The sequence below is a fragment of the Desmodus rotundus genome, chromosome 13, assembly GCF_022682495.2.
Source record: "Desmodus rotundus isolate HL8 chromosome 13, HLdesRot8A.1, whole genome shotgun sequence".
Lineage (NCBI taxonomy): Eukaryota > Metazoa > Chordata > Mammalia > Chiroptera > Phyllostomidae > Desmodus > Desmodus rotundus.
In genome coordinates this window covers 2790362-2859131 of record NC_071399.1, presented here as the reverse complement: position 1 = coordinate 2859131, position 68770 = coordinate 2790362, and the positions used below count along the sequence as shown (strand labels likewise).

At 50.1% G+C, this 68770-nt stretch overlaps 6 protein-coding genes and 1 pseudogene across 6 annotated transcripts; 3 read left to right on the top strand and 4 right to left on the bottom strand.

Annotated features, from left to right (window-relative positions):
• Positions 1 to 1181, bottom strand: part of LOC128779860 (beta-defensin 105-like) — a 3936-nt pseudogene extending 2755 nt beyond the window's left edge.
• Positions 1182 to 12109: 10928 nt separating this feature from the next.
• Positions 12110 to 16495, top strand: LOC128779859 (putative protein FAM90A23). The gene is made up of 5 exons (XM_071220193.1): positions 12110 to 12336; positions 13659 to 13704; positions 14287 to 14486; positions 14950 to 15058; positions 15689 to 16495. The coding sequence occupies exons 1-5, from the start codon at positions 12110 to 12112 to the stop codon at positions 16493 to 16495; spliced, it is 1389 nt and encodes a 462-aa protein (XP_071076294.1).
• Positions 16496 to 24134: 7639 nt separating this feature from the next.
• On the top strand, positions 24135 to 28605 carry LOC139440505 (zinc finger protein 596-like). Its single transcript, XM_071220192.1, has 4 exons — positions 24135 to 24179; positions 25689 to 25815; positions 26527 to 26667; positions 27788 to 28605. Exons 1-4 carry the CDS (start codon positions 24135 to 24137, stop codon positions 28570 to 28572), a joined length of 1098 nt encoding a protein of 365 aa, XP_071076293.1. The 3' UTR covers positions 28573 to 28605.
• A 3263-nt stretch (positions 28606 to 31868) lies between these two features.
• LOC112301635 (ubiquitin carboxyl-terminal hydrolase 17-like protein 6) lies at positions 31869 to 35338 on the bottom strand. The gene is made up of 3 exons (XM_024557131.2): positions 33946 to 35338; positions 32210 to 32313; positions 31869 to 31970 (listed from the first exon to the last, which is right to left on the bottom strand). Exons 1-3 carry the CDS (start codon positions 35336 to 35338, stop codon positions 31869 to 31871), a joined length of 1599 nt encoding a protein of 532 aa, XP_024412899.2.
• An 8738-nt stretch (positions 35339 to 44076) lies between these two features.
• Positions 44077 to 49039, bottom strand: LOC128779858 (beta-defensin 107A-like). Its single transcript, XM_053916694.1, has 4 exons — positions 49031 to 49039; positions 47671 to 47770; positions 47145 to 47258; positions 44077 to 44219 (listed from the first exon to the last, which is right to left on the bottom strand). Exons 1-4 carry the CDS (start codon positions 49037 to 49039, stop codon positions 44077 to 44079), a joined length of 366 nt encoding a protein of 121 aa, XP_053772669.1.
• A 1584-nt stretch (positions 49040 to 50623) lies between these two features.
• LOC128779857 (beta-defensin 105-like) lies at positions 50624 to 51914 on the bottom strand. Its single transcript, XM_053916693.1, has 3 exons — positions 51845 to 51914; positions 51474 to 51515; positions 50624 to 50751 (listed from the first exon to the last, which is right to left on the bottom strand). Exons 1-3 carry the CDS (start codon positions 51912 to 51914, stop codon positions 50624 to 50626), a joined length of 240 nt encoding a protein of 79 aa, XP_053772668.1.
• Positions 51915 to 63198: 11284 nt separating this feature from the next.
• LOC112321306 (sperm-associated antigen 11B-like) lies at positions 63199 to 68344 on the top strand. Its single transcript, XM_024578711.2, has 3 exons — positions 63199 to 63250; positions 64169 to 64318; positions 68159 to 68344. Exons 1-3 carry the CDS (start codon positions 63199 to 63201, stop codon positions 68290 to 68292), a joined length of 336 nt encoding a protein of 111 aa, XP_024434479.1. The 3' UTR covers positions 68293 to 68344.
• Positions 68345 to 68770: the final 426 nt, after the last annotated feature.

Here is a 68770-nt window from a genome sequence, read left to right as displayed (position 1 = left end):
ATCAACAAAGAGAGCACACTTACATGCTCCATTTCCCAAGTTCAAGGGCAGTCATGATGGATAATAGCCCTCGGCCTCCCTCAAGCCTTACATTGTGGGGGACCTGCCTGGGGGAGTGGAAGGGACACCAGGCCAGGAGTTGGAAGACCAGGGCACATGAAGCAGTGCCCTGCTCTCCAGGAAGTAGGAGTGTCACCCTCCTTTACTGACGGAGAGCCCACTGCCTCTCCAAACTGCTGTTCGACTCTACTGTGATGACAAGACAAACGTGGTCAGAACATCTGGAGGGCAGAGAGGGAGGCCTGGCCCGAGCCCGGCAAGGTGAACTGTGCCTGTCCCACCTTTCGTTTCTACTGCTTGTACCTGTCCCACAGAGAAAGGAGGGAAAGCAACCAAGGTAGCCTGAGTCCCTGAGCCTGTAGCAACATCACGCACAATCACCACATCCTTCATGTTCACTAAGAACATGGTATCAGAAGCCGTAGTCACGTCACTGTACCCCCAAATCAGTCCCATCCCGTTGCCCATGCCTGCACAATGCTCCGTCCTTCGTTTCTGGAATAAAAAACAGGGTGATTTACAAATGTAGACTTGGACATCAGACAGATTGACTTTTTAATTACCTGACTTTGAACAAGTCACTTAATTTTTTTGAACCTCACTTTCCTCACCCTTAAAATGAGGATGTAAAAATGATAATGTCCTTCATAGGATATGGGAGGGAATTATCTGAGATCATGTGATGTGCTTATCAGAGTGCCTGGCTGTTTCAACTAGGACTCCACTCACTTTTCTCTCTATCCAGCATGGAGCCCAACTGCTCTGTAAACTGCTTTGCAGGTCCACTAATTCCTGAGGAAGCTTTACTGGAGTAGAGAAATCAACAGAGCCGATCGCTGGGTTTGATTCCCTGCTTTGCCAGAGGTTCAGCCTCAGGAACACATGCTAATATGTGTGTGCTAGGGGTAGAGAGGAGCCCAATGGTTTTCCGCATGTAGGCATTTGTAGCGACCTGGAGCCGGCCGACATGATGAATGTGATCACACAGCCCTTCCCCGCCTTGGGGCTCACTGCTCTGCACTCACTGCGTGGAAATTCTCGGCTTTACCTTCGATGATCTGCTTTGTGATGAAGGCTGATAGGACCAGGAGCACACTGGGGCCGTGGAGCTTGGCTACCATATGTTCCCATGGTCCTTCCATCCTCACCTTCCTGGGCAGGCTCCCACCCTGTTTCTGGGCCCACATGGCCTCCTCCTTTCTACTTCCCCCCAGGAACAGCTACCACCATTATATATTCCGGCTGGGACCTGGGTGTCAGGACACAGCAGGGCCTTGATCTACCCCTCCCTGAGCTAGCAGGGCCAGAGCAGGTGTGAGCCTCTCCCTACCCTCAGTTCAGTACTGCTGCCTCACAGTCTGGGCTATCCTTGGGGGCCACCCTGTCACCATGGTCGAGGTGGCAAGCCCATGGGAAGGAAAATGCCTGGCCTGACTTTCTCTGGGGCAGGGCACACTGGTCCAGCAGCAGCTGGCAGGAGGGGACAATTCAGTAGGCAGTGGGGCCCCACCTATATGCAGAGTGTCAACATGGGCCCCCCTCCCAGACACCTATGAGGGTCTGCAAGTGTTCCTCAAGTATCCCCGGGCCGAAGGGAGTGGGACATTAAATAGCACATAAAAAATATCTAGAGGAGGGGAGAAAACTTTCTGGGGGGACGGCATCTTTCCCCTGCTTTTGGAGCACGAGACCGTGAAGTTTCACTCTGCACTAGGACCAGAAAATTATGTAGCTGCTCTTTACCGGGGCTGGACTTTCAGTCTCAGAAAAGTAAGATGGCTGTGGGTGTCTTGAAGCTGCCTGTCTATAAAGACTTGTCCCCACAAGGCCTCTTTGTTTGGTCACTGGCCACACCTGTGCCCTGGAGGTTGTTCCTTGCAGTGTTTACTTCTTTAGCTCAGAGCAACCTGGGTTGTGGTTCCAAACTCAAACTCTTCCATGTCCAATTGCTTTGAGTGTAGAGCAAATAAGCATTTGTTTAGCCATTTAGGGGCTGCCTGCTTTGCCTACACCCCAAAACTGCACCCGCTCTGTGCAAACCAACCCTGTAGCCGTGGAAGACTCCAGACTGCTGCCACCTCTGAGTTCTCTGACCTCCAGCTCCCACCTTGCTGCTGAGCACCATCGGCTGCACACCTGAGCCCAGGCTCCGCTGGGCCTTCCCTTGGCCTTTGGGGTGATGGCCTCGAGTCACTGTTTCTAGAAGGTGCCCTCCTGAAGGGGCTGCTCCCCCCATGCAAACCCAATCACGCTTGCTGGGTGACCTCCTCCCGCTTGGTCAGCCCCCAGCCCTGGAACTCACCACACTCCTGTCCAGAGCCTTCACTCATCAAACTAACCTTCCCGTCCGTGGCGAGGTGTGAACAGGAGGATTGCAGTGCTGCGCTTCCTTCAGGAGGGGGAGGTGGCTCTTTGTGTGAGCCCTGACCCTCTACATTGTGACCCGATGCTTGTGCCACACCCCTCCCCCTTATACTCATACAGAATTCTAACATTGCAATCCTGACTTCCACAGTGATGGTGTTAGGACTTGGGGCCTTTGGGAGGTGACCAGGTGATACTACCTCAGCAATGGGATTCCTATCAGGCCCTGATAAGAGAGACCCCAGAGAGATTCCTGTCCCCTTGGGCCACGGGAGGACAGAAGGAGATGTTGCAGTCTGCAACCTGGAAGCCTGGCCCCCCGATCTTGCACCCGCAGCCTCTGGAACTATGAGACACAGGTGTTTGGTGTTTATAAGCCGCTGGTGTCTGTTTTGTTCCAGCAGCCAGAAGAGACTGAGACAGTGGTCTTCCTGGTTTACAAGAGAAGCCACGGGAAACCCTACCACGAAGGGGCGTGTCCGTCACCTGGGGAGCCCCCACTGGTGCCGGGCGTCCAACTGTGACTGTGTCAGGGTTGCAGCCCTCGCTTGCTGTCAGAGACCCACTTTGTGACAGCGGAGATCGGTGCGCCAGTTAGGTAATAAGAAGCCGCGTGTAACTGAGACTGTCTGGGTTTTGTCTTTTCCTGTATATTTAACCCATTTTAGTGAGGTCTGAAAGGGAATAAAGAAAACCCATATTTTCAGCCTATCATCCTTAACTGGATTGGAATCCATATGCAAAGAAAGTGCTTGACGAAAGTGTCATGGCGACAACCAGGCTGAAGATAGATGGGATGGATAGTCCATAACAGGCTTTTCAAGTGAAAATGGTCAGTTTGGAATGATTTCAGATTTCCTGAGAAGTTGCAAAGATAGCACCAAGTTCTCATGTTCCCTCCCCCACCCACCCCTAATGTAACATCATTAATAATTATTAATGTTAATAACTGTGGTACCTGTTCTTATGTGAGATTTTGAAGGATACTTAGGTTTATATACATATCTCACAGTTAAAATACTATATATACACACACACAAAATCTCAGTCAAGCATCCACTAAGTTGTCGACTATCCAGGGAGCCGTTTGAGAATTAACTGAGGTGATGCATGTGGCATGTAAAGTGTGCAGCACACGGGAGGAGTCACCTTTGTGAAAAGAAATGGTGACGAGAATGCTCAGTGAAGCAATCGCCGAGTGGGCACAGCTCATAAACGCCGTGGCTGGCACGCAGACTCCCCTGAGCCCTGGGCACCCCCTGCAGCAATGCCTTGTGGCATCTTCATACACGGGAGCCGACTGAGGAGATGAAGGCGCATAGGCAGGGTCAGGAATCCCTGCTGCCAGGTTCCAGCTCTTGTGTTCCTGCTGACTGACGCACATGTGTAGGCTTGCTTGTCAGTGCACACCCCCCTCTATCCTCCCTCCATCCCCTCTTTCTGGTTTGGGAACTTTCCAGAATAAAACAAACAAACAAAAAACCCCTGCTGAGCTGCTGACTGACACCCACTGAGGTCTGTGGGCTCTATGCAGCCGAGCGCAGAGACACCCCGGACACGCCTCAGCGATCAAGACAGTGCTGGCCGGAAAGACGTATAAATGTGGGTGTCTGCCTCCCTGTCTCGTGCACACCGAGCTGACCCGAAACCGACTCGGGACCCTGCAAGTCATGAGGATGTTCCTCTTCCCCTTTGCTGTTTTCTTCTTTCTGGCCCCAGGTAAAATGAGCGCCTTGGCAGGAGGGTATCAGAGGCGGTGGCCCAGCGAGGGGCCCTGCCTCAGGGAGGACGTGGCCAAGGTCAGCTCTGCAGGGGACCACTAGCCACAGGGGTTGACTGTCCCCTCATGTCTCTCCCATAAATCCTTTGCATTTCCCATTGTTATCCACAAGGGGCTGTCACAGGCTTGCGGAAATGCAGGTGTGCCAGGAAAGATGCCTTTTTGTCTCCGGTCTCATGCTTACCATCCAAAAGAAAAAATTGTAAAAAAAAAAAAAAAAGATTAAAGGTGAAGGTAACCATCAGTGAATATTTTAAAAGAATAGTTGTGATAAAGATGAAGACACATAAGAAAGACAGAGACAGGAAGAGATGGAAGATGCAAGGAATGGAACTTAGAGACACACTGTTCACACTGGCCACGGAGGTAGGTGAAAGAGTAAAGCCAGCTACCGTTCCTCAGTCATGTGCTGGACTGCTGGACAGTGTGACATGAACTTCACATAGTTCTCCAGTGCCGGTGCCTTTGAGGGAAACTCCACCCTACTCTAGTTCAGTGACATTAGGAGCAACTCTTTTGGTTTGGAAGGACCACATAGCATCCATTTTGCAGACGCAGAACTTGAGACACAGAAGGACTAAGCAGTTGCTCAAAGTCCCACAGATATGAAGGAGTGGCCAATGTTCGAGCCCGACTCTGGCTGGCCACAATGAGGGGACGTAGCCATCCCCATCAGAACTCTCGCCCTTCTCCCTGCTCCTGGGAACCTCTGATGCCTGTAGTTTGGCCTCCCCAAAACTGAAGTCTAAGACTAGACTCATGCCAGGTTCCAGGGAGAAGAGGAAAGGGCTTTGCAAAATTCACAGTGAGTCCAAGTTCGCACACAATGCTGGTGAGGTCTCCCGGGCTCAGAGCCTCCTCGCCCACTGTGTGTGCCTCTGGGTGAGTGGATCTGCAGGAAGCCTGTGGGGGTGGGGGTGGGGGGACCTGGGGACCACAGTGAGTCATTCATTCCACTGGCATGATGCACATTGGAAACTGACCGAAATATCGTTTTCACATCACTCACACTTAACATCTCACTAGTCAACACCATGAAGATACATGATATAAAGCTGCCTGATACAAGTAAAGGAAAAGTTACTTATAGGTGTGACTGTGGTAGACACACCTGCACAAACAGCTACATTAACTTCTCGGTAGGAGCCTGGGATCCCCCACTGGGGCCTTGTGGCTGCAGATGCTCTTCCTCGTTCCAGAGCCCTTCTCTTCCCGGGCTGTCCCTGTGAACTGAACCCAAGACAAGGACTGCTGTCTGACTGAGGTCCAGCACCTCTCGCCTGAGACGGCCTCACTGTCAGGAGGGCGGGGAGTGGGGGCCATCGCTCACTGAGCTTTCCAGTACCGGGGTGTTTATCCTTGTGGACTTGTGTGCTTATGAGACATGTGATTCGTGCACAGGCTGAGACTGGTCTATCGGGTTTAGTGAATGTCAATGCTGCATGTTGACGTTAATCTCGGTCTGTGTCCATCTGACCCTTTGGCTGCAAATACCCAAACTAGGCCACTCAAAACTGTGACGTGTCTGTCCTTGACTTGATGTGGCCGCTATGGGTAAAGCCCTCCGGCCAGCCCGGGTTCTCTGTGCAGACAGACACAAGAGGAGGCTTGGAGAGCCCCCGCCACACTCCGCCCCCAGCTCTTGAGCACAGCTGGCGGAAATGGAGAAGTCAGATTGGCCCTTTCTTAGCAGTCTCTTCACTCCTACCCACGTCAGTGAAGTTTTTTCATCTATATATCGTATTTACTCTTCTTCACCCCCATCTCAGGCTGTCCCCTCATCTAAGGCTGTGTTCTCCCCTCTCCAAGGAGCACTTTGAGAGTGTTGGGAAAGTTCCTGACTCGGAAGGTGTTCACAGGAACAAATTGAGAATGAATTACCCCCTGACACATTGTGATACAAGAATACTAGTGTCTGTTTCGCAAAGACCCCAGAACCCTGGGGGGCAAATCTGTTCTTCCTGGGCCGAAAACTCAGGGAGAAATCTTTCCCCTGCCCTCTCCTGGGCTGGCAGGGGAAGGCACTGTGCCAACTTGTAAAGAATCTTCACCAACTCGTTACCTACCTGACTGCGCCTGTTAACGAGGCCTACCTGACAGGAGAATTAATCCAGGTGGCTCCTTCCCTTGTGTAGCCAGGAATGCATTTTTTGATGAGAAATGCTACAAGCTTAAAGGGAGATGTGTGCATTCTTGTCAGAAAAATGAAGACCTTGTTGCTCTCTGCCAGAAGGCTCTGAGATGCTGCCTCACACTCCAGCCGTGTATGAAATGAGGAACCCCGAAGACTGGGCTTCCCAGAGGCCTGAAAGGCCGGCGGTGCCTTCTTTTCCCCCAGCCTCTTCCCTTCCCTAAGACACTTCAATAAAAGTGAATAACTGGCTTTTCTCAGTTTGTCAAATGCTTCACTGAGACGGGGAACGTGAGTGGATAAGCTTGCTTGTCCCTCCATCCTGGGTTATTTTTCTGGGTTTGTTTTTTTTCATTTTCTTTTGCTTCTTTTTTGGTAAGGGAACGGTCCCAAAGCCATGTGATATTTCTTTTAAAAGGGGACTCCAGCCCTGCCCGGTATGGCTCAGTTGGTGGTGCATCATCCTGAAAAGAGAAAGGTCATGGGGTCGATTCCTGGTCAGGGCAGAGGCCTGGGTTTGGATTCAGCCCCTGGCCGGGGTGTGAGAGAGGCACGTAACTGATCGATGTTTCTGTCTCTCTCTGTCACCCCACCTCCCCCTCTCTCTAAACAAACAAATAAATAAATATTTTCTTTTTTTGAAAAAGGGGACTCCGGGAGTCTATAAATACACGAATCTCTGGAACAAACCTCTAGCTTGTTCTCAGGCAGTCAGCCACGAGCAACCCATGAGATGGATCTAGAGAGAGAGATAGATTAGGTAGAGACAGAGATGAGATATAGATGGATACAGATGTAGATGGATACAGATATAGATGGATACAGATACAGATACATAGATATACCGGTAGGTAGAGAAATGAACATCTATCAGGATGGATAGTTACACTAATAATAAAGAGACAAATAAAAATCTACTTATCAAAACTCTCATGTGTCACACGCCTGTCTAAATTTACATCCTGGCTGTAATATGAGATACTTAAATATTGCTTATGCATTTGTTCTATGTCCGTAAGTCTGGATTCAAATGTGCTGATTGGCTGAGGGATCAGACCTCTCTAGCTCCACTCACCTGGTTCCTGGTCCAAAATAATTTTTTTTTTTTTGCTCCCTGCCTGATCCTTCCAGAATTAGGAAACTGTTATTTCTTCTTATTTGTATGTCATTACAATTATTTGCATGAGTTCAATCACATTATGTTCTCCTTGTAACAAGACACAATTGGGTGTATTGGTTATATAACCAAAGCTGTGACTGGAATGTCACGCTGGAGAACTCTGCGTATAGAATCCAGTTCAAGGAACTCAGCTGACTTTATGGAGCTGCGGTGTACCGAGCCCTTGCGGGAACACCAGCCTGGCCCCTGGCTTACGGGCTTCCCAGCATCACAGGTGAGCCACTTCCTGGCAGGTCCAGGAACCTGAGGTAGTTTGGGGGACCTCCAGTCCCTCCCCACAAAAAAACCCTTTAGCCAAACGTCTCACCTCTCGTCCTCCCACACAATTACTCCCACTGACCGACTTTGTCATTTTAGTGACAGGGGACCTCGATGCGGACAAGATATGTGGCTATGGAACCGCCCGCTGCCGGAGGAATTGTAAAGGAGTGGAATTCAGGATTGGAATATGCCCCAACACCTACCTGTGCTGTCTGAAAGGACGGCGCCCCCTCTCTGAAGCCCGGGAGACACCCAAACCCAAGGACTCCGGGCCCATAGCCAAAGCCGGACCCTAAGCTGGACCCTCCCCTTTATGAGGCCTCACAGCTAGAACGTCCAGGTGCCGCCCCAGGCCGGAGCCAGGGCAGCAGGGGGCAGCAGAGCACAGGGTCTCAGCGGTCTCTCCTGGTGGGAAGGGAGGCTAGCGATGCAGCTGCACTGGGAGCTGCAACACTTTCAAAGCTTCACTGAAAAGCGATCTCATCAGCCACGAGCCTAAGCGAACATCTTTTTGGGGAATGCGGGGCCAGGGCGGCTGAAGTATACCAATTGATCTTGATCACATTGGTTTGCCGATTAAGAAGTTCTGCTCAGCAGTTACGTGTGTCTTTTGTTCATTAAAATGGAAAATAAATCAATATTAAGTGCCACTCGTTTGGTATACACTAGAATTCCAAACATGAGCTTTCGGGGAGGGAAGAAAATGGTAACAGGATGAGAAGCGGGCAAACTCCGCAGGTGAACCACGCGGATGTCTGGGAGGCGCACACCCAGCAGGTGGCAGCAGAGAGCAGCGCTGCCCGGGCGGTTCTGGGCGGGAGGTGGCAAACTCCGACCTGGCTTTCTGGTCCAAACTGTATTTCGGGGTAACCAAATGATTTATGACGAAAAGCTTCTCCGCACAAAAGTAGCCCAGCGAATAAATGACGAGAGGAGAACAGAATGAGCGTGTCACTATTTGGCAGGCGCCTAGGGCACCACGGAGCTAGCCAGCTGCAGGAAACCAGAAGGACCGCCTGGTGCCAGGTGCCTCCCGTTGCGTGTACACAACGCCTCCTGTGACCTGTGGGGGTGACCCGTGCTCTTTGGCCAAACACAGCGGCACAACCTGCCTTCGCGGGGCCATCCGCTCCCAGCCTCATCCCTTGATAAGCTCCGCCTCCCAAGCTATTTCCAACAATACTCAAGATGCCCTCGCGCTCCCTCGGAAAAGGCTTCGGAATCTCTAACGCAGAGGAACGGACTCTGAAATGGAATCACAGTACCACTTCCACGCCCGGCACAAACTAACACCACTTTCTTGATGTAACTTAGTATCCATGGAGTATTCCAAGGGCCCTGTTTCGTAAGCCAGTGCTGAACATTAAGATCCTAAAAAGGTCCCAAACGGCGCTTGGTCTTTTCTGTCCAAGGCTTCTTGCTCGGATGGCGACGCCCACCTGCCACAGTGTTCTGCACTGTGCCCGAGACCCAGCGTGCGGTGGAGCCGGTCCCTGGGTCTCCGCCCAGCGGGTACGGCCCCCGAGGCTGCGATGCTCCCACCGCGGGAGACGGAACTCCCTGCGAGAGAAGTTCAGAAAGGAAGGCCGATAATCGTTCGAAACTAGGCTAACGAAAACCACCCGAAGGAAGGCTTGAGTTTGGACATTATTGCACTTTATAATTTAGACATTTTGTGTGATTTGGACATGAGAGGGAGCGAGCACGCAAACGTCCCCTGAGCAGCTCTGCGTCCAGGCCCTTATTGGAGAAGGAGTGCTCAGGGGTGGCAGCGCAGACTGGGCCACCCCCGCTCTGGCCCGCGGAGCAGCGCTTGCCGCACCCCGGGAATGCAAGTGTGGGACGCAAGCAGATGCATCGCAGAGCACCATCGCTGGCCGTGCAGCCTCTGCCACTTTACTCTCCCCCATCTCCTTGGCTCAAAGGAATGAAAATCTCACACCCTGAGAGGTTCAGAAAGACAAACAATGCAATTTATCAGTTGCATGGACAAAATAATTTTTAAAAGAGGCAGAAGCAAGGACGAGAATGTTCTCGGACTGGGACCTTCCTGGCTTGCTGTCCCCTCAGGCACATGAAGCAACTCCTGCTGCCTTGCACCCCGCTTGTGGCCCTGTTTCCAGGTAGATTGGAACTGTGGCCAGGACCAGGGGACCGGGCTCTCTCTGCACTGGTCACCTTGGGGACAGGCGTCCAGGCTGGGCAGTGGGATGCTGAGCCCCGGGAGCACATTTTCTGGTTGAGATGTTGGGCAGGAGGCTCCTGGCTGCTCATCCCAGTAACACAATATGCCGATGGCACCAGCTTCGGGGAGACAAGGCTCAAGCCCTGACCCCACTGTCTTACCCTGTAACATTCCCCTTGCCGAGGGGGACTGTCTGTATCAGGAAGAACCTGGCGTTTCAGAGGTCCCAGCAGCTATGCTGGTGACGACACGCCAGGGAAAGCTATGTTTCCATGAGGTGCTCCGGCTCCATGGGGGGCCCCTTTCCTGGTGTCATTGCCCTCTCTCTCTCTCTCTCTCTCTCTCTCTCTCTCTCTCACACACACACACACACACACACACACACACACACACACACGAGTCATTTGTCCCCACTTCCAGCCCACTCCATCCATCCTACACTTCCTCTTTTCTGTCCAGTTTATTGAGGTGTAGTTATCAGACAAGGAAGAGGGCACGTTAATGTTCACATTTGGATGAGTTTGGGCACGAGCCAACACCGTGGTGCCGTCGCACAGCCAAGGGCACAGACCTGCCCAACACCCTCCAGCTTCCTTGTGCCTGTCCGCGTGTTCTGTCTGTTTTTTCTTTTTATCTTTGGTGAGAACCCGTATGGCAAGGTCTTCCCTCTTAACCTGTTTTGATGCTCACAGCTCCCTACTAACTGCAGGTGCCGAGTGGTACAGCGAGTCCGGGAACTACTCACCTCGCGCAACTGAAACTCGGTGGCCACAGAGCTGCAGCACCCAGCCCACGCGCCCCGGCCTAGACCAGAACCGCCCCTGTGGGTCGTGCGCGCAGCCTACTGGCTGCTGACCCAGGTGCACTGAGAGCTCTCTGCTGTGTGTTCTCTCTCACGCACAGTTATCCCGGGCTGAGTATGGGAACCATGCCTGCGTCGCGGGGCCCGGGTCACCCATGGAAGAGCCCAGTGGACAAGGAACAAACGAGTCTCAAGTGTTCCGCCACCAAGTAAAGTGCCACTACTTAGCGCGCATCCCCCATTACCAGGGTAGGTGAGCACGCCTGTGACAAGGCCATCCACGCAGCACGAGTGTGAGTGGGGGAAGGTGGGTGCACAGGAAGCGGGGGCTGAGGCTAAGGGCAGGCTGTGTTGCGTGAAGACACTACATCAGCCGCTCGGGCCTCCCTGCAGGTCAGAAAGGTTTGGGGGTGTCTTACGGCCTCTGCAGGGGCAGGACCACCGAAAATCTCATCCAACCAGGGAGTTGTCCCATTCCCCCGCCCTTTATTCCCCTCTGCCCTGCACACTCCCTCCCACCCTCCTTCCCCCCCTTTAGTTCATGTCTGTGGATCTTACATATAACTTCTTTGGCTTCTACATTTCCTACACTATTCTTACCCTCCCCCTGTCTATTTTCTACCTACTATTTTTGATACTTATTCTCTGTACCTTTCCCCCTCTCTCCCCCTCCCACTCCCCTGTTGATATCCCTCCATGTGATCTCCATTTCTGTGGCTCTCTTCCTGTTCTAGTTGTTTGCTTAGTTTGCTTTTGTTTTTGTTTTAGGTGTGGTTGTTAATAACTGAGCTTGCTGTCATTTTTACTGTTCATATTTTTTATCTTCTTTTTCTTAGATAAATCCCTTTAACATTTCATATAATAAGGGCTTGGTGATGATGAACTCCTTTAACTGGACCTTATCTGAGAACCTCAGTGTGTCTTAACAGATGCAATAGGAGCACCTCAAACTACCCACGACCAGGTGGCTGGTGCGAGAAGTGGCGGGAAGAATGCCTTCCCGACCAATTGCGGCACCGGCGGAGCCAGCAGGCCCCAGTGCGTCTCCTCCCATCCAAGGGAAGAGACTGTGACAGTCAGGGACAGGGAGATCCCCATATCCACACGGGGACCACGCACGCAGGGACAGGGACTTGAGTGGCAAGGCAAAGTGCACAACAAGCCAGGCCCAAAGGCCAAACCGCGGGCTCCTGCGAGATGCTTTTCCCAGATCAGCAGCACAGGGACAGCGAGGACGCCGTCGGGGACAGCGGACAGTCAGGGTCTGCGGGGAGGCCGGAGGCACTGCTGATGCCCACACCCCGAAGTGCAGATGGGACCCGGGCGGGCGGGAGCAGGCGAAGGCGATGGGGACCCGCCGCGGCGCCGCCGGCTCGGGGCCAGGGGACTCTGCACTCAGCGCGTCCCTAGACCTCGGCTCTCACTGGGCCCACCGCCGCAGTCAGCAGGCGATGCAGAAGGAAACAGCACGAAGCCCCCGGGGGCTTGATATCCTAACGGGAGGTGCAGCTTCCGAGCGGGTAGAACCCGAGGCCCAGAACATGCAGACCCTGGCAAAGCGTGAAGGACCAAGGTCAGGGCGTCCCTTCGAGACCTGCCTCCCTCCCTGGGGGGTATGCTAAAGTGATGAGCACCTGGCCCCTCCCTCCCCGGGGGGGTATGCTAATGGGATGGGGAGCTACGTGTTCTCGCGAGACCTGGGACCTCTATAAAAGCCCAGGAGGACTGGAACCTGCCCCGGTAACTTCTCAGCGCCAGCAAGGTGCACCGCTTCCCCTGGAGCTGGTCCGGCACCGACGGTTCTGACAATCCGCTGGCAGACCCGAGAGCCCAGGCGACTGCAGGTGGGTTTCCTTTCATTCGGGTCCTTACACTGTTCCTCCGACAGAGGGGACACTAGCAACTAGGAATGGGGAGGCTTTAGGGAGTGGGGTAAGGGTTCTTCCTTGCATGGTGAATCTGAGCAGAGAGGTGGACAAAAGGCATCTGGTCAATGCTAACTGTTAGTTCAAGAGTCGATATCCAAGGTAGTGGACCCAGCGCTGTGATCTGTGGGAGCCGGCGTGGGGCACGGGGCACGCCCTTATAGAAACGGGGTGGCCCGGGCCATAACGGACAGGTTCAGACAGAGTTCAAACACAGTCATTTCACATTTATTGGAAACTCGTTAACAATAGAAAACGGAGGGCAAAGTTATTTATCTAAAAAAAAAAAACAGATTAGCCTCTCAGCAGTGAAGGTTTCAGTCTAGCAGAGGAGAAAATGTTTTAGCCTCAGTGAAATTGCATTGGAAACTGCCTCCTCTTCTGTCCGATGGGAAATGCAAATTTCCCAGAGCAGAGCACCTTCACTGTGCTTTTCTGCTGCACCAGGCACGTTAGTCGGTGCAGCACCGATGACAGGGTGGGTGTGGGGAACACTGTCTTTCTGTCCCAGAAGGGAGCAGGGGCTCCAACTACCAAAGGCTCTTATATCACTCATCCCATTTCACCTGCTGAGCCTCAGCTTAGAGACCTGTCCCGGCAATAAAAAGTCTCCTTAGGGACCAAGAGGTCCTGGGTGTGGGCAGTCAGGTTAGATCCCCGCCATGGGGAGCGTGGCAGTCCTGTTTGAAACTTGCCCTGGTGGGTGGGGCAGTCAGTTGTGAACAGCCCTGGGGGATGGGCAATCAGATTAGAGCCCCGCCATGGGGGATGGGCAGGGAGGTTAGAGCCCTGCCCTGGGGGTTGGTACTCAGGGGAGGGGGATCACTGTTCTGAGAAAGAGGGGTGACAGGGTTGGACAGGTGGTTGTCCTGAGTGGTCCTGAGGTCCCTTCATGCCCACTTGGGGCAGAAGCTGCTTTAGAAACTTTTCTCTCTGAGGGATTTTGAAGAGTTTTCTCTTTTCCCCTCAGGAGTCCTGCACATTTAGAGCTGAGCAAGACTGAGGCAAAGCTTCAAGTGGGTGTGGCAGATGGCAGGTCGTCACACACAGGTCAGGCCCCGCCAACCCCCGAGGGCCCAGAAGGGGCAAAAGCAGCCGAGGGCCCGGGTGACTCACAGGGTGCCCCCAGCCGAAGAGGAGAATCCCAGGGTGCGTAGGGGCTTGGTGCTGTGGGGAGCCTGGGGGTGGCAGGTGCCAGAGACAGAGAGTGTGGACATGGCACGTTCTGTGCCCATCACTGATGGGTCCTTCTCCACCGAAGGGACAGCTGCCTGGGGCCATGCTCCCCAGGCAGGTTGGTCCCTTGGATTTCCTGGGAACAACCTCACTTCCTAGCTAGGGTCCTTGCAGCCTGTTTTGTGTCCAAATGATTCCATTTGCTCTAAGTGTCCCTGCTTGTACTTGAAACTGTTTCTCCTGCGTTCCTCTCACTAACACCGGCTGTGGGACCTCCCGTAATATCTCCAATACTTGGTCAGCCCAAGGCTTCTGCCCTTGTCCCTAACCCATATTCAAGGTCTGCAAGTCAGTCCTCTTAATCTCCTTTCCAATCTGCCTGAGGTTTGGGCTGACCCACTGTCCCCATTCTCCACCCTTAGGTGAAATGCAAGGACTGCGGGGCCTTCGGGCACAAGGCAAGCAGCTTGAGGTGTCCCATGAAGCGATGGGATGGGGCCCTAGTCCCCCAGCCCCTGTTCTCCCATAAGATGAAGGAGAACCGGAAACTTGGCACACCCCGGGACCCTGGGACTCCAGGGTCCGCTGCAGGGCCGGCCACGGAGAAGGAACACAGGCCCAGGTGAGCACTGTGGGGGTTGGAGCCCAACCTTGGGGGAAATCCATGGGGCTGAGTCCCTTATGTCTCCACCATCTGCACTGCCATCTCCAGGCAAGGACAGGGACAGGGAGAGAGAGAAGGAGACCCGTTTCTCCAGGGACACACTCGGGCGGTCTTTCTCCCCCTGGGGGATCACTGGGGAAGTGGAGGTCTGTGGCAGCGGTGGGAGCACCTGGGACTCTGACATGGACAGGCAGAGAGGCCATGGTGTGGAACGAAAGTCCTTCATGGACAAGTCTGGAGGGCTCCCTGGAGGAGGGAAGGAGGGAGGGTCTGAGGTGAGGGGAGGGCCAGTGCGGCAAAGGCCCCTGGCCTCACTCCTGGGCTCACATGGGAATGGGGTAGGGCCTGGGCCACAGAAAGGTTGGTGTCCACTGGGGACAAAGGGTGGTGTGACTTTCACTCACCATATTCTGTCCTGTAGCCAAGATGACCAGAAGAGACAGGCTCTGCTCCAGAGATTTCCCAGAAGGCCCCTGGAGAGGCTGCAGGCACCCTGGAAGGATCACACAGAATCCTGTGACTACGTGAGGGTGAGTGTCCCTGGTGTCCCATCTCTTTTTGTCCTCGGGGTCACCTAGACTCCCCTCAGTGTGCTCCTGAGGGATTTCTACTGGGACCTGGCTGGTTCCAGGAAGGTAGTTTTCTGATGTCACCTTCCGGGGTGTCTCTGATTGTGCCTTACACTTGCATGTGGGCCGACAGTGTGCTGCTGGAGGGTGAGGTCATGATCTCCCTAGATGTTTCCAGAAGGTGCGATCCCTTAGGGGAGAATGGGCATGTGGAAACTGGGAGCCCTACACCCAAAATATCTCCCAAGCTCATTAGTTTTCAAATTGCCCTCAAACACCATGAGTTAGTCCTCCCTCCCCTGAACGCGGGAAGCACAGCACAGGGCTTGTTTCCCCTTCGCTAACAGGGGATGCTTGGAAGAACATTGTTTTTTGTCTGCTGGCAGGATTGGTGTGGGGGGGACTTTGTGACTTCTGTCCCAGTGACCAGCTCTGAGGTCAGCAACCTGCTCACCTGTACCCTGACTGAGGGCACAGCAATTTCTGTGTATTTCTCACTTCAAGAAATTCATTTTCCTACTGTTTCCTCTTATTTTGTCCTTGATGGAGGGGACATTCTAATGTGTAATCTCTTGTTGTTTTCGCCTCCAGCACCAAAACCAGCCTCTGCCCGTCTACAGGACACAGAGGAGATGTGTGGGAGACCCCGGTCTCACCAGTAGGTCCCTTGTCTGGAAAGCTGACATGACATTCACAGTGACTCCCATCCACAGAGCTGAGAGGAGCACCTACTCACCACGGGGACTAAGTCAGGCACAGCGAGTGCCTGTGACTGACAGCCATCACCCAGAAAGCATAGGCTTTGTCAAGGGTCCTGGCTCCAAGTCACATGGGCCAGGTGATGCCCTCATCCCTCAGGCACAGGCCAAGCACCCCGATGTGAAGCCACCAAGCGTCAGACCTGCTGTTGCTCACATTTCTGGCCAGGACTCCAAGGTCAGCCTCAAGGCACCTGGCAAGAGGGCTGCACAGAGCCCTGTGCCCACCTGCCAGAACCCCCGAAAGAAGCCCAGACTCGGCTCCTGCCCACCCCCCCAGAAGAGCATGCCGAGAGCAGACCCGGGCTGTGTCCAGCCCCTCTGTCCTCCAGCAAGTGCTCCTGCGCTCAGACCTGCACCGGCACCTCAGGCACCCAGGAAGACACCTGCCCGGGGATGGTGTGCTGACCTGCAGCCTCCACACAAGGAAGCTCCCCGGGACACCATCCACAACTGCCTTGTGTCCGAGCACCCTGCGGCTCCCCAGGGACCAGGCAAGCCCCTCAGAATGGTCTTCACAAGGTTAAAGAAGGGCCAGTGGAGCTCCAGGCTCCTGACCACTCCCTCCGTGTGGCCTGCTGAGGAGCCTGACCCTCCTGCTCGAAGCGCTCCCTCCCCAGGGACAGGAGAGGGACCCTGAGCCCACCTCCCTTCCAGTGTCCTGTAAGAGGACCTGCGGGTCTCCTCCTCCTCTGAAGACAGTGATGACCAGTGAGCCGCCCGTCTGCGAGACCTCTCCTCCACACTGGGCATCCTGGGGGGGACTGTGGAACTGGGGAGGGGAAGTCACCAGGAGCAGCTGTTTCTGGGCAACCAGCCACGCCCCTGCTGTGCTGTGTGGATAACTGGTGGGAATCTGGATCATGTTTGGGGACACATGCTTATAAATACTGCACTTTTTAATGGTGTGGGTTAAGTCATATTTCTCATGGTATTTGTTTATTAAGTCGTGTAGGTTAGGTGATATTCCTAGCGGTATTTTTTAGTATGTGAAGTTAAGTTTGTAAATTTAAATTGATCATATAGGAAATTAAGTAAGTTCGCTATAGTAGCTTTTAAACTCTCCTGTAATTAGGAAGCTAGGTAATGAATTTCTAGAAGGTCTGCACCTGCCGCACTTTGGGGACACTGGGGGCAGGCTCTCCTGTGTGACCTGCATGTGGAAGCAGTGCCTGTCCTGAGGGGAGAGTGTCCACTGCATGGAGTGATTTCAGTGGAAAGCAGGACGGGGCCCCTTCCGCTCACTTTGTACATTTGTCTATGAAACGTCATAATAAAGTTGTATTTACCAGTCCTTTCCATTTTTAATAAAATTCTACCAAATATATGTTGTAGTTGGTCTTCACTTTTGAGCATTTCTGGTCATCTTGAAACAGTGATTATTTCTCAAAGCACATTTCACTGAGAGTGGCGGGGAGTCTGGTAGGACAGAGAGGCTCCTAGCCGTGCAGAACCTCAGGTGCACTCGGCTGGACAGCGTCAGTACTTAAATATTCAAGATCTGCTCTTGTGAGTCTGATGTAGCTGGAAATGAGATTTGCTTGTATGCAGGCTGAGTGTGCTTTCGGCCCACTTTGGGCTTAGTTGGTCGGTTTTCATAGACACTCATTCCTGAGTCCCACTCTAAGTAATTTGTAGGTTCTGTGTCTGTCAGAGGGTGGGGCACTAGGTATTTCAAAGTTCCCCAGGTGGTGGTAATGGGCAGCCGTATGGGAGAGCCACAGAAAGTGAGGGTCTAATTATCATCTGAATCATGCTCCCTCCATTCTCTACTTCAGGACAAGTTCAGACGAGGTCAAGGTCAACCCTATGGCCCCATAGAGAGGATTTCCTTAGAAAGAGCACGGGCCAGCTCCTTCCTCCCGCCATCGAGGAAGCAATTTCTGGTGCAATCCTGGGAGGACGAGTTCCTATCAGAGTCCATTGTGTGCATCGTCGTGCATTTAGCAGACTCTGCACGATCATTTACTCCTCTGCAGAATGTAGTGACGGTCACTATTAGAATTCTCATTATTTATGTCACTGTGATGCTCTTTTTGATCATGGTTACCTTCCCCCATGATTTTGATCATTATCTTTTTTCCCAGGGGGAATTGTGGTGTGTGAGGTCACACAGCATTCTACCCGGTCTCTCTATCTGGCAGGGTGTCAATGTCATTACAGACCAAGTACACACTGCAGGTCCTAGTAGACATTGTTCGCTAGGGTGTCCTTCCCAAGGTCGATCTTCTGAGGTTTCCACGTGCCCTTCGTGGCAGGGACTTTCTTGGGCTTGATGAGGAGACCTCAGTAGCACGTCCTCTCCTTCTTTCAGCTAGGGAAACACTCTTGGATCTCCTGAAAGACACGTGCATAAATGGAAGCCATGGAGTAGAACTCCTAGGACACACCTGTCCGATCCACCTTTGGCGGTTCCGGTTCCGATTCTCACTGCCAATAAATTTGTGGGACAGCGGAGCAGCACAAGGGCAGAGTCCACTCGGCTGCGGGACTCGAGGGACGTGCTCAGAAACGCTAAATGTCACTGCAACTGTGTTCAAGTTGTTGTCTAGGAAACTCCCCTGCATTCGGTACTTGTGGCTCCACTCCAACTTTTTCCTTTACGTATGTTAATCTCTGAATGTGACACAGACCCCTAGAGTCTGGGTGAGCCTAGGGAACAAGGGGACGCAAGCGCTGGGGGCGGAAGTGTCCGTGGAAAGGCCGGAAAGGCCCCGCGGCCAGAGGATGGAAGCCAGGCCCCGCCCACCGCCAGCCCCGCCTTCCAGGCTCCCAGTCGACCACCTAGAGCTTCCGGGTCACCCTCCCCGGAGCTCTGAGGGTCCCGCTGAACCGGAAGCCAGGTTGCCGAGTCGAGGTCATTCTCTGGGGTGTGGCTCTCACTATTGCTTTTCCGACCAGCAGTTTTCTGGCCCTCACCGCCCGTGCCCCAGCCCCGGCTTCTGGAATGAGTGGGCGAGAGGCCAACGCAGCGACTACCCTCCCCGCCGTCGGTGCTCCCGTTTGGGGAACTCCGTGCTGCCACCGCAGGCCCCCAGGTGCCGGTTCCGCTTTCGGTTCTGTGTTCCCCATCAGCGCCGGCTTAACCTCCGGCACCGGCGCCCTCGGACTCGGGCTTTCTGCCGTATTCCTGCCTGGGGTCTCCTCTTTGCACCCGCTGCTGGGATGAGCGCCGCTGGGGAAGGGAATGCAGACCCCGTCTCTCCCCTGGTTGTCCAGCGCAGGGTCTCCGCAGAACCCCGCTGTCTCTTCGGACCCTCCATCCCTCACTGGATGGACCGGGAACAAGAGTGTAAAGTACCCTCTATAGGCACCTAAGGAAATCTGATCGGCTTCATAAAACGGCTTCATAAAAGGGAGACTTTAGTGCTGTTAGGCAGCGATTTTCAACCTTCTTCCTTTCATGGCACATAAACAGATTACTAAATTTCTGCAGCACATCAAATATATATATCTTGGGTTATCTGACAAAAATAGCCATCATTTTGATTTATATACAAATAGTACTAGTAGTAATTACCTATTCTTTTTGTTCCAAAGTGACTTTTTAAAAAAATCAGGTGACTAGACCTGTATATAAGGATTTCTGGTACCAAGAATTAACCAATGAGACGCCACCTTATTATGGACAAGACCAATAAGATGCAACGCTATTATGTGTGCTATATATTCATGCTTCCAGACAGGGCATCCACATCGGTGGCAGCGGGTGTGCTGGCCATTGTCATTTTTTTACTTGACAATCTAAGGGAAAAGAGGTCAATGCCCTGACTAAATAGTCAGGTGTTGCATGTTTAAAAAGTCTCAGGGCACACCGATTGAAAATCGCTGGTGTATGGCATCAGTAAAATTAATTCCTGACAAGAAATGCCGTAGGAAGACCATGAATTACAAAAGTGGTCCTGATACTAATGATATCAATTCTACTAATGTTACTATTGAGAATAACAATAAATAGGGAGGACAGGGTACAGAATACACTAAGTGCATGACAAGGTCACTCCATTGGGCCTCACGCGGTGGGTGAGGGTTGTAGCCCTGGGCCTGCTCCTGAAATATGTTACAGAAGGCAAAAACGAACAACCGAAGAAGAAGAAGAAACACAGCCTGGAGGAGGGTCTGGGACAACTTGGGGGACTGTGTGCAAACCTCTTGAGGACAGGCTTAGGGGGCAAGGACGTGTGGAAGCCTGGTCAGGGTGCTGCCTGCAGCAAGGGCACGCACCGGATTCAGGAGTCGGGCCCCCGTGATGCAAGGCAGGACTCCATGTGTCCACCTGGAATGGATCCGTCCGGCCCAGGATGGACGTCTAAGCCCCACCACTGCCTCAGCCCCGCGGCCCACATCTCTCCTGCATCTTTCCCTCTCAGGCCCTTGGAACTCCCAACTTCTCAGTTCACATCCTCAAACATTTAAAGAGATCAGATGTGCCTTCAGTAGGAGTGTTGCCCTTGGTGCTCCCATCCTACAAAGGACACAGCCTTCAGAGGGGCCCTGGGATCCTGAAGACTTGGGAAAGTTCATGATTGCACAGAACTCCCCAATAAATGCTCAGAACACTTGACTGCATCTTGTCTAAGAACCAAAACTTGACAACAGTAAATAGATCTCAGGGAAAATAGGGCTTATATGCAGAAGGAATCCAAGTCTGCTGAGGTGGAAGGTAACATAAGGACTGATGACATCCCATGGATATTTGTTGGTGGTGGTTAGTACATTAGCACCCTAGCTAGAACGATGTCACAAATGAATGGAGACAAAAATGAGACTGGTGTGAGCTGAGGAGACATGCTATATTTTTTATTTATAGATTAAACTATACCTTCAACTTGGATTAAAAGAGACCAAAGGGCAGCAAATGGAAATAAAAGAAGTACGAAGTAATTTAATTTTTAATTCAAATTTCAGGTGTGGTGGATACCATAACCTGTTTAAATGCTAAGAAAATGGATCAGATTGAGAGAGAATCATTTCAGGTAAAGTGTAGACATGTTAAACTATGACATAAAATTAGTAATATAGCAGGAGGGAATGGGAACCAAACTCAAAAGTAGAAGTAAATTACCTAGCTGGGATTAAAAGCATTTATTTCCTGTTGTGAGGGAGATGGCGCAGCCAGTGAATGACAGTGCAGAAATATGTGAAATCGCGTGTTTGAAAGAATCTACCTGCAAAGTTACCTACTTCCCGGTGAAACAGTATCTAAACAACCTGGTGAAAGTGAGAGAAAAGAGGAGCCTGTGGAGAATGAATGTTAATGGCAAAGCTCTGAAATGCCCTCTAGTGAGCACCCGAGAACCATCTGACGTTGACCTGCCTGACCTAGTAGGGTGGCCAGGGAGTTTTTAAGAAGTGTGTCCTCAGATACGATGGACTACTTACTATGTCTCTGGTTTAATGATTTCCTCTTGGGAACCTGGAATTTTAAGCCAGAAGAGCCTCCCTCTACAGTCATAACAACTTCTTTCAAAGATATAAATCAACTGTGAATGACAAAGAAGTAAAATGATTTATTGTATTTTACTAACTAGTAATGTTTCTATTTCCCCACTACCCACAGAAATGAAGTATAAAGTCATCTTCTCAGGGTTTGGATAGTTAATAAATTCTTAACATGTATTTGAAAGTTCTATGTGGCCAGTGCCCTCACACTCAAATTCTGCATCCCAGTACTGTATCTTGGATGTCACATTATTATTGGTGTTTCAGATTTCTTCATCTTTCATTTTATCTTTAAGTCCACATTTCCTACAGAAAATTTCACCCCATGTCCACAGAACCCCATTGTGGCTGATGCTCTGCTTCTGTTCCAAGACATGTAATATTTCCTATACAGAGAGTGTACTCAGAAAAACCTTTAAGTGAATAAAGGAATTAATGGATCTTTCTATTATCTCTTCATAATGTCCTTAGCAGCTTTGCCCTCTAAGCTCCAAGTTTGCGGCAGAGTTATAATCTCATACTCGTCTGGACAATCTAATCCAATTGAACAGAGTGTAGCCCACAGATAGCAGCCCTGTTGAGGTTGATTGTTATCAGTGCAATCAGGGTGTGTCCTCGGAATGTACCCTCCTGTATATTTACTAACTGTCTTCCCAGGATAAAAGGCAGTCAAACAGGTCCAAAGCCTTTGCCCAGGAAACCAGGCGCTGAGCAGTAGGGGAATTTGGAAGAAGAGGAATTGGCTTCTTTGTGGACCTGGCCTCCAAGCACCCATTTGGCATCACCACCTCCTCCAGTTTGGCGTTGTGGTGAGTTCTCCAATGCTAAGACATGAGCTGGCTCATCCCCTTAATATTTTATAAGTCATACCAAAGCTTCCCATGATCGTTCCATTTTATTGCATCAATGTTCATGCCATCCACCTCATTTCTGATCATTTGACTATTTGTGTTTCTTTCCCATTCTTGCTTTGAATCTATTTGCAATTTTAACCACTTACCTAGATCTTGCTGCCCAATACAGTAATTGCAGTAATTGCCAGAGGCTCAGACTCTGTAAGAGGCGGGATGCAACACTATTTCAGGAGTGTCAAGTGCTCAATCCTAGCATCTGGAAAAGGGCTGGGCCATTTTTAGTGCAGAATGTATATAAATTGTGGGACCTGGTGGGGATTTTCCAGAATCTAAGAAAGATCAGCTCCTAGGTGTTCCTTTTATGGGCAGGTCTCACCTGAGCTGTGACCACCTTCCCTGCCTCCTGTACCCGCACAGGCACAGCTCAGGGGTGCCTACATACATTCTTGATTTCTACCCATAGGGCCACACTGTAGCACGTGATAGGGGGTCCCTGGATATCAAACAGGATTGACTGACAGATTCCCATCATTCTACAGAAGAAAACATTTGATGGTAAAAAGTAACATTCCATTTCATCTGAATTTGCCTTGAAGTCAAAACTAAGCACAATCTCACAGCCAATTCCGGATTAGTTTTCCAACCCCTTCCCTCCTTATACTCCAATGACTAGCTAACCTTGTTTATTGTGTCCTCAGGCACTGTGAATATTCCTGGGTACTGGATGCATCCATGCAGTTAGAACATCCTGCACTCATCTGGGGCTAGTTTTTCATTTCTGATTGAAACTGACCTTTTGGGGTGATTGGGAAAAGGGCAAAAATTTGAGAGAAAACTTCATCAGAGGAGAGTATTATTTCAAGACAGAAAAGACATTGTGAGGGCAATTAATTGTGAATATATAGAGATGTTTCTGTTAATAGAGATTTCCAGGACTTGTAGCCAAGACAGAGGTGTAGGTAGATACACTGTACCTCTGGTGCCTTTGATCCCGCCAGATGGAATACAATGTGGAGTGCATGAACTTTACCATAAAATAGGTTCTTAGTTGCTTGGTATCCAGGCCCATGGGGAGTTTGAGACAGGACGGGGTGAGGGTCCAGAGGGCTCCATGGAGGTTGGAGAACCCCTGCAAGAATAATGACACCTGAGAAATTGTGCAGTGTTTACCTGCAGGTGGAAACCAAAGCCTACATAGGGCGTGAGTCAGCAATTGCTGTGCTTAGAAATCAGGGAGGGAATTGAACAATTGTAGATATCATAAGCTCATTAACATAGGAATCTCAGTCTTCATCAAGTTCTTACTGGTAAGATATCTGTGTTTTGGCCTTCTTTGTAGCAACCACAGCTACAATCCTATTACAATTGACCCTGGAGAGCAGAGACTTCTGCCTGTAATTCTCAGAGTGCAACACGTTTCACATTGTCAGGCTGGGAGGGGGAACACACCCAGGTGAACACTGGGGCTTTGTGATGGGTGGGTCTGGAAATCATGCACAACACTGGGGTCTCATGGCTTCTGTCTCTGTGCCCAGCTTTGCCTGCTCAGTGCTCGGACCGTCTGTGAGTGAGAACCCAGAGAAGGACACCCGGCAGGCGGCTTACTGACCATGCAGCCCCTGGTGAGTAGCGGATGCCTCTTTCTGCTCTAAGGACACCCCCAGGGCCATCAGATGGGCAACTTTTTCCTATTGGCAAGGATGTCCAAGTGCAAGCACATGGAAGTCAGGCACCTGAGCTCCAATTAAGTTTGCTCAGAAGTGCGGGACAGCGATCATGAGTCAGGAGCTCAGCGGTAACGGACCTCCTTCCCCACACCACACACATTTATGCCAGGCTTCATTAAGCTTGCCTGTTCACAGAAGAGATAAGAAAAGTTTCCTTTACCTCACCCGGTCATGGCCTCCCTGGCCCATCACTAGCTCATCAGTCCTGTCTTTGGTTGTGATGCGCTCAGGATGGCGATGATTGCAAATGGTAGAGATGGAGCAGGAGCAGAGCGTGACAGGCCAGTGCGGAGGCCATCGAGTGAGCTCATGCGAATAAGTGATCAGGGTTAGGGGACCCGTGGTGAGGGCCACTCGGTGTGGAGAGGAGCAGGAGAGGGTGAGTCAGCAGGAGGAATCGGTGCGTTTTCCCCCATTTTAACTCTCTTCCCTTTATCAGAATGAATTTGCACTTTTGAAAATTTCTAAGAAGTATAACTGAAGTTATAATTCTCTGTCTTGCCCAATCCCAATTTTATCTCTTAGTACAATATATACATGTAGGGAATAGGATTTTCTTAATTGTGCTACATACAAAGGAGAAGGGGTCTAATAGGTAGAGCAAAAGTTGGGCCCTAGGTAAATATTTGAAAAACTGGGTGGGCCAAAAGCAATCAAAAGACTTCTTTTATCCTTTAGCACGGAGATAAGATAAAGCCACAAGGGAAGCAGGGATAACTGCTGTTTGAGGTCCCAGATAAAGTCAAGAATGGGGAGGCCTCATCCCACAAAACAGTCAGCTGGGACTATCCTTCAGCACAGCCTCTCAGAGGCCCTGGCCTGTGCTGCTGAACCTCCCCACCTCTTGCTTGTTATGCTCACCTGAGTCCTGTAGCTATAATAGAGACACACCTACTCGTACCACATTCTGCATAGACTTGTTCAGTTCTGAGGGACGCTAGAGATGCTTTCAAGGCTCTTTGACATTTTAATGATGTATAGAGCAATGTTTTGTGGTTAATGCGGGGTTGCCCGACAAGAAATTTTCATATATTAGTACACTGAATCTTTCAACACTCATAACAAGTAATGAAACCAGCTTATAGATGAGGAGCCGGAAATTCCCCTAGGGACATAATTTCAACCAATGGTTGGGGTTTTTTCTTTTTCTTTTACTTCATTTTTTTATTTTTTATTTTTATTTTTTAGTTTTATTTATTTATTTATTTCCTGTTATTCAGTCACAATTGTCTGCATTTTCTCCCCATCCCTCCACCCCACCCCAGCCAGTCTCACCTCCCTCCCCCACCTTTACCCTCCCCCCTGATTTTGTCCTTGTGTCCTTTATAGTAGCTCCTATAGACTCCTCGCCCCACTATCCCCTCCCCACTCCCCTCTGGCTATTGTTATTTTTTTATTGCTGTTCAATTACAGTTGTCTGCATTTTCTCCCCTTCCCCCCAATGGTCATGTTTCAGAAGGACCACATCACGGTCATTGTTTGGTTTGTGATGAATCTATCGTGTTAATCACCTGTCTGGATGTTCTAGCGACCAGGTCACTGAAACACCCTCAGGTCGTACTATACCACAGCTCATGCGAGGCGTCTTTACAATATATTATCACCAACTCAGTGTGTGTCTGTTTCTGTGAGTGTATCAGAAGGGCAGATGCCAGCTCAGCACTGACAGTTAACCGAGTAGAACCCCGAACACAGATTGATCTGTCCACACACCCAGCTCCCCTTCATTTCCTTGGTGCTGCTGTCTCAGCTTCTTCTGCACACTGGCAGCAATTGGCCTGTGTGACCTGAACTGTCCGTGGTCTTTTAGGAATCGGTGACCCTCAAGGATATAGCTGTAGACTTCACCCATGAAGAGTGGGCCCTGCTGGACACGTCCCAGAGGAGGCTCTTCAGAGATGTGATGCTGGAGAGCATCAGTCACTTGGTCTCCGTGGGTGAGTCGTGAAACCTGTGTGTATGTGTGTCTGTCTATGTGTCCATTCATTCACACACCGAGCAGGCACACAGAACCGCTGCCACTGTCCCAGCCTTGTCGCTGCCCTGAATCTCCCAGGACCCTCGTAACTGCTCAGAGGGAAGACGTTTGTTTTGCATTTTGGTTTCATCGCCACACTAGAATGTCACCTTGACCACAACTTCCTATCCTTTGGCTATTCTGTCTCCACCCCAAGAGCAGAATGGGGAAATCAGTGGATAGTGTTAATTCATAAATGATTGATCAAGTATTTTAAAATATTCATTATGTTCTCATGTATTTGGAGGCTTAAGACCAGAGCACTGAAAAGACAATAATTTTGATGATTCTTGTAGAACTTATGTTGATTTGGTTCTGTTTGAAAATAATATTCCACCCACTCTGGAGGCATTAACATCTCACCTTTGGAGAAAACTGAGCATTCTGAATTCTGTCTTTGAACTTGATCCCGGGCACGAGCATCTAACAGTCATCCTTGTTTCTGCCACTGGTCTGGACCTCTTCCCCGGCTGGCGGAGGAAAATGGCCATGTTTCCTTGTTGACACTGTTGTTGCAGGACTGACCTGCAGTCATCTCTTTACCCCTCCCCAGTCCCCTGCCCTGGCCTTGGCAATAGCAACGGTTCGTTAGCACAGAACCCAAACCCACATTCCTCCCGTCCACAAACAGGGTATCAGTACTGCCCATCAGATGTGACTTTCCAGCTGGAGCAAGGCAAAGAGCTGTGGGGGGAATGGCCTGGGTTTCACCCAGGCCAGAGTGCAGGTGAGCAGCAGGGGTCAGTGTGCCAGGTGGGCAGGTGTCTGCTCAGTGACTGAGTGTGTCCTGGGATGTCAAGGGAAGGTCTTGGGAAGTGAGTTACACATTCTGAAACATAAGGGCAGACATTGGGGCAAAATGCCTATGTCATCGTTTCCTGCATAAATCAATCATAAAGCATGAGTCCTCCTGCCATTTTCTTTCCCTTTAGGGGAAAGAATGATCCTGTGCTTCTTGCAGGTAAACTTTCACATAGTGATTCTCGTCCTAATCTTCCCATCTAAGGTTTTGCCACCATATCTTGACCAAGTTCCTTTTTTTCATATTTCAATTCTGATCATTTTATCCTAATTGACAATGACCATTAAAGTGTGTCTACTACCCAAAATATTTCTTTTCTTATGCTCTCCCTAATGAAGTGACAGGTTTTGGAACACACCTACCTATATCGATGTTGGTGCATTTCTACCTTTCCATTCCCCTAATGCCATTCTAACCACTTATACTGTTTCAATCATTTTAGCAATGAGAGTTCCCCTTAAGAAACAAGAAATGATATTAATACACCAGATCAGGAAGGAAGGCATATCGCCCATGATTCCAATGGTAAGTTTCATAGCTGCGAAACTCAGTTATCTGGATTAAATACATGGCAATGAGTTAGTAATGAACACAACAGTCTGAATACAATTTTGTAATTAACTTGGGATTAAGCTCTTCCCAAGGTAAAATTTTGAATAGTTTGAAATCAATGAAAAAAATCACATGAGCCAAAACAGTAACCTGGCATCTGAAAAAAGACAATATCATAAGATTTGTTCATTACCTAGTCATTGAAACATACTAAAGTCATATCTAAAACGTATCAGATAACTCCGTGGTAGGGATACTACAAAAGAGAAGATCCTTGTGCCTGCAGGGGAGTAACGTCACATGGGCACACAAGTAACACTGGAAACCTTTCCACCCGAGTCTATCACTGACTGATACTCTGGGATTTCTATGCAGAGAAAAGAATGGATGGATGGATGTGGGCAAACCATTAAAAGCTTTCCTTCTCCTTCCACAAAGCAGACATCTCACACTCCAGAGGATCCTGCAGAACATAGTGATTTGAGGAATGCACTTGCTCCTAGACATGCTCCAACTCGATATTCGTCAATTCGCACAGGAAAGAAACATTATGTCAGCCCACAGGGTGCAAAGCCATCTAGTGAGGAGTCCTGCGTCCGTGGCCGCAGTCGCACTCACGGCAGAGCTAAGCTATGTGAGTGCCATGTCTGTGGGAAAGCCTTCAGCCACGGAACTGGCCTCAGACAGCGTGAGATGACTCGCACTAGGGAGAAACCATTTAAATGTCACCTGTGTGGGGATGTCTTTTCACAAAGCTCTGACCTTAGAAACCACAGTCGAGTGCACAGGGGAGAGAAGCCCTATGAATGTCCCCAGTGTGGGAAAGCCTTCAGTCAAGGTTCTTACCTTAGACAGCACGAGAAAACTCACTCAGGGGAGAAACCATATGCATGCCACCTATGCAAGAAAGTTTTCAGTCAAAGATCTTACCTTTGGAAACACGAGAGGACCCATTCTGGGGAGAAACGTTATAAATGTCATCAGTGTGGGAAAGCCTTTAGTCAAAGCTCTGGGCTTAGCCAGCACAAGAAAATCCACACGGGGGAGAAACCACACATATGTCTCGTGTGTGGGAAGGCTTTCACTCACAGCTCTGAGCTCACACGGCACAACAGGACACACACTAGAGAGAAGCCATATGAATGTCGTCGGTGTGGGAATGCCTTCAGTCAGCATGCTAATCTCAGACGACACGAGAGAACCCACACTGGAGAGCAGCCATACACGTGTCAGGTATGTGGGAAATTCTTCAGTCATTGCTCCTCCCTTAGACGTCATGAGGGAACCCAACACCGGACAGAAAATCACGCAGGCCTTCAGTAAATATTCTGACCTCACATGACATGGCATCACACACATAAGGAAGGTGGAGGAACATCCATCACAGCTTAACGTTTAAACACAACAGCAGACTGATGCATTAAAGAAACGCTGTGTGAACAATGCAGAAGATCCATTCATCATCACACTCCTCAGTCCAGGAAAGCATTTTACGTGGCACTGGATCCTTCTGTATGGTATCTATGTGCCAAAGCCTTCAGTCATTGGCCTGATCTCAGACACCATGACAGAACTTACAAGTGAATATTCTGATATAGATGTTTTCAGCAACAATGCTAAACATTAAAGACACTTGATGCCTTGTTCAGAGAACTACCTGTAATGCTCCGTTTATCATTTTCATAGACTGAGCAGACTTCACATGAGGAGCCCCTAGGCCTGTGAGCACTATTAGCAAACAGTCAGCCAAGTAGCAGGTTTCCTGTGCACAGAGAACTCAGTGAGGGACTGAGCACCAACACAGGAAATCAGAGGGTGAGGCTTCTGGAAGAATACCCCCACTTCTTTCCAAGCACTTGCCCTGGTGCAGTTATTCAGTGTCAGGTCACGGGAAGTCCTCCGTTTGTAAAGCAACATTCACGGTACCATGAGGAATCACGGTGTGCAAGACACTCGCCATACTGGGAAGGCAAGCCCTTCCGTGGTCGCTTAGGTCGCAGTCCCCTAGAGATTCCCACGCCAAGGAGAGAGCCATCCTGAGATCAGAGTAGAGAAATGTTCCGTTAGATTTCATAGCAGAAAATACCAGCATGTGTGTGTGTGAAAACTTCCAAAAGAATCCTGTAACACCCAACTCAGTAAATACCCGAGACTTTGAGAAAACACCCATTTATAAAACTTGTGGCATAAAATGTAGGAGAGTGAAGTGGTCAGAAAATATCGAGTGCAGAATTTTGTGCAAAATTAAACCTTTTCAATATAGCAATGCTCGCAGAGAGTTAAACAATAAAATCTGTTGCTACCGAAGGTAAATGTTGGTATTGTCCTTCCTTTCCTGGGTTTTGAGCACACACCCAGAGGCCTGCACCCCCGAGCACATGGGTAGGGATCCAGGCTGAGGCCCACACACCCCCTTTCCCCAACAGCTCTCTCCGCAGTCCTCAGTTCTCCCATTCCACCTCCCTTCCTACAGCATCCCTCTCCAAGCTTCAGCCCTACACACTCGGTGTCTCGAGGTGCTGGGTCCTCCCACGGGGAACTCCATGCGGGCAGTATCACAGGTATCTCATGTGAAACTCTTGGATGGCCCTCAACGTATGTCTCCGTCAATGGAAGCAACACAGAGACAAGGGACAGACAGCGCTGCTCGCCTGGCCCACAGAAAGTTTCTCTAATTTTGTTCCAAAACCTCTCGGTTAAGCTACGGGGGAGAAAACAGGGAGCTCCACAACCCCGCCCCTTACTTAGATAAGTTCTGATTTACCCAGCCCTGAGTCATCCCTGATTAGACCACAGCCCTTCTTCCCCGCCCCAGCAGCCCAGAGAATAAGCTGCAGTAAGATAAGTCCCTAATCCTATCAACCCCCACGTAAGCTGCTTATTTATTTTTTAATAATTAACACAATGTGCTTTCCCCAAGCAAAACGGGGCTTCTCACAAAGCGGATTTTTCCATTCTGTCCCCAGGGCTGGGAATGTTGCACTTCAGCAAAGCCAACATTGAACCTCAACACCAAGGGAAACGCTCCCAAGATACCCTTGGCTCACCTGTGCTCTGACCAATAAGGCAGTCTCCAAGTGGGACTATATACAGATATATATATATGTGTGTGTGTATATATATGTCCCCAAGGGACTCCAAGGTAGCGGCAGGGTCGGAAAATGTAAAGCCATCTGTGAGGGTGATGAGGAAGGAATTTTATCCTCTGCCTAGGAAAGTACACGTTTCCACCTCTGACCCCCCACATTGAAGTCAGCGGCAATTCTGACCTCCCGAGAGACCGAGCAACCTGTGTGATTTCCCTTCTGTGCTTCCCCTGGAAGCCAGGCCCACGTCAGCTTAGGTGCACAGGGAGCCACTGCTTCTGATGAATAATGGGCCCAAAGGCCATCCTGGGACTGTGCCTCTGGATGTTGTAGGTCACCTCAGGTGTCCAAGGAAAGGTCCCATCCTCAGCAGTAAATCTCAGAGAGGGCAGCCATCCCCCTGAAAACAGGCCGACATGTCTAGCTCCTTCACAGAGGCTCAGGATCTTGGGTGCTCGCTCAGTGTACCCCTGCTGTCCCCGGATCCCAGAGGAAGCTGCTGACCGAAGCGATGGGCTAAGATACCAGAACTGAGGAAAAGACCAGGTGAGGCTGCCAGGAGGACCAGAGGGCAGAGACCCCAGTCAGTTAAGGATGGCGTCCTGCTGGACACATCACGTGCAAAGCAGGTGACCCTCAGAGTCAGGGAGGGTCAGATATAGCCTAGGAGAGCCGCCTGCCCTGTAGAGGTAGTGCCCCCTCCCCCACCCTGACCTGAGACCCAGGGCTCTCCAAGGACTGCAAAAAGTGTCCCAGTTGATAATTCAACAAAAAGAGAATATGTCCATCTTAAGATGGCTTTCTTTAGAAAATATCATCCTATAAGAAGTCATTGCTTCATTACATTCATTATACAAACATTCACTGTGGATTTCATAATTTACCAGACTCAAAACCCAATACCCTGCGGCACCGTGTCTCCCTCTGAAATGGCTGAGGAAGAGGGAGGTGCAGCTAAAACTACACGTACAACCCAATTTGAATAAGTAAATACAATTTACGCAGTAGGGGGATGGGCGGAAAGGCGACGCTGACACAGCCAATAACACTGCGCTGTGACCACGATCCCTACAGTTAGTGGGGTGCGCACAGTGGGAGTTTCAAAACGCCCAGCCACTGCATTGTAGCCTTACATAACTAATGCAAGTTTGTATACCCATAGTCTTAAGTAACATATGCTATAATGTGAACAATAATTACTGACGATACCCTCTACAAACAACAACCAAAAAAATCAGTTCATCATGGACCGTTAGGAAAGCCTTTGGAGACTGTTTTGGAAAACAATGTAAAACACCCTCATTGAAATATGAAACATTAAATAGAGGGTAATTACACATATTCAGAGGTAAGAAAATTTTTCACAAGAAAACATTATTGATGACACTCCAATTTCTAACAGATGCCCTCTGTAACAATTAGGAACCAAATGAACAATAAATAACTAAATTAGACCACACGGTGGGTGCAGCTTTGTTTAATTCCCACAGTAAAAGGGACATATTGTTCAGAGAGGACCCGATTAACCGCGCCTCAAAGGCTGATCCTGAGAGTGGATGATCGCACCTCGTTCTGGCGCAGGGTGGCCTGGCGTGAGTTAAGTCCATTGGGGGAACGATCGCCAACAGGCAGCCTCTGGGGGAGGGGTGGTCAGACGGAGTCCCCAGCAGCTGTGGGAAATTAGGGCTGGTTCCGAGGAGCTAGGTGAAGAGCCGGCAGGGCAGGGTCCCTGTTCCAGGATCTGGACCTGGGGGTAGGTCAATCAAGAGTATATATAAGGTAAATGCAAAGCCACAGGGAGGTCAAATATGTGCAAATGATGAAATGCAGCCACCACCCAGGTGCCCACAGTATGGAGACCTGCAGAAGCCCACCTGTGTGGGCGCCAGTGGGGGCGAGGGGTGGCGAGCCTCTTTGGAGGGCGCCGCGGTCCGGGGAATGAAGTAGAAAGCGCCCGACCGTGGGATATGAAGCAATCCTAGGACAGAGTCCACGGACCTCAGGGGTCCCCTTACTGGGTCATTGTCATTGACGTAGGGGGTTAAATTTAATTTCCAACTATGTCGTAGAGTCTAACTGAAACATCACTATTACAGTTGTTTATTTCTGTGATCACAGTCGTTACTTTGGGTCTGTGTCACTCTTTTTATGGTAACTTTGCTTAGGAAGGACTTCAGTGGTTTTGGCTATTAGACCTTGAGTAGACCTTTCCTGGGAGAGGGTTGGCTCTTTTTCTGATGAAGAGATGAAGTCGCCCGCACAGGCAGACACACACGCAGGTGAGTCCAGGCTACCTCTGCCTCACAACTTGAAACGAGGAGCCTGCCGACTGGGGCAAGGCAGTCCCTCCATGGCCCTCTGGTCTCCGGCCTAGCTGCTGTTCCCTCTTTCCTCTCAGCCTCTTCACCCTCTGGTCCCTCCTGTCTTCTGCACCGGTTTCCCCCCAGTTGGATCCATGCTCTCCTCACAGCTCACGTGCTAGCCTTTGATCCACCTCGGGAAACCGGAAGAGTCACCTTCTCAGTAGTTACCCAGGTGCCTGCTCCTTACGCGGGCCAGGTGCCCCTGTCCTGCCCCCTCTCCCCTCCCCACCCCTCCCATCAGGTCAGGCCCCAGGCCCCCTTGTACCCCAGCACCCCCATTCCTTTCCTTCCCTCTCATTCCCAAACTTCCCCTGCTCTCTTCCTTTCGTCTGCCCAAGTCAAACCATCAGGTCCCTACCAGAGGACCCTGACTTCCTGCCTCAGTTTACCTAGCATGGGTTGGCCCCTCCAAAGCTTGGGCCCCACCTGTGGGTCCCTGCACATTCCCTTCCTCTCAGTCAACAACACCCCTCCCCTAGTTGCACTGAGAGACGTCAGTGCTTCACCCTCCACACATGTCCTCCTCTGTAATTCTCCCAGGACCCCTCAGTCCCCACCCCCCACCCCGGGGAGCTGTCCCAGATGCATAGGACTTGAGAAACCTCCCAGGTCCTGCCTCCTCCCCCACCACGTAAAGGATCCCACAGGCTAGTCCAGCGGAAAGAAAATACATCCTTTTAAGATTGCTTCCTTTAGAAAATGTCATTCTCAAAAGCTGAAGAAAAATTTGAGTTTCAAAGTTAAGTGTAGATTAATGTACTCCCAGCATTTAAACCATTAACCTAGGGCACACTTCTGTCACCTGACTGCCCCATTGGGTGCCAAGCGGAGAAACTCTCAGATCTCCGTTAGTGACACCCTATAAGTGAAACCAGGACTGAGGCTGCTTCTCACATGAGTGGGGCAGCAGCTGAAGCTGCGCTCTGTGGCCATTCTCATGGACTTACAAGCTGTGCACCTGCCAAGTCTGGCAGTTCAGCTTGCCATGCCAACTGTCAATCACCCATTCTAGCAGCTGCAGGAACAGCTATGCAGAATCCAGCCCCCTCCCACATCCACCCACCCTCAGATCCCCATGCTCCCTTACCTGGGTCTTCAGTCCAATGGCCTCGGAAGGTGCCGTGGAGATTACTGGACCACATGCGGAGACCGCTTCCCTGTCTTCCTCCTCCTGTTAGCCTGGGCTTTCCCTCTGGCTGCACCATTGAGAAGCTCGTTTTCCTGTCTGGGACGATGCTTGGCCATACCACCCCTGTTTCTGGGTGGGTGAGTCACACTGGCTGGCAGGGCACATTCCATTTCCCTGAAGTTGAACTCTGGCTTGGGTCGGGATGGCTCCTGGAGAAGTCCCCGCTGCTCTAAGGTCCTGTGCTTGACTGAATTCTCTTGCACAGGACATTCTGACCCAGGACCTGTGATGCTGGAGTGACTCTCAGGCCCCTGTTGGGTTGATCCCAGGACTTTCCGCTCAGACCTGAGGCACCTCTGTTTCCTGCTTACAGACACACTCGCACTGCCTCTCTCCAACTCACTCTCCTGGACGTAGAAGAGGACATACGCACGTTGTCGCAGGGCAGAAGAAGCATCAGAGGCAGTGACCTTCGCGTCATTCATTTTGAACCACTGGCCGTCGGCAGCTTTCACGAAACAGAAGTAATGTCCGCTGTTACAAGACCGCCCAGCGTGGACCAGCACGGCATACAGCTTGTACACAAGGGGTCCTGAGTTCGGCTGAGACAGGTACGGCTGCAGGTCCAGGCGCTCAGGATAGTCCACGACCTTCTCCGTCTTCCTGCCTGTGAAATGCGAGAACCGTTTCAAGGCCAGGATAAGGACCTTGGAGGCAGTGTGCAAAGTCAAGGTCTTGGAAGCAGGCACCTTCTTGAGGCAAAGGCTGCACTGATAGCAATTGTCACCGTCCAGCTTTTCGGGTGTCACCAGGAGCTCCAAGGCTTGGGTCACACTCCGAGCCCCCTGGATATCCAGGGCAACGTCCAGGTACGGGTCCAGGGTGTCAGACACGCTGTGGCAGCTGAGACACTGGATCTGAGATCTCCAGTACCCTCCGAATATCTGACGGATCAGGGTGGCGTCCTCGGAGGGCCCGGCCAGCTGCCCAAGCTCACGCAGACAGGCTTGCTGCATAGCGTCCATGGTGAACATGAGATACTCGTGGGCATCTTCTTGCTGGTGTGTGTGGAAGCCGGCAAGCAGCTCCTCCGGGGGCTGGATCGCGTCTCCGGGATGCAGGAGGGCCCGACTCACGTGAACTTGCATGGAACACAGGACGCAGGACGTCGGCTTCAGACAGGTCTCCGAGTGCCGCCGGGACAGCAGGTAGCGGGCCAGCGGCGGGGTGTGGGTCAGGCACTGCAGGGCCGCATTCACGTAGCATGTGTTCCCCAGGTTCCACAGCCCAGCTCCGACCCCATAGGGTGTCTTCCACGTCGGGCCGTTCTGGGTGGGAGCCAGCGCATCACGCAGGGCGCGCACTATCTGGGGCGGCGGCAGCGATGGGTTCTCCGAGCGGAGGCGTCCCGGGCGGGCTTCGGCTGCACCTGCGTTGGACCCAGCAGGGTTGAGTGTTGGAGAGACGTTGAGCTGAGACTCTTCTGCTCGGTCCAGAGATGCAGCCTCCATGCCTCCGGAGACAATCTTCATGAGGTTTGCCACCTGAAAGCTCCCGCTGCAGAGCGAAGCTTACAAGGCCTAGCAGGTCTTGCAATGAAGAGTGAGGCTGGCCCCTCTGCCCTTTTAAGGCCTGGCCCAAGGCCGGCCCACCAATCAACTGCCCCGCCTGAATCTTTAGGGTGTGACCACGCTTCCATCCCCGGGAGGCAAAGGAACGCCTTTCAGATATCATTGACTTAAAGACATCAAGAAGAGATTATCCCAAATTCAAGCGGAACCTGGGATCCTAATCCGGTTATTCTTATCAGAGAAAGAGTAACGGATTTGAGACTTAGAACCCCGGCGAGGCTGGCCTTTGATGCCGGAGCTGGTGACTGGAGTTTGCTGTCCTGTGGCAGGGAACGTCAACAGCGACCAGCAGCGTGAGACCAGGATTCCCCCGGAAGTCTTCGGATGGAATGTGGCCCGACTGGCACCTTGGTTTGGACTTCCAGTGTCCGACTGTAAGGGGATAAATTTCTTCTAAGCCACCTTGTTCGTGGGAACCTAATGAAATCGATAAGATGTCCTCATTAAGATGTCCTGTAAGACATCTATTTTTCAAAATGATTGATCCAAGTGAAATCAGTTTTATTGTCGATCTGATCAGATTTTAGGTGAGAAGCAAATAATATAGACAAGCTTGAGCCATAAAGAAAAAATCCACAGCGAACCCCATAAACATAGGTCACTCTGGAGAAATTTGGGTCTCCAACCCTTTGCTCCTGTAGTTACATCTGTAGTGACACACACACACTCTTTGACCGCAAGTGTGTCACAGCACCCGTTACACCCATTGGGCACCCCAGCATTACAGCAGCCACCACCTCCCGGCCGGCCTCCCGCCCTCCATGGCAGAGCAGCCGGTGCCGTGACAGGCCTGCAGAAGCCTTTCATGGGCTGTCTGGAGACCTAGAAAATGCAGCAGTTGCTGGATCAGGAGGGTGGGTCTCTGTCTCCATGGCTTGCAATGCAGCATGAGCATTTCTTGGGTGGATGAGGGTACAGTGAAGATTTAGAGAGGCTCAGGGAGGGCCTCAGACAACTGTGCAGGTCTCTCTTGCAGGCCATAGTGGGTCCCGGGCTTTGAGCTATGGCAGAAAACTTGGAAGGTGCTTACACAGCTAGTAACACCTTTTCCATCCCTTTCAGGGTAGAACAAGCCATTCTGGGGCACCCACGGGGAATCAGAAATGTTTCGTGCACTTGGATGCTTTTCTGTAGACTCGGCCACCCTAAGGACACTCTCCACTGGGCTTCGGGCCTGCAGTGCTCGGTACGTGCTTCAGGAGGGGGACAAGAGACATTCCAGAGGCCAGGCACAGGTGCGGGACCCAGAGTGCAGGGCAGAGCAGGGGCCTTGTGGGTGCCGGTCAGTCTGTAGGGAAGCAACAGCCCTGGGCTCCAGGACCTGCCACCCCTACCCTACCCCTGAACGCTGCATACTCTTCGTGAGCAGAGACTGAATTTAAAGCTATATAACAAGATCACTGAGCTCATCCTCAGTGAGAGGCAGAGTGATAAAAACAAGGACGAGGAACAGCTGGTTCTTCTGTGCTTTGTAAGCCCAATGGCTTTGCTGAGGAAAATGGTATGTGGAATTGATGTAGAAGAAGTTTCTACAGAACGGGGTGAGACTTAATAGGCTCCCTTAGAACAGAGGCTGGGATTTATTTGTCTGTATGTCTGCAAGGTCGAACAGATAGCAAACTCACTATCACCATCCTCACCGTCATTCTCACTCGCCTCCGATTCTGCATCACTGCCATTAGTAATTAAACACTATGGCCCTGGCCGGTGTGGCTCTGTTGGTCAGAACATCGTCCCCTAAGCAAAAGGTTTCTGGTTCCATTCCCAGATGGGATGCATCCAGGAGTCAGCCAATCGATGTTCCTCCCTCTCCTTTCCTCTTTGTCTCTGGAAGCAATGGAAAAGTATCCTTTGGTGAGGATTTAAAAAAAAAGAAAAAAGATTTCTCCTAACATACACTTTCTCAACACCGTGCTCTTAACAGATATAAAATAAATAAATAAGTACTATTGTTACTTCTATGTCCACCACCTACATATTACTGAGCCCTAAGGCCCTGTTTCTCACGGAAACAATTTTATTTCAGGTATATTAAAATTGCTTATGCCTCCCGGAATATACTTGGCCAGAAGCTTGAGATATTGGCCTGTTCCCCTTTCTGTGTCCAGTCCTTTCCTCAGCCACAGGCAGGAGGTCTGAGGGGGCTGCCGTAAGCCTTGTTAGAGAAGGATGGTTATACCTCTCGTCTGTGTCTCTACCTCGAGTGCAAAGGGCACACTCAGTCTTCACTCAGGGTGAATCTCTCAGGGTAGGTTGTGTTTGGGAAGACCAGGGGTGGAGAGGCAACAAGGAGAGCCAGGGGTTGAAATAAAGCCATGGGCACAGGGGCAAGCCCCAAAGACCAGCAATACCAGGTGAGTTTTCTTAGCTCAGAGTAATCCTTACAAGTGGTCCCTACCACTTCTGTTTGAACCCACAGAGCTTCAGCGTGCCTCTCTCATGCCAGCCTCTTAGAACCACTAACTCCTGGAGGACAAAAGCAGAGGAGTCTGGGAGGTACGGAATGATTAAGAAAATGCCCACCTTCCATTACCCCTCTCCTATCAGTGGTGATGCAGAGGTGGTTCCAAACACCTGGAGAGCCTCTGACAGCGTGTCATCTAAATCAGTTTTCGCTTGACCTGGTATGTGGTTGGCACAACCAGAAGAGGTCATTCGGGGGTCAGGCGACTGCACTGCCCGTCACTGACTTTGCCAAGGGGCCCCTTCTTGGTGTGTATTCCCGGGAACTGGGTCTTGTGTGTAGGATTCTCTCAAGCTCGCAGATGCTCTGAAATTACGGAAGGTGTTTACCTGAGACTTGGTTCAAAAGAGAATAAAATGGCAGCAACTGACAATAGTCCTCGTGGGCGATGGTGTCCATAGAGACAGACGGACAGCTGATGGCTTCACTGCAGTGAGCAGCTCCCTAGGACCAGGGGAGTGTCTCTGTTTGGGCAATAAGGACATTTTGATTCCCCATTAAGGATGTCCAGGGACAGAGGGGTTCCCTAGGGGCAGAACGGCCTTCAAAGGAGAACAGAGAGTCCTTGTTATTTTGGATGCTCAGTTCTCCAGGATAATGGAACTGGCAGTTTTGCATGAAAATAATTGTCAAATGGGAACGAAAGTTCATGATATATTGGCACCAAAGTGGAAATTGATCAACAACAATCCTTCAGTTTCAGTTACAATGGAATAGTCAAGGGTGCTACGGCCATTGGCTTAGACAGGGACAGGACATTGTGTCTGTGAACCCTCTCCAGGCTCCAATAACTCCGGTCAAGTCCATTGCCCCCACGTCCGTTCTGAGTCCCACGGGTCTAGATCGGGTTGCAAAAGGTGTCACACTGTTTATTACTTTGCTGGGCACATGTCTGTCTTCGCCACTAAAGTCTGAGCTTCTGTCCCTCTCTGCTCCTCACCGGAGGTGTGGGTCACCTTTGAGTCTCAGATGATCCTCTGTTCAGGGATCGATAGTGCTTGAACACTGCCGCATACATTGTTTGAAAATTTCCAATTCTTAGTGTAAAGAGTTTCCAACTTGAAGGTGGTCGCATGGAGCTGGGAGCACTGATTTTTAGAAACAGTCAGTACGCAGTGTAATCAATTTAGTTCTGCAAACATGGGCTTACATGATCTCCAACGCTGCTTCTAGCTGTAGTGTTTTAGTGTGCTAGGTGTTCTCATACATCTCAGTGTGAGCCTTAGACTTGGTGGCTGAGCAACTGACATGGTGTGTGTGGGTGTGTAAAGGGGGGATGCATGTGTTCATGCGTGTGTTCATACATGCACACATATACAACATGAGAAGGTGGAACTTACAGGGAACCGTTGCAAGCGTGGGAAATGTGGCCCAGCTCCCACTCAGAAAAGCCCATGGGGAGTGAGGTTGGCGGGCAGAACCCTCGTCCATGGATAGGTTCTCCCGTGGGGAATCAGGCCTGCATTGTACCTTAACTGCTATGAGACTTGCTCTTGCTAAAACTCCCTCACCCTGAATTGAGGCAGCAAATGTTTACTGAGTATCTTTGACTTCCTAAAATCTGAGCTAGACCTCCCAAGTATGGAGCATAACCGGTTTGGACCATTTCTCCCTTTACATTGCAAATATCCTTCTTTGATGTATTTAGCGACGTCCTCTCCTTTGTTGTCTGTAAAAGATAACTACCCAAAACAACCCTAGGCATAGTAAATGAGGACCATCTTTGATGGAAGGGGCCTAGAAAAGCAATAAAAGCCTATCCAGGCAGGGGTAGGCTCTCTCTCTAGCCCTCTCACCATCTCTCACTTAGAGAGTGGCCATGCCGTCCCTTTTTCTCCACAGGATTTCATCTAGTACGTGTGTATTTGTATATTGCCGCCACAACACCAGATCCGATGGGCCAGGATCTGCGTCATCTGGAGTTCTGGAACAGGGACCCAGGGCTACGAGCCGCAGTTGTGGTCACCACAGCAACTTGGTAGGACTGCAGGCTCAGCCCAGGTAAGGGTAGACATCACCGAGTGCTTTTTGGGAAGGTCGTAGGGTGTGTTGGATTTCAGAGAAAAAGGGATTCCTTCCAAGGTCACCCTCTCTCTTGCGACCACTTTGCAACTGTACCCTCGTTAGTAAGCAGGAGCCTTGCTCTCTCTCTCAAGCATCTGCTGCAATCTTGCCGGCACGGATCGAGCAGTTAAGAGCCACAAGGGTGCTCGCCACTTGAAAACACCAGTGAGAGGATTAGCTGGACGTGGAGGGGACAGAACACAGGGTTGCCGCCAGCTGCAAGCAAAAGTCCAGGCAACGAGAGGCGCACTGTCAAAACACTCACAAGCCCACCCCCGCGGCACGACCCCAAGTAAGGCTAGGCTTGGGGGAAACAGCAAAGACTTTTCCTTTAATCAGCTTTCCAAACAGCAACTAGTTACAGGGATATTTTTAAAGCATCTCAGTAAATTCTTTCTTTCAAGGCGCCTCTTGCGGTCCTTTCGATTTTGCCTCTTCACTCCATCCACCTGTATAAGGAAAAGCGGATAGTGAATGAGTGTTTTGGTTTCTACCGGACTCCGCAAAAGAATTTAGTGTCAAACAGGTTTTGTATGAGAGCTTTTGGCATTCGCCAAGCTCCCAAGACAGAAGGCACTTCCTCCCCTCTGCCCGAGAAATCAGGTGTTCCCACGTGAGTCGGAACCTTGTGAGGGTGTCTCGGATCAATTTTTTGAGACATGCAGGGGCCTTATGGGGACCTCCAACATCACCTAATCTAACTTCTGGCTCATCCGGGGAAGCCTGATAGAAAGGTTGGTCATCTAGCGCTTCAAGCCCCACCCTCACGGTTGTAAACGCTGGGGGAGGACGTGAGACCCATAAGCAGGGTTAGGGTACTGGGAAAGTCTGGCGCCCCTCTCCTTGACAGTCTTTCACCAACAGCATATTTTCACAAACTACCCTCTCCTCACTAGCTAGACGTAAGATTTAAAGTTGCAGGCGGAGTAAAAAGCAAAACAAACCGGATTTATAAACGCCGAGTTTGCGGCGGGAGGGATTTCAGAAAAGGTTCTTTTATTTGTTTAAAAATATTTCTTTAAAGGTTTCTACGAATCCTCTACCGTGGGGAATGGTCTCTCTAAGGAACAGGAGCAATGTTTTCGGGTAATTCAGCAGCTTTTTAAGGCTGCTGGATGTCTCCCAGATAAGGGATCTTTACATTTTGGAATATAGGGAAAAGCAGGCCACAGCAGCCCGCATAGTCGGGAAAAGCTTGGACAAACAGAGGAAGGGCCCTAGCGCGCCAGCTAGGCCCTTCTTGCAGTTCGCCACAGCGGCAGCGAGCAACACGGCCTCACCCAGTGAGCTTAGCCCCAGGGGCAGGTGTGCTCTGGCTCACAGCAGAGCCCTAGCGACAGAGCACGCACGCTCTCCGAGCTTCCGGACCAGGTTTTTCTGCCAAGGACGAGTGGGGGTGGAGGAGGCGTTGGTCCCCCTTGCCTCCTTTGTCAGCGCCCAGCGCCGCCATGATCCTGACCTGCGGGGGCCACCCTGGGGCTGCGGTTCCCCATAGCACCGGGCCTCCGGGGGCGCCTAGCAGCAGACTTATAACTGGCGCAGACTGCATGTCTCCTAGGGGAGGCCCCAGCATGTTGTTTTGAAAAAGGGATTTCTATTTTGTTTACATTTCGATAACTAGAATGGGGACATTTCTCAACCCTGGCACAGGGGTGAACGACCACAGCACTCAGTCATCCGCTCTGGGCCAGGAGGGGGGGAAGGTGAAGGCCATGTTGGGGGGCTAGCGCTCAGATCGGCGCAGGCAGTGGCATGCAGCTCAGGGTCGGACCTGGGAGTCTGGAGCTCAGATCTCTGAGTGGGGTGCACCCAGGAAGGATGCTTAAGATTCTAGGGAAGGCGTACTCTGTGCCACGGGATCAGACACGTGGGGGAGGCACCTGCGGCCAGGGCTCAGACTTTGGAGCAGGAAACGTGGACCAGGAGGGGCGAGGGCAGCCAGGGTGCCCGGCGAAGCAAGTCAGAGCCCGGCTGGTCCTCCTACTACCGAGGAGACACAGCCTGGGTGGCGCCGGTTTCTGAGCATGCTCGGGAGTCCACCGCAAACGCAGAGGAAGTGGAGCCTGGAGCCAACCCCTGCTGCCATTGGAGCGCAGACCACCGGAACCGGAAGTGGAAACGGCTGCCCAGCCTCCTCGTCTTAATTTCCTCCTTACTGCGCCTGCCTGGCTTTCAAGTCCCCGAGAGGAAGGTACCTGACCGGGAGCTCTGGCAAATGCAGTGTGCGGGTCCGCGCGCAAGGTCGCAGAGTGGACTGCGGACGGGGGCTTGGAGCCAGAAAGGCTGGAAAATCGGTACTCGTGCCGCTGGGGGAAGGGGGGTTGGAACTCCGGGAGTGGGAGGAGGGAACAGAGCAGTCTGAGAGTGAGCGAGGAGGAAGACAGGCATCTAGGAGACTTAGGTCCTAGCGTGCAAAAGAGGGAGAAAGGAAGGAGACGGATCGCCCTGCCGCGCTTCTCAGAAAGAGCCGAGAGGGCCGATACTCCCCACCCTACCCCAACCCCCGCCACCCCAGATCACTGGGGTTGGTCCTGGAATCGTCCTCAAGAGACCAGTGACGAGGCCGTGCCTAAGCGGTCCCTGGTCTCTTTACTGAGACAGATTCCAGGAGCGTGATGCAGGCAGAAGACATTTCTGGCGGCTGTGAAGCGATTACGGTCCAAAACCAGTGGGGACAGAAAATGCATACGACATTCCAAGTCGTTTGGCAGTGAAAGACAGAGGAAGGAAGGAAGGGAAGGGAAGGGAAAAGGCTTAAATACATTTAGATTCTCAAAGGCCATTCCTTTTGCCCGAGTCCATTGATGAGGAATTTGTGGCCAACGCACAGAACCTGGGCTCGTTTTCTGATTGCAGCACTTATTTCAGCTGCGCATCTCGCATAATTTTCAGGAAAAAAGTATTCAGCACCAGGAAGATAGGTCGCAATATCAAACATTTTAGAAACATTTTTATTTATGTTAAAACCATTTACCAGGATTTTGTGTTTTAGTTTTTTTCTTTATTACGTACGTGTCTACGGGAAGCAAGCCTGATTGACTAGGGAAGGAAATTCTCTAGGGCAGAGCTGTGGGGTGTTCCTCTTGGGTTCTGGAGGGTGATTGAGTATAAACCGTCTATAATGAAAGTGGCCTGTGGAAGGTATTTTTCTCTGCCTGAAAGACATTTTTCTCTGGACTCCAAATCCTGGCAAAGCAGGGCAAAGGCTAGCCTCAGTTTGCCATGACCATTGAGCAGAATGTCACAGGACCACAGGGGCTTGGGGAGGCCTGCAGGGTTTTGCTTTGTTATATATTGGCCCTTGTTGTCTGTCCACATCTAGCCCACTCTTTCCTGGACATGCTGAGCACCCAGACCAGAAAGCACACAGATGTAAGTGAGCCGGTAACTGTAGGGTCTCCCTGAGCTGGGGTCTCCTCATCTGCAATGAGGGGTCACTGATAGGCCTTACCTGACAATTCTGACTGTGGTGGCCAGAAGGAGGATGCTACTCCACCTACGGCCAGCTTGAGTTTTGGTGTGGGCCAGTTTCTTTATAGAACTTGACATTCTAGATCAGACTTGGAAATATTCTAGATAATTCCTGTTGATGAAGGGGAGGAGGAGGAGGAGTATGTGACAGGGTGATGCTGAGGCAGCCACAGTGAGTGTCCAGCAGATGGACGGTCCGTTTTCTGCACAGTTCAGTCTCCCTGGATTACAGGCACCAGACTCTCAGAAGAGAAGGCCCAAACTCACACGTGTGTTTGAAGCCAGGACTATAACTTTAAATTCAAGTGGGCCATAGTCCTCCCTTTCCAATCTACCTATTTAACCTATTAATTCACTATCTCACTTTCTCAATAAATAGTCAATAGGCCCCATAGCAGGCACTGTGGGTGCACAGGTGACAAGATGAAGCGCCTTCCCTCCAGAAGCTCCCATCCCGGTGATGGCATTTCCCTGTAGCCTCGAGAACTGCACTGACCGCTTCGGAGAATCCAGAACATGGAGGTCCAAGAGCAAAGTTCCAGAGAGGCTCAGTGCATGGAGGTCACAGCCACCAGAGCCTCCCCACCCTTTTCATTTTTGTGGCCACAGTGTGTAGTGTTTACTTTTTCATCCTCTTTTTGCAGCAAAATGGTGTCAGTTCAGCTCTGCAGCCCCCAATCTTTACTTCAAAGGAAAGGCATTCCACCTCACAGCGGCCATCCATCTTTTCACAACGTATTTGCCTTTGAATTCCTCCCCTGGCTGAGTGGAGAAAGCAAGTAGTCTTCAGTTATCCAGCAATTAATTGCCAAAAGACCAAGTCATATCACCCAGACCAAATGCATAATCCCCCCGTTATGAATCTCCTGGAGGCAGAGAATAAGTCTCAAAGAAGCAGACGTCACCTGAGCAGTTGTGCCCTGACTTGATGTTCACTCAGGAAAACCAAACAACAACAAAAAAAGAGTTCCCTCTCTCACAATCATTTCTAATACACAGGAAATAGAATGTTCCTTCCTAGGAGGGAAATAATATACTTTCTGGTTTTAATAAACAATTCTTTCCAATAAATGGTTTCTTTTAACATCTGCAAATTCATAGTCCCTGATATGTAGCAAAAGGTAAAGCCCGTGCCGTTTACACTGCAGGCTGGTCAATGATGAGCAGTGTGCGTTGGCATGTGGTTGTGGAGTTTCACAGCTTGGGATCCACAGACAGAAGGAATGTGGTACTGAGGTTACCCTCCCAAGGAGTAATGTTTACTATGTTCGTTCTTGGAAAGAGAAATTGGGGAGGGAAAGGTGCGTATTAGCTGTTATATACCTGAGGCATCACCACGCTGAAGGGACATTAAGCTCATTCATGTCCAAGTCAGGACTCAGATCAAAGGAAAGAAATTGTGAAGACTTAGATTTCTACCCAAAGTAGAAAGATTTAAACAATCCAAAGTCGAAAACTGGGGTATTGTGAGTTATAGATCATTAAAATGTATCAGGCATCTGCGCAGTTGCCTGACACGAGACATGCATGAGGTGACTTGGGGCAGATGATGAGAACAATAGTGACAAGCACAGTGAAAACAAGACCTAATGACAGTTAATTCCATCAGAGCACAGAGCACGTGCCTGGCACTGTTTCAGCAGTTCACATAAACAGAGAGGTTGTCAGACTGTCCCCAAGCAGTTGTCTTTCCCTTTACACTTTTGGTAATAGGTCCTGTGCGCTTTGGCTGGGCTCGTGGATACTTAGCTGAAGACATCAGTGCCTGTCTCTCCGTTTCTGTATGGACCAATGATGTACAAGTGAAAAGATGTGAGCTGCTTTTCTGTGGTCTTTTTCATCATGTTCTTTACTTACCTTTTAGCTTCTCCTGTAGAGCATCTTTAAAAGCAGACAAACAGTCACACATTTAGGATGGCGAAGTTGGCCTTCCTCCCTAGGGCCAACTTGACTTGAAGGACACAGCTTCGTCAGCTTGCCTATTTTTGGACTTTGACGTGAGAGGGAAATAAACTCTCTTTTTTTCAGCCACTCTACCTTGTTAAGACCAGTTGGCCTCTAATTAATATAACAAGTGTATTAACCTTACAAACAACCCTATTGCCCTTACCATTTATAGAAGGGAGATTATGGGACAGAGTCATACAGCTTATGAGGACTGCGAGTGAGGTCGACCTCAAATACCTCGGCCTAATTGTTTGTTTGTATTACCTTGTATGTTGATCATTAAACTCACTTCCACCTCTGAGAGTCTCTGGTCACTGCAGTGGTGGCCGTGGTCCTGCTGTGTGCCACACTGTCCTTACTGCGGAGACTCATGTGTCTGAGCTGAGTGAGGGGTAGGGAGCTCTTGGGGACCTGTGTCCTGATGAAAGGGGGTGGAGAGGACAGTGCTTCCCCTCCCTGGACCCAGTCTGTGACCTCCAAGGAAAGAGACTGCAGAAGAAGCTAAGTGACTTGATTCTACAAGTGAGACTTGGAAATGCGGGGGCATCACTCTCAGCTCCGGTCTTCCTTCTCTCCTGGCTGCTTGCAAAATTGCGATGCTAATAACTGCCACCCAGGAAGCCCTTCCCAACCCCCCAGTGAGGACCCCGCTTCCACATCACAGCTTCTCTCTGAACCTGGCATCGTATATGGGACTTACGAGAACCGTTCAGTGTTACAGTTCTTTGTGCATCTTCCCATCCTATACATTCACTTTCTACATTTTAAATGTATCAACAGTTTTAAATGTTTCTACAGTTTGAATGCCTATTTACTATTACCCATTTCTGACCAACACAGAAATAATAGACCAATAAAATTCAAGCAAATTAAAGGCAAAAGCCATGCTCTACTTCCATTTTTATTTCCATTTTACCTGTCTTTGTTATGGTTCCCAGTACAGTTTCCCATAAGTGGTAGGCACACATTCAGTATCTATTGGTTTGTTATGCCTCCTGAGACCCAAATGCGCAGTAAATAAGTGTAGATAGAAATCCGGGAACCATGGAGAGTCCTGTAGGGAGCGGCTTTGTAACAGGAGTGAAGGACAGTTGAGCAGGGCAGGACAGAAAATGTTCTCAGGGTTGGATTCCAGGTCTTACGGAACAGACAGAGACCATTGCAAAGGTCTCTAGAACTTAAAAGCAAACTAATCAAGGTGTTAGTGCATTAAATGATGTAATTTTCCATGGGTGTGTGAGAGCTAGAAAGAAAGTCCAAAATAATCTAAGATTAGGAGCTTTGGACAAATTAGTGAGACATGGGAAAAAATAGACTGTTAAGAACCTACTGCCATAAGTTCCTTGAAGCTACAAAGGCCGTAGTTCCTTAAGTTGCCAAGTGTGTTTGGAATTTGCCTCCGAGAGCTTCTCTGGGTTTGCAGCAATCACTTTGGCAGACACTGGAGCTGGGTGGAAGGCTGCAGAGGAGGAAAGGGCCCTGAACGGAAAGGAGTCTGAACCCTTTGCAGAGCTTTCGGGGCAATTAACTAGATTCTCTCTGGTTAGAGACGGTCTGGGCCCGTGTGGTCCCATCGTTCTGAGTCTGACCTCAGGGAAGGATTTCCAGTAACTGGTCCCTCATGGGTCCTTTTTAAAATAAGGGGTAAGACGTGCACTTTTCTAAAAGCCGCACTTTCTTCTAAAAAGACAGATCCTGAACAGTCTGTCATTCTTACATTTATAAGAATTTCCTCCTTACCTGAGAAGATCTGAGCAAGAAGAAGGAGGCCAGCAATGGTTAAGGGGAAGATTCTCATGGCGCCAGGCGTCAGTGGAGAGAGGGCGAGGGAGGTGCTGGCACTGGAACTCAGCTCTTTGAACAAGAAAGTTGATTAAAACAACTTCCACAGCTCCGCAGGGGTGAGAAGTAACTTGGGCTTGTAGTGTTTATTAAGAATCAACTATGCTCCATGCCCCATTAAATACTGCGTGGGCTGGCGAATCAGATTTGACCTGCTAGCACTAATGGGCGAGAACGGCAGAGAACACTGTCTTCCTGCCTGGAATACTCCAGTCTGCGTCTCTTCCTGGACGTCCCCTATTTTGTCTTCAAGCCCCAACTCAAGTACCACTACCTCTATAAAATCTATAACCACTGCTTCTTTTCTTCTTACCTAGGATTTCACACACAACTTACCCTCTTATAAAATTCACAGAGCAGTTACTAATCGGTGCTGGGAGTAATTACTGTTTAGAAAGTGGCCAATGCTGGGCCACTGGCTTACCTGCACCCCTCTCAAGCTGCTGGGGCAGGAACACTGCCCCCTCCTGGCGGAGGATGGAAATGACAGTGGGGTTGGCCAGGTGCCATATGAGACACACACACTGTAGCAAAGACAAAAGAGCCTTCTTTGGGCCTGAAACAGGGAAAAATATTTCCACACAAGCTGATAATCTTGGTCGAGGCTGTGTGAGCTCTTCCCTGTCCGTAAGGAAGTGTCCCAAGTCACAAACCGATTCTTGAGTAGCTAACTAGAGGTCAAAGGGCTGCACCCATGAGAAAGCCCTTCCCACCTAAAATGATGCAAGAAAACATTATTAACACCTGTCTGCCTAAACAGTCAACAGCTTCCATAAAAATGGAAAAGTTCTTTCCAAACTTCAACTTACCAAAATTGACACATGAATTAGCAGAAAATGTGAATATCTCTTTATCTTTTTAAGAAATGGAATTTTTATTAATAAGAGGATGGCTTCTGCTTAGGATGTACAAAGATGGAAAGAATGCATTCCCACATCAACCAAACACACACCAAAATGCAGGGTGGGCTGCAAATACTCAGTTTCTGGAACTCACCAGAAAGCTGAGCCACCGGTGGCTTATGCTCCTCACATCTAAGATTAAGGGGGAAGCTCCAAGAAAAATAAGACATGAGCACTCACTTGCCTGAGGTAAATTCCACCAGACACTGGTGAAACGATTCAGGTAAGTCTGTGAGGAATTGCTGAGAGCAAGAGTAAACTAGAAAGAGAACAGGGAACACCTTTGACATCCAAGTTCTTTCTCACGGACCTCACCCGGTGCTCACACAAAACAACAGACTGAACAGATCGCCTGAAAAAAACACCCCCCTCCGTGTAGGCTGGGGTGAGGGGAACAGTAAGTAGCCACAGTGAGACAGGCACAAAATTCTGCCAGAATCCTTTTCCCATATTGGAAAAAATAGCCTTACCATTCAGTGGGAAGGAACAAACGCTCTTTCCTAGTGCTTTAAGGGCAAACGTGCAGCCCCTGTAAAAAAAAAGAAACAAAATCAGGCTGGGGAAAGGAGATTTAAAACCACCACCACCACCAGACCTCCGTCACTGGCCAAAGGAAAGGCGCACAGAGGGGGTCCGTGACCACTGGGTGTGAGGGGGATCACTGGGAAGGGGTGAAGCAAACTTCTCATCCGAAAAAACATGCCAGCCAGAAGAAAATGGAGTAGCATTTTCAGAATTCATCAGAGAAGCCATCTGATGCTCGGTTTCTCATGGTAAGACGTGTTCTCTTACACTAGTTCATTCTCCTGTTCGAGGTCTATTCAGACTTTTTGTTTTGCTTATTCTTCAGTCAGTGTTGGTATTTATGTTGAAGGGACCAACATTTGCCATCTCGGAGTTGCTTTTTTAATATGCTGGTTTTGAGCTGTTTATGACGAAACAGACTCGGAAAGAACTTTTGACCCTCCCCGCTTTCCTGCCCAAGAGATTCAGACAGAAAAACCTGCTTCCGGAAGGGAATCTTAAGACACCTTATCTAAGTTGAAATAAGTGTGGTAAGCAAGAATTTTCAGGCAGGGGCCTGTTGGCTACATCCTCCCAGTGTCCCATTGCTTTCTTGCTGTTTTGTTCCCTTGCTCTTCAACTACCTGTCAGTCACCCACTCTCACCCCTGAGATCTGACACTCTCTTGCCGCCTTTTCTCCTTCCTCCGTATTGCTTCAAACTCAGCATTGCCTCACTGCCTTTGGAATTTTCATGGGCACATATTAAAATTTTGATTTTCTCCTGTTAATTGGCCTCTGCTAGTCTGATTATTAGCCCAGCCAGAAGAGATTAGAAGGTGGGTGGAAAAGTAGTCATATTTTCTAGGCCCCCCATATGTTTTCCTAGAACTATCTGCATTTCCTCTAAGTTATATAAAATGCCACCATTCCCTTGTTTGTAGCAATCCCTTGTGATACTTTTTATTTCTGTGAGGTCAGTAGTAATGGTCTCTCATTTCTGGTTTCAGTCATTTGAGTGTTCTCTCTCTTTTTTCCTTGGTCAGTCTAGCTACAGGTGTGTCTATCGTGTTCATCATTTAAAAAGAAAGGAAAAGGCTTTGGGTTTTGGTGATTTTCTTTATTGTTTTTTAGTCTCCACTTCATTTATTTCCACTCTACTCTCTATTATGTCCTTCAGACTGAGCGATCCAGTCTGGGTCGCGGCTCAGAGGACCGGTACTTTGGAACTTTGTTGTGTGAAGCTTCACATTGCGTTTCCTAAGGCAAAAGGTACACAGTCAACCCTTCAGGTACATTCCATGCTGAACGTGTTGAAGTGGCTCCGATGTTTTCATTCACTGGCACACAAAAGACAAAGGTGGGCATGGCATTAACTGAGGTGGTGCGAGCTGTTTTATAAGTGCATCACAAGTGCCACAATCAGGACATGACCATCTGTCGGTCCACCAAGCAGTGTGTGGAAAAAGCCGTTTATTGTGCCCCGCGGAATCATCACTCCCCATCACCAACGTGCTCCTGTTTTGTGAGAACCATTACACGCGGGTAGACACACTCTGCGTGGCAGTGCGGTGTGCATCCTGGGCTGGCTCGGCTATGACCTTGAGGAAATGCCTTGGGGTCTCAATACTTCCAACGTAGAAAGAAATACAATACACTTCTTACAGTGATCATGTGTCATGTGAGGAGTGTGTGGGAACTTTCATCACTCATCAGACATGCTCCAAATATTGTAGATCGTGGTAGTGTCTGACTGAAACTCTGGAGACACGCACGTCCCCAGGCTGTTAGGTAACCACGCATGTCTGGGGTTTTTCATGATCATCTTTAAAAATAAGCAAAGACACATAACAAGGGGAAAGAGGAAGGAGAAGGACCCTGACACTCATGCATTGGGTGGCTTTGTTAAGCCACAGAACTTCTCTTCACCTTCTTCGAATATCCAGTCCTGCTTCCGGGGCTGAGGTCTGGCTCAGTCGATCCTCCGGCGGCAGCAGAAGAAGTTCAGCTTGCAGATGCCAACCACCTTCTCGTCCTCCGTGCACATCCGTCTGCACTTGCCCCGGCCCAGTCTGCATGACTCACAAGCCGCAAACTCACCTGCACCGAGAAAGAGCTGCTCCTGTGCCTTTCTTGGGGCTCTGGGAATGGGGACAAGGTCAGGGGCCACCAAGGGGAGGGGGTGTAGTTAGTATCAGCCTTAATTTTTCTCACTCTGAAATTCTGTCTGAACACTTTTCAATTCTGTTTGCAGTTCCTGAATAACATTACTTTTTTATTTTGTGTATAATATGCTTAATTCCTGTATGAGTCCACCAAAAAACACAAACAAAAACAAAAATGCATGGGCTCTCCATTAAGAACAGCTCTTCTCTAAGAGGGGGAGTTTTCACTGAATGGTTCTAGATCACTCCTTTATTGGACCTTCTTCAACCACTGACATGCATTTGTCTCATGCTTCACTGGATTGGGGAAGGAGCCTGTAAGAGGTGGACAAGCAGGTCCCCAGGTCAATGCTCATCAGCCAGTCCAAGCTTAATCCTGTGACCTAGGTTGAGAGGTCGCCATGAGCTAATGAGAGGAGCCAACAGGTCCAAATCTCTGTGGCCAAGATTAAAATCCAGTCACACAGAGATTTCCCTGGGAAATAGAAAATCCAAGTAGGATGCTGGGAATAGGAGGAAGAAAAGTGAAGCATTAGTGAAGTTCAGGCAGTTCTATCTTCACTGCTATCTCCATCGCTCGCTTGTCTCTGGAAGTGAGAGGGAGCTGACTGGCCAGAGTCCCTAAAGGAAAATCAGAACACGCAGGACTGAACTTACCTCCTGGGAAGGGCTGGGAATATTCGAGTCCTGCTGGGCACCCTTAATCAGAACAAAGCACATTTTGGAAATCAAGATCAATGCAGGGAATAGCACTGTATAAAACAGTATCCCCAATCCCACAGAGCTTCTGTCAGGGAGAGCCGGCATAGGGCTTGCAGATTGATTCTACTCCTGGTAACCAGGGAGAAGTGTTTTTTTTTTAAAAAAAGGAATAGCTGTTTGCTCTTAGAAAATTCCACAGCAAGTTCAAGACTTTCCCATGCAAAGCACAGCAGGGAGCTGACCATTCCTCTCAGTTTTAGGGTGGCACAGAGAAGAATCATCAAACCTTATGCTCTGCCATCAAATTCCCACCCATTCCCATTTACCTGGTGGACATTGAACCAACATGAAGAAAAAGACAAAGACAAAATACAACAGCTTCCTGTGCGGGGACATGGCTGACAAAGACTCTTCAGAACAAGGGCGCAGGGCCTCTTTGAGAGGACAAGCAGCTCACTTATATTTGACAGCAATGTGGTCTCCTCCTGGTCAGTGAAGTGAATCAACAAAGAGAGCACACTTACATGCTCCATTTCCCAAGTTCAAGGGCGGTCATGATGGATAATAGCCCTTGGCCTCCCTCAAGCCTTACATTGTGGGGGACCTGCCTGGGGGAGTGGAAGGGACACCAGGCCAGCAGTTGGAAGACCAGGGCACATGAAGCAGTGCCCTGCTCTCCAGGAAGTAGGAATGTCACCCTCCTTTACCGACAGAGAGCCCACTGCCTCTCCAGACTGCTGTTCGACTCTACTGTGATGACGAGACAAACGTGGTCAGAACATCTGGAGGGCAGAGAGGGAGGCCTGGCCCGAGCCCGGCAAGGTGAACTGTGCCTGTCCCACCTTTCGTTTCTATTGCTTGTACCTGTCCCACAGAGAAAGGAGGGAAAGCAACCAAGGTAGCCTGAGTCCCTGAGCCTGTAGCAACATCACGCACGAACACCACATCCTTCGTGTTCACTAAGAACATGGTGTCAGAAGCCGTAGTCACGTCACTGTACCCCCAAATCAGTCCCATCCCGTTGCCCATGCCTGCACAATGCTGCATCCTTCGTTTCTGGAATAAAAAACAGGGTGATTTACAAATGTAGACTTGGACATCAGACAGATTGACTTTTTAATTACCTAACTTTGAACAAGTCACTTAATTTTTTTGAACCTCACTTTCCTCACCCTTAAAATGAGGATGTAAAAATGATAATGTCCTTCATAGGATATTGGAGGGAATTATCTGAGATCATGTGATGTGCTTATCAGAGTGCCTGGCTGTTTCAACTAGGACTCCACTCACTTTTCTCTCTATCCAGCATGGAGCCCAACTGCTCTGTAAACTGCTTTGCAGGTCCACTAATTCCTGAGGAAGCTTTACTGGAGTAGAGAAATCAACAGAGCCGATCGCTGGGTTTGATTCCCTGCTTTGCCAGAGGTTCAGCCTCAGGAACACATGCTAATATGTGTGTGCTAGGGGTAGAGAGGAGCCCAATGCTTTTCCGCATGTAGGCATTTGTAGCGACCTGGAGCCAGCCGACACGATGAATGTGGTCACACAGCCCTTCCCCGCCTTGGAGCTCACTACTCTGCACTCACTGCGTGGAAATTCTCGAGTTTACCTTCAATGATCTGCTTTGTGATGAAGGCTGATGGGACCAGGAGCACGCTGGGGCCTTGGAGCTTGGCTACCATATGTTCCTGTGGTCCTTCCATCCTCACCTTCCTGGGCGGGCTCCCACCCTGTTTCTGGGCCCACATGGCCTCCTCCTTTCTACTTCCTCCCAGGAACAGCTACCACCATTATCTATCCCGGCTGGGACCTGGGTGTCAGGACACAGCAGGGCCTTGATCTAGCCCTCCCTGAGACAGCAGGGCCAGAGCAGGTGTGAGCCTCTCCCTACCCTCAGTTCAGTACTGCTGCCTCACAGGCTGGGCTATCCTTGGGGGCCGCCCTGTCACCATGGTCGAGGTGGCAAGCCCATGGGAAGGAAAATGCCTGGCCTGACTTTCTCTGGGGCAGGGCACACTGGTCCAGCAGCAGCTGGCAGGAGGGGACAATTCAGTAGGCAGTGGGGCCCCACCTATATGCAGAGTGACAACATGGGCCCCCCTCCCAGACACCTATGAGGGTCTGCAAGTGTTCCTCAAGTATCCTCGGGCCGAAGGGAGTGGGACATTAAATAGCACATAAAAAATATCTAGAGGAGGGGAGAAAACTTTCTGGGGGGACGGCATCTTTCCCCTGCTTTTGGAGCACGAGACCGTGAAGTTTCACTCTGCACTAGGCCCAGAAAATTATGTAGCTGCTCTTTACTGGGGCTGGACTTTCAGTCTCAGAAAAGTAAGATGGCTGTGGGTGTCTTGAAGCTGCCTGGCTATAAAGACTTGTCCCCACAAGGCCTCTTTGTTCGGTCACTGGCCACACCTGTGCCCTGGAGGTTGTTCCTTGCAGTGTTTACTTCTTTAGCTCAGAGCAACCTGGGTTGTGGTTCCAAACTCAAACTCTTCCATGTCCAATTGCTTTGAGTGTAGAGCAAATAAGCATTTGTTTAGCCATTTAGGGGCTGCCTGCTTTGCCTACGCCCCAAAACTGCACCTGTTCTGTGCAAACCAACCCTGTAGCCGTGGAAGACTCTTGACTGCTGCCACCTCTGAGTTCTCTGACCTCCAGCTCCCACCTTGCTGCTGAGCACCATCGGCTGCACACCTGAGCCCAGACTCTGCTGGGCCTTCCCTTGGCCTTTGGTTGATGGCCTCGGCTCACTGTTTCTAGGAGGTGCCCTCCTGAAGGGGCTGCTCCCCCCATGCAAACCCAATCACGCTTGCTGTGTGACCTCCTCCCGCTTGGTCAGCCCCCAGCCCTGGAACTCACCACACTCCTGTCCAGAGCCTTCACTCATCAAACTAACCTTCCTCTCCATGGCGAGGTGTGAACAGGAGGATTGCAGTGCTGTGCTTCCTTCAGGAGGGGGAGGTGGCTCTTTGTGTGAGCTCTGACCCTCTACATTGTGACCCGATGCTTGTGCCACACCCCTCCCCCCCATACACATACATAATTCTAACATTGCAATCCTGACTTCCACAGTGATGGTGTTAGGACTTGGGGCCTTTGGGAGGTGACCAGGTGATACTACCTCAGCAATGGGATTCCTATCAGGCCCTGATAAGAGAGACCCCAGAGAGATTCCTGTCCCCTTGGGCCACGGGAGGACAGAAGGAACAGTTGCAGTCTGCAACCTGGAAGCCTGGCCCCCCGATCTTGTACCCGCAGCCTCTGGAACTATGAGACACAGGTGTTTGGTGTTTATAAGCCGCTGGTGTCTGTTTTGTTCCAGCAGCCAGAACAGACTGAGACAGTGGTCTTCCTGGTTTACAATAGAAGTCACGGGAAATCCTACCATGAAGGGGCATGTCCGTCGCCTGGGGAGCCATCACTGGTGCCGGGAGTCCAACTGTATCAGGTTTGCAGCCCTCGCTTGCTGTCGGAGACCCACTTTGTGACAGGGGAGATCGGTGAGCCACTGAGGTAATAAGGGAGATAACTGAAGCCGCGTATAACTGAGACTGTCTGGGGTTTGTCTTTTCCTGTATATTTAACCCATTTTAGTGAGGTCTGGAAGGGAATAGAGAAAATCTGTTTTTTCAGCCTATCATCCTTAACTGGATTGGAATCCATATGCACAGAAAGTGCTTGACGAAAGTGTCATGGCGACAACCAAGGCTGAAGATAGATGGGGTGGATAGTCCATAACAGGCTTTTCAAGTGAAAATGGTCAGTTTGGAATGATTTCAGATTTCCTGAAAAGTTGCAAAGATAGCACCGAGTTCTCATGTTCCCTCCCCCACCCACCCCTAACGTAACATCCACGTTAATAATTATTAATGTTAATAACCGTGGTACCTGTTCTTATGTGAGATTTTGAAGGATACTTAGGTTTATATACATATTTCACAGTTAAAATACTATATATACACACACCCCCACACAAAATCTCAGTCAAGCATCCACTAAGTTCTCGACTATCCAGGGAGCCATTTGAGAATTAACTGAGGTGATGCATGTGGCATGTAAAGTGTGCAGCACACGGGAGGAGTCACCTTTGTGAAAAGAAATGGTGACGAGAATGCTCAGTGAAGCATCACTGAGTGGGCACAGCTCATATACACCGCGGCTGGCACGCAGACTCCCCTGAGCCCTGGGCACCCCCTGCACCAATGCCTTGTGGCATCTTCGTACACGGGAGTCCACTGAGGAGAAGAAGGCGCATAGGCAGGGTCAGGAATCCCTGCTGCCAGGTTCCAGCTCTTGTGTTCCTGCTGACTGACGCACATGTGTAGGCTTGCTTGTCAGTGCACACCCCCCTCTATCCTCCCTCCATCCCCTCTTTCTGGTTTGGGAACTTTCCAGAATAAATCAAACAAATAAAAAACCCCTGCTGAGCTGCTGACTGACACCCACTGAGGTCTGTGGGCTCTATGCAGCCGAACGCAGAGACACCCCGGACACGCCTCAGCGATCAAGACAGTGCTGGCCAGAAAGATGTATAAATGTGGGTCTGCCTCCCTGTCTCGTGCACACTGAGCTGACCCGAAACCGACTCGGGACCCTGCAAGTCATGAGGACATTCCTCTTCCTCTTTGCTGTTTTCTTCTTTCTGGCCCCAGGTAAAATGAGCGCCTTGGCAGGAGGGAATCAGAGGCCGTGGCCCAGCGAGGGGCCCTGCCTCAGGGAGGACGTGGCCAAGGTCAGCTCTGCAGGGGACCACTAGCTACAGGGCGTGACTGTCCCCTCAGGTCTCTCCCATAAATCCTTTGCATTTCCCATTGTTATCCACAAGGGGCTGTCACAGGTGTGCAGAAATGCAGGTGTGCCAGGAAAGACGCCTTTTTGTCTCCAGTCTCATGCTTACCATCCAAAAGAAAAAATTGTAAAAAAAAAAAAAAAAAGATTAAAAGTGAGGGTAACCATCAGTGAATCTTTTAAAAGAATAGTTGTGTTAAAGATGAAGACACATAAGAAAGACAGAGACAGGAGGAGATGGAAGATGCAAGGAATGGAACTTAGAGACACTCTGTTCACACTGGCCACGGAGGTAGGTGAAAGAGTAAAGCCAGCTACCCTTCCTCAGTCACGTGCTGGACTGCTGGACAGTGTGACATGGACTTCACATAGTTCTCCAGTGCCGGTGCCTTTGAGGGAAACTCCACCCTACTCTAGTTCAGTGACATTCAGAGTAACTCTTTTGGTTTGGAAGGACCACATAGCATCCATTTTGCAGACACAGAACTTGAGGCACAGAAGGGCTAAGCAGTTGCTCAAAGTCCCACAGATATGAAGGAGTGGCCAATGTTCGAGCCCGACTCTGGCTGGCCACAATGAGGGGACGTAGCCATCCCCATCAGAACTCTCGCCCTTCTCCCTGCTCCTGGGAACCTCTGATGGCTGTAGTTTGGCCTCCCCAAAACTGAAGTCTAAGACTAGACTCATGCCAAGTTCCAGGGAGCAGAAGAAAGGGCTTTGCAGAATTCACAGTGAGTCCAAGTTCGCACCCAATGCTGGTGAGGTCTCCCGGGCTCAGAGCCTCCTCGCCCACTGTGTGTGCCTCTGGGTGAGTGGATCTGCAGGAAGCCTGTGGGGGTGGGGGTGGGGGGACCCAGGGACCACAGTGAGTCATTCATTCCACTGGCCTGATGCACATTGGAAACTGACCGAAATATCGTTTTCACATCACTCACACTTAACATCTCACTAGTCAACACCATGAAGATACATGATATAAAGCTGCCTGATACAAGTAAAGGAAAACTTACTTACAGGTGTGACTGAGGTAGACACACCTGCACAAACAGCTACATTAACTTCTCGGTAGGAGCCTGGGGTCCCCCACTGGGGGCCTTGCGGCTGCAGACGCTCTTCCTCGTTCCAGAGCCCTTCTCTTCCCGGGCTGTCCCTGTGAACTGAACCCAAGACAAGGACTGCTGTCTGACTGAGGTCCAGCACCTCTTTCCTGAGACGGCCTCACTGTCAGGAGGGCGGGGGGTGGGGGCCATCGCTCACTGAGCTTTCCAGTACCGGGGTGTTTCTCCTTGTGGACTTGTGTGCTTATGAGAGATGCGATTCGTGCACAGGCTGAGACTGGTCTATCGGGTTTAGTGAATGTCAATGCTGCATGTTGACGTTAATCTCGGTCTGTGTCCCTCTGACCCTTTGGCTGCAAATACCCAAACTAGGCCACTCAAAACTGTGACGTGTCTGTCCTTGACTTGATGTGGCCGCTATGGGTAAAGCCCTCCAGCCAGCCCCGGTCCTCTGCGCAGACAGACACAAGGGGAGGCTTGGAGAGCCCCCGCCACACTCCGCCCCCAGCTCTTGAGCACAGCTGGAGGAAATGGAAAAGTCAGATTGGCCCTTTCTTAGCAGTCTCTTCACTCCTACCCACCTCAGTGAAGTTTTTTCTTGTACATATCGAATTTATTCTTCTTCAACCCCATCTCGGGCTGTCCCCTCGTCTAAGGCTGTGCTCTCCCCGCACCAAGGAGCACTTTGAGTGTTGGGAAAGTTCCTGACTCGGAAGGTGTTCACAGGAACAAATTGATAATGAATTACCCCCTGACACATTGTGATACAAGAATACTAGTGTCTGCTTCCCCAAGCCCCCAGAACCCGGGGGGGGGGCAAATCTGTTCTTCCTGGGCCGAAAACTCAGGGAGAAATCTTTCCCCTGCCCTCTCCTGGGCTGGCAGGGGAAGGCACTGTGCCAACTTGTAAAGAATCTTCACCAACTCGTTACCTACCTGACTGCGCCTGGTAACGAGGCTTACCTGACAGGAGAATTAATCCAGGTGGCTCCTTCCCTTGTGTAGCCAGGAATGCATTTTTTGATGAGAAATGCTACAAGCTTAAAGGGAGATGCGTGCGTTCTTGTCAGAAAAATGAAGAACTTGTTGCTCTCTGCCAGAAGGCTCTGAGATGCTGCCTCACACTCCAGCCGTGTATGAAATGAGGAACCCCGAAGACTGGGCTTCCCAGAGGCCCGAAAGGCCAGCGGTGCCTTCTTTTCCCCCAGCCTCTTCCCTTCCCTAAGACACTTCAATAAAAGTGAATAACTGGCTTTTCTCAGTTTGTCAAATGCTTCACTGAGACGGGGAACGTGAGTGGCTAAGCTTGGTTGTCCCTCCATCCTGGGTTATTTTTCTGGGTTTGTTTTTTTTCATTTTGTTTTGCTTCTCTTTGGTAAGCGAACGGTCCCAAAGCCATGTGATATTTCTTTTAAAAGGGGACTCCAGCCCTGCCCGGTGTGGCTCAGTTGGTGGTGCGTCATCCTGCAAAGAGAAAGGTCATGGGGTCGATTCCTGGTCAGGGCACAGGCCCGGGTTTGGATTCAGCCTCTGGCCAGGGTGTGTGAGAGGCACCTAACTGATCGATGTTTCTGTCCCTCTCTGTCACCCTACCTCGCCCTCTCTCTAAAATAAATAAATAAATAAATATTTTCATTTTTTGAAAAAGGGGACTCCAGGAGTCTAAAAATATACGAATCTCTGGAACAAACCTCTAGCTTGTTCTCAGGCAGTCAGCCACGAGCAACCCACTGAGATAGATTAGGTAGAGACACATTAGATAGAGATGGAGATGAGATATAGATGGATACAGATGTAGATGGATACAGATATAGATGGATACAGATACAGATACATAGATATACGGGTAGGTAGAGAAATGAACATCTATCAGGATGGATAGTTACACTAATAATAAAGAGACAGATAAAAATCTACTTATCAAAACTGTCATGTGTCACACGCCTGTGTAAATTAACATCCTGCCTTTAATTTGAGATATTTAAATATTGCTTATGCATTTGTTCTATGTCCATAAGTCTGGATTCAAATTTGCTGATGGGCTGAGGGATCAGACCTCTCTAGCTCCAGTCACCTGGTTCCTGGTCCAAAATAAAACTTTTTTTTCTTTGCTCCCTGTCTGATCCTTCCAGAATTAGGAAACTATTATTTCTTCTTATTTGTATGTCATTACAATTATTTGCATGAGTTCAATCACATTATGTTCTCCTTGTAACAAGACACAATTGGGTGTATTGGTTATATAACCAAAGCTGTGACTGGAATGTCACGCTGGAGAACTCTGCGTAAAGAATCCAGTTCAAGGAACTCAGCTGACTTTATGGAGCTGCGGTGTACCGAGCCCTTGCGGGAACACCAGCCTGGCCCCTGGCTTACGGGCTTCCCAGCATCACAGGTGAGCCACTTCCTGGCAGGTCCAGGAACCTGAGGAAGTTTGGGGGACCTCCAGTCCCTCCCCACAAAAACCCTTTAGCCAAACGTCTCACCTCTCGTCCTCCCACACAATTACTCACACTGACCGACTTTGTCATTTTAGTGACAGGGGACCTCGATGCGGACAAGATATGTGGCTATGGAACCGCCCGCTGCCGGAGGAATTGTAAAGGAGCAGAATTCAGGATTGGAATATGCCCCAACACCTACCTGTGCTGTCTGAAAGGACGGCGACCCCTCTCTGAAGCCCGGGAGACACCCAAACCCAAGGACTCCAGGCCCCTAGCCACAGCCGGACCCTAAGCTGGACCCTCCCCTTTATGAGGCCTCACAGCTAGAACGTCCAGGTGCCGCCCCAGGCCGGAGCCAGGGCAGCAGGGGGCAGCAGAGCACAGGGTCTCAGCGGTCTCTCCTGGTGGGAAGGGAGGCTAGCGATGCAGCTGCACTGGGAGCTGCAACACTTTCAAAGCTTAACTGAAAAGCGATCTCATCAGCCACGAGCCTAAGCGAACATCTTTTGCGGGGGGAGGGCAGGGGGGCTGAAGTATACCAATTGATCTTGATAACATTGGTTTGCCGATTAAGAAGTTCTGCTCAGCAGTTACGTGTGTCTTTTGTTCATTAAAATGGAAAATAAATCAATATTAAGTGCCACCCGTTTGGTATACACTAGAATTCCAAACATGAGCTTTCGGGGAGGGAAGAAAATGGTAACAGGATGAGAAGCGGGCAAACTCCGCAGGTGAACCACGCGGATGTCTGGGAGGCGCACACCCAGCAGGTGGCAGCAGAGAGCAGCGCTGCCCGGGCCGTGCTGGGCGGGAGGTGGCAAACTCCGACCTGGCTTTCTGGTCCAAACTGTATTTCGGGGTAACCAAATGATTTATGACGAAAAGCTTCTCCGCACAAAAGTAGCCCAGCGAATAAATGACGAGAGGAGAACAGAATGAGCGTGTCACTATTTGGCAGGCGCCTAGGGCACTCCGGAGCTAGCCAGCTGCAGGAAACCAGAAGGACCGCCTGGTGCCAGGTGCCTCCCGTTGCGTGTACACAACGCCTCCTGTGACGTGTGGGGGTGACCCGTGCTCTTTGGCCAAATACAGCGGCACAACCTGCCTTCGCGGGGCCATCCGCTCCCAGCCTCATCCCTTGATAAGCTCCGCCTCCCAGGCTATTTCCAACAATACTCAAGATGCCCTCGCGCACCCTCGGAAAAGGCTTCGGAATCTCTAACGCAGAGGAACGGACTCTGAAATGGAATCACAGTACCACTTCCACGCCCGGCACAAACTAACACCACTTTCTTGATGTAACGTAGTATCCATGGAGTGTTCCCAGGGCCCTGTTTCATAAGCCAGTGCTGAACATTAAGATCCTAAAAAGGTCCAAGAACAGTGCCTGGTCGTTTGTGTCCAAGGCTTCTTGCTCGGATGGCGACGCCCACCTGCCAGGGCGCCTGTTTCCACTGTGCCCGAGACCGAGCGTGCGGTGGAGCCGGTCCCTGGGTCTCCGCCCAGTGGGTACGGTCCCGAGGCTGCGACTCTCCCAACGCGGGAGACGGAACTCTCTGCGAACTGAAGTTCACAAAGGAAGGCCGATAATCGTTCGAAACTAGGCTAACGAAAACCACCAGAAGGAAGGCTTGAGTTTGGACATTATTGCACTTTAGAATTTAGACATTTTGTGTGCTTTGGAGTTGAGAGGGAGCGAGCACGCAAACGTCCCTTGAGCAGCTCCGCGCCCAGGCCCTTACTGGAGAAGGAGCGCGCAGGGGTGACAGCGCAGCCTGGGCCACCCCCACTCTGGCCCCCGGAGCAGCGCGTGCCGCACCCCAGGAATGCGAGTGTGGGGCGCAAGCAGATGCAGCCTCTGCCACTTTACTCTCCCCCATCTCCTTGGCTCAAAGGAATGAAAATCGCACACCCTGAGAGGTTCAGAAAGAAAAACAATGCAACTTATCAGTTGCATGGACAAAGTAATTTTTAAAAGAGGCAGAAGCAAGGACGAGAATGTTCTTGGACCGGTTCTGCTACCCTGCGCAGTACGAGTGCTGACTTTCAGCGGGTGGATTGTTCCGCAGTGTTTCTAGGACGTGCGACGCCGGTAGGCCAGGCGGGGGCTCCCAGGGCTGTTCTGTGAGGGCGGAGGGACCACCTGCGACCTTTCTAATGACTTCTGCTCCCCGCCCTCCTCTATCACAGAGCCGAACCACATTCTCACGGGCTGTTCTTTCCAGAAAACTTGGGGAGCCTTATTTTATCTTCAGATCTAGACAGAGGACAGGAGACATAATGGTTTCTGCCTCAATTTCTTCATCTAGTTAGATCGCATGATTTTAATGAATTAGAACCATCTTTAGCTGCGTGGTGGTTATTAAAATACTGCTACATTTTGACTCATACTTCATCATTATTAATATCTGAATATTACATTGGGCTTCCCTTTTTTCTTTTTATAGGGAAAATAAGCATCTGTAAGAATATGCTGTCTAGGTACTCTAAAATGTGCATCTTTTATCAAAGATCCCAATTGCACACTGAAATAAATACAGACACACCTGGAATAATGCACACCTGCTGACCAGGGCATAAAAGGACAGAGAGTGGAACGAGGGCATAAGAGAAGTCTCCAGTTGTACAGACGTAACAGCAGTTTCCATGGCCCTACTTGACCATCTACCTTCTCCAATGTCCAGAGGCTGGGACCTCGGCTTAAGGCCCCTTGAGGGAAAAGAAAATAGAAAGGCGGGGGGGGGTGGCTGGGGGGGACACACGGTGGGGGTACAATATGAAGAAGACTCAGATAATTGAAATCGAAAGAGGGGCAGTAAAAGTGACATCTGAGTCTTGGAGGGACCAAAAAACACAGGGAGAGGCTCAGGGGAGAGGGAACAATGGTGAGAATTTGGAAGGGCTTTGGAAGAACCTGTAAAGCTTCTGGAGAGGGCAGTGTCGAAAATCCGGTCGTACTGGAAATGTTTTATGTTTTCCTGCATGATTTTTTTTTTACACCAAGATAAATAGTTCAGAAGACAGGATACAACGAATACCACAGCATTATTTATGTCACCATTTTAAGAAACTGTGATTGGTGAGTTTATGTTAATGACATTGACTTTGCCTCTTTTTTCCCTCTTTCTGGTACTCCTCCCTTTCCCTGTTCCTTCCTATTCACCAAGCCCACCTGAGGCATTGAGGCATAACATTTACACCCTGAGGAAAAGGGTTTAATGTTTGCTCCACGAGCAGTGGGAAAACAATGTGTCCCTTGTGATGGGACATTATTTGGAAATGCAGTCCTTCCCCTGCCCCAGGCCACCCCCCCAGCTCAGCAATAAAAGGCTCCAGGCTGCCTGCCCACCCACTGGGACCTTCCTGGTTTGCTGTCCCCTCAGCCACATGAAGCGACTCCTGCTGCCCTGCACCCTGCTTGTGGCCCTGCTGTTTCCAGGTAGATTGGAACTGTGACCAGGACCAGGGGACCGGGCTCTCTCTACACTAGTCACCTTGGGGACAGGCGTCCAGGCTGGGCAGTAGGATGCTGAGCCCCGGGAACACATTTCCTGGTGGGGATGTTGGGCAGGAGGCTCCTGGCTGCCCGTCCCAGTGACACAATATGCCAATGACACCAGCTTCGGGGAGACAGGGCTCGAGCCCTGACCCCACTTTCTTACCCTGTAGCATTCCCCTTACCTAGAAGGACCGTCTGTACCAGGAAGAACATGGCGTTTCCGGGGTCCCAGCAGCTATGCTGGTGACGACACGCCAGGGAAAGCTCAGCTCCGCGTCGGTGAGGTGCTTGGGCTCCACGGGGGTCCCTTTCCTGGTGTCATTCCCCTCTCTCTCTCTCACACACGAATCATTTGTCCCCGCTTCCATCCCACTCCATCCATCCTCCATTTCCTCTTTTTCCGTCCAGTTTATTGAGGTGTAGTTATCAGACAAGGAAGAGCGCACCTTTAATGTGCACAGTTGGATGAGTTTGGGCACGTGCCAACACCGTGGTGCCGTACAGCCAAGGGCACAGACCTACCCCACACCCTCCAGCTTTCCTGTGCCGTCCGCGTGTTCTGTCAGTCTGTTTTTTCTTTTTATCTTTGGTGAGAACCCGTACCGCAAGGTCTTCCCTCTTAACCTGTTTTGACGCTCACAGCTCCCTACTAACTGCTGGGGCTGAGCTGTACAGCGAGTCCGGGAACTGCCCACCTCGCGCGACTGACACTCGGTGGCCACAGAGCTGCAGGGCCCAGCCCACGCGTCCCGGCCCGGCCTCTCCCGGAACGCGCCCCTGAGGGGTGTGCGTGCAGCCTCCGGGGCCGCTGACCAGGGCGCACTGAGAGCTCTCTGCTGTGTGTTCTCTCTCATGCAGGGTTATCCCGGGCTGAGTATGGGAACCATGCCGGCGTCGCGGGGCCCGGGATGCCCACGGAAGAACCCCGTGGACGAGGAACAAACGAGTCTCAAGTGTTCCGCCACCAAGTAAAGCGCCACTACTTAGCGCGCACCCCCCCTTACCAGGGTAGGTGAGCACGCCTGTGACAAGGCCATCCACGCAGCACGTGTGTGAGTGGGGGAAGGTGGGTGTGCGGGCAGGCGGGGCTGAGGCTAAGGGCAGGCTGTGTTGCGTGAAGACACTACGTGGGCCGCTCAGGCCGCCTGCCCGTCAGAAGGGTCTGGGTAGGTCTTACGGCCTCCCCAGGGGCAGGACCGCCAAAGGTCTCAGGCAACCGGCAGATGCAGGAGTCTGAGAGGCGAAAATACTGAGACCACTTCTCTGGCCTCACCCAAACCCGAGGGCAGAGGACGTGAGGTCTAGGAAGACGTCTGTCTCCCTCCCTCGGCCGTGGGCTCCATTCCCTGCTCAGGACAATCGCTGACCCGGTGCTGAGGGCCCGGGGAACAGCGAGCACTCAGGCAATGCATTCTGGGATGGGCTGGCTGGGGAGACCCTGGGGTGGACGATGGCAAAGGACAAACAGCCCACAGCTTCCAGTCCATATGGACATTGAGAGGATAGTAATTTCCAAGATGCCTTTAATCCCAAAATCATTCCTGACCCTCACACAGAACAATGGAGCTGGAAGCTCAGTGGCTAGAGGAGAAAATTCTCTCTTAATTGCTTTTTCTCTGACTCAGGAAAAGAGTTCCATTATTTCCTGTATTGGCATAAAACCTCCACCTATGTCTGGAAACATGCATTCTGCAGAAGTTCAGTTAAAAAAAAAAAAAAAAAAAAAAGCCCTGGCTGGTGTGGCTCAGTGGATTGAGTGCTGGCCTGTGAACCAAAGGGTCACAGGTTTGATTCCCAGTCAGGGTACACACCCGGGTTGCAGGCCAGGTCCCCAGTAAGAGGTGTTCGAGAGGCAACCACACACTGCTGTTTCTCGCCCTCTCTTTCTCCCTCCCTTCTCCTTTATAAAAATAAGTACATAAAATATTTAAAAAACATAAAAATAAAAAAAATAACTAAGAAAAACATTCTTAAAATACTTAACCAGCCATGAAAGTCTGTATCCATCCAGCATTAAGTCATCTTACCCCCATTTCCCACCGTTTTTTCATGTATTTTATTGATTATGCTATTACAGTTCTCCCATTTCCCCCCCTTTATTCCCCTCCACCCTGCATACCCCCTCCCACCTGCATTCTCACCCTTAGTTCATGTCCATGGGTCGTACATGTAAGTTCTTTGGCTTCTACATTTCCTATACTATTCTTACCCTCCCCCTGTCTATTTTCTACCTACCATTTATACTACTTATTCCCTGTACCTTTTTCCCCCTCTCTCCCCCTACCACTCCCCCAGTGATAACCCTCCATGTGATCTCAATTTCTGTGAATCTGTTCCTGTTCTAGTTGTTTGCTTAGTTTGTTTTTGTTTTTGTTTTTAGGTTCTGTTGTTGGTAGTTGTGAGTTTGTTGTCATTTTACTATTCATATTTTTAATCATCTTCTTTTTCTTAGATAAGTCCCTTTAACATTTCATATAATAAGGGCTTGGTGATGATGAACTCCTTGAACTTGACCTTATCTGGGCAGCACTTTGTCTGCCCTTCCATTCTACATGATAGCTTTGCTGGATAGAGTAAACTTGGATGTAGGTCCTTGCCTTTCATGACTTTGAATACTTCTTTCCAGCCCCTTCTGGCCTGTAAGGTGTCTTTTGAGAAATCAGCTGACAGTCTTAAGAGAACTCCTTTGTAGGTAACTGTGTCCTTTTCTCTTGCTGCTTTTAAGATTCTCTCCTTATCTTTAACCTTGGCTAATGTACTTATGACATGCCTTGGTGTGTGCCTCCTCGGGTCCAACTTCTTTGGGACTCTCTGAGCTTCCTGGACTTCCTGGAAGTCTATTTCCTTTGCCATATCGGGGAAGTTCTCCTTCATTATGTTTTCAAAGAAGTTTTCAATTTCTTGCTCTTCCTCTTCTCCTTCTGGTACCCCTATTATTCACATGTTGGAATGTTTAAAGTTGTCCTGGAGGTTCCTAAGCCTCTCCTCATTTTTTTGAATTCTTATTTCTTCATTCTGTTCTGATTGAATGTTTATTTCTTCCTTCTGGTCCAAACTGTTGATCTGGGTCCCGGCTTCTTTCCCATCACCGTTGGTTCCCTGTACGTTTTCCTTTATTTCACTTTTCATAGCCTTCAATTTTTACTCTATTTTGTGACCATACTCAACCAATTCTGTGAGCATCCTGATGACCAGTGTTTTGAACTCTGCATCTGATAGTTTGGCTATCTCTTCGTCACTGAGTTGCATTTTTTCTGAAGCTTTTATCTCTTCTTTCATTTGGGCTATTTTGTGTGTGTGTGTTGGCACACCTGTTACATAGTAAGGGGCAGAGCCTTAGGTATTCACCAGGTTGGGGCAACCCACTTTGCTGCAGTGTGGTGCTGTATGTGGAGGAGGGGTTCCAGAGGGAACAGTGCCGCTTGCTCAGCTCTCGGCTTTCAGTCATTTCCTCCACTACCCACAAGCAAATTGGGCCCTTCTGGTGCTGATTCCTGGGTGGGTGTACATTCTAGGACCCTGTGAGTCTCTCCAATGAACTTTCCTGTGAGGCTTGGAGTTCCTCCCGCCACTGCAACCCCCACAGGTTTTTCAAGTCAGAGGTTTTGAGGCTCTATTTCCCCTCCCTGGAACCCTGTCTCGCTCCCCAGTTGTTCCTCCTGGTTTATCTGCACACGAATGTGGGACTGTCTGCTCCGCCAGCCACCACCTCACTGCCCAGTCCTCCAGCCACCACCTCGCCATGAGTCCTCTCCACCCCACTGCCCATCTCTGCCCCTCCTACTGGTCTGGAAGAATGTTTCTTCTTTAACTCCTTCATTGTTGGACTTCCATACAGTTCTATTTTCTGTCAGTTCTGGTTGTTTTTGTTTTTAAATTTGTTGTTGTCCTTCTTTTGGTTGTGTGAGAAGGCACAGTGTGTCTGCCTATACCTCCATCTTGGCTGGTCGTCCTCCACCATTTTTTGTCATCTCCATGGTACCCAGACCACATTGTGACTCCTGTGAAACAATGTGCTCTCTCATTGCTTTGCACGGCATCCATTTAAATTTAAAATTCTCCGTGACCTTGTCTGGTTATTCTTTATGTTCCCAAAGCACTTTGTGCAGACTCTACAATGGACTTATAATATGGAATTTACATATTTGTTTACGTGTCTGTTTCCCCACTAGAATCAGACTTCCTCATCTGGAGAACATCCCTCAACTCTGTCACAGGATGTTAAAATGTCCTAGATAATTTTGCCTTGAAGGAATGAGGAATTAATTTACTAAATGAATAGAAATCTGTGTGTCCTCCTCCCCGTATTTGTTCTATTCATGTTTTTCTCTCTTTCTATACTATCTCCCTTTCTTTCTAAAGAATTATGAACTTTCTCTATGTAACAGTGTTCTTGGGAAGTTGCTAAAATAGAATTTTCAACTAAGATTCAAAATAGTACAGTGAGTGCAGAGGCAGACCATTCTGTATTAAAAAGGTGACCAAATGCCAGTGAGAAAAGCCTTAAATCCTCACCCAGTCTAGAGTGTTAGAGAAGAGTGGAAACTGAGGCAAGATTTCACAAGAATTATTTCGGAAAGGTCCATTGGTTGGCTGAGCAGGAAGCACATGGGGCCCTGCTCCCACTGCAAGCTGCGGTGACATCCTTCAGCAAAGCCACTTGGAGAATTAGATGTGTGTATCATGCTGTCTGGGGCTACCGTGGACTGGCCTCTCCCCTGCCCCCAACACCCAACATGGGGCAGTTGCCCAGGTGAGCTCTCCATATGGCAGGTGCAAAGGAGAGGTCGATGCTGCTTTGAAATGGGCCTGCATTCCAAAGCTAATGTTGGATATTTCTCTATACAGAACCTATACCAGATTTCAAAGTCGTCAACTGCCAGAAAAGCGAAGGCCGCTGTCAAGAATATTGTAATTATATGGAAACGCAGGTAGGCTACTGTGTTAAGAAGAAGGAAGCTTGCTGCCTGACTCCAGCCTGAGGCTGCTGACTGAGGAGCTGAGGCTCCATCCCCTCACTCAGCTCCCGGGCCTGGCACCCACCCAAGTGCAGGTGTTGTGGGGAAGGACCTGAGCAGACAGGAGCTGACATTGTCATCTGTGCCAGGAAGTCTCAACATTTTATGGTAGCAAAAAAAAAAAAAAAGACAAAAATGGGCTACACGTAGTCTTACTCACATGATCTTAGAGAAAGTAACTGGGCTTGAGATGTACAAAAATCTTCAAAATCACACACTCTTTGCTGGTGATGTAGAGGTAATAAAGTTTCATAGGAAAGCATTCAAGTATTTCATTCTTTTATCTTTAAAATATGTTTTAGTGTCTACCTGTGTTCTAGGCACTGACATTATAATGAATTGAGAACATGAATATGTGGGGAGAAAAACATTAAATAAATAAAAACAATGAAATGCTACATATTCTAGTATGTGGACATATCCAAGGCAATATGTTGAAAAG

Coding starts and splice junctions, on each gene's coding strand:
- LOC128779859 (XM_071220193.1), top strand. CDS start 12,110: ATGGGGACCCGCCGCGGCGCCGCCGGCTCGGGGCCAGGGGACTCTGCA. Junction 12,337..13,658: donor GCAAAGCGTGAAGGACCAAG/GTCAGGGCGTCC, acceptor TTTTCCCCTCAG/GAGTCCTGCACATTTAGAGC. Junction 13,705..14,286: donor AGACTGAGGCAAAGCTTCAA/GTGGGTGTGGCA, acceptor CTCCACCCTTAG/GTGAAATGCAAGGACTGCGG.
- LOC139440505 (XM_071220192.1), top strand. CDS start 24,135: ATGGAGCAGGAGCAGAGCGTGACAGGCCAGTGCGGAGGCCATCGA. Junction 25,816..26,526: donor CAGTCACTTGGTCTCCGTGG/GTGAGTCGTGAA, acceptor GTCCACAAACAG/GGTATCAGTACTGCCCATCA. Junction 26,668..27,787: donor GGTGGGCAGGTGTCTGCTCA/GTGACTGAGTGT, acceptor CAATTCGCACAG/GAAAGAAACATTATGTCAGC.
- LOC112301635 (XM_024557131.2), bottom strand. CDS start 35,338: ATGGAGGCTGCATCTCTGGACCGAGCAGAAGAGTCTCAGCTCAACGTC. Junction 32,314..33,945: donor CCCACCCAGAAACAGGGGTG/GTATGGCCAAGC, acceptor ACTCTGTCCTAG/GATTGCTTCATATCCCACGG. Junction 31,971..32,209: donor CCCCACTGGCGCCCACACAG/GTGGGCTTCTGC, acceptor CCCCTCCCCCAG/AGGCTGCCTGTTGGCGATCG.
- LOC128779858 (XM_053916694.1), bottom strand. Junction 47,259..47,670: donor GCAGCTTGAGAGGGGTGCAG/GTAAGCCAGTGG, acceptor TCTTGTTCAAAG/AGCTGAGTTCCAGTGCCAGC. Junction 44,220..47,144: donor TCTTGCTCAGATCTTCTCAG/GTAAGGAGGAAA, acceptor TTCTCCACTCAG/CCAGGGGAGGAATTCAAAGG.
- LOC128779857 (XM_053916693.1), bottom strand. CDS start 51,914: ATGTCCCCGCACAGGAAGCTGTTGTATTTTGTCTTTGTCTTTTTCTTC. Junction 51,516..51,844: donor GTTGGTTCAATGTCCACCAG/GTAAATGGGAAT, acceptor GTTCTGATTAAG/GGTGCCCAGCAGGACTCGAA. Junction 50,752..51,473: donor TTCCCAGCCCTTCCCAGGAG/GTAAGTTCAGTC, acceptor TTCTCGGTGCAG/GTGAGTTTGCGGCTTGTGAG.
- LOC112321306 (XM_024578711.2), top strand. CDS start 63,199: ATGAAGCGACTCCTGCTGCCCTGCACCCTGCTTGTGGCCCTGCTGTTT. Junction 63,251..64,168: donor TGTGGCCCTGCTGTTTCCAG/GTAGATTGGAAC, acceptor TCTCTCATGCAG/GGTTATCCCGGGCTGAGTAT. Junction 64,319..68,158: donor GCGCACCCCCCCTTACCAGG/GTAGGTGAGCAC, acceptor TTCTCTATACAG/AACCTATACCAGATTTCAAA.